This window comes from Diabrotica virgifera, chromosome 5 (assembly GCF_917563875.1).
Source record: "Diabrotica virgifera virgifera chromosome 5, PGI_DIABVI_V3a".
NCBI classification, from domain to species: domain Eukaryota; kingdom Metazoa; phylum Arthropoda; class Insecta; order Coleoptera; family Chrysomelidae; genus Diabrotica; species Diabrotica virgifera.
In genome coordinates, this window is record NC_065447.1 from 31,327,102 (window position 1) to 31,399,190 (window position 72,089).

A 72,089-nucleotide genomic window follows, 5' to 3' on the forward strand; every position below is an offset into this window, starting at 1 on the left:
GGATGTCCTCAAACGACGCTTCAGTCGAGGACCAATCAGCGCGCGGAGAGCATCTCTGACCAAAATCGCGTAATGCGATTGGTTCAACCGCTTGGGAAAATCCATCTCCTACGTCATAATCCCTAAGACAAAGGAAATATCGGACATAAAAGGAGGTGGATTTTCAATATTTCTTCAGTCAGAGATTGCTCTCGTAGTATCAAAGACTCTTGGGTTCTGTGTAGTATTACACCTAGAATCTGCCTTTTATTTCTTTACCATTTAAATGTGAGAAGACAAAACTGTTGATATATTTTGCTTTGTATATTTTTGTTGTGTTATTCTAGCGGTATCTCTGCTTGCAGACCAAGCGCTGAGAAGACACATATTTTATGCCATTTTATTGTTGCATTTATTTTTGATTTACTGTTTGAAAATATCTTCTAGTGGAATTCCTCTTGTAGGTCACGCATCTGAGATATTTTCCCATTTATATGTCTATTTTTTTGATCTAAGTCGATTCCTTCCGTAAGTCAAGGAAAACTTAGAATTTTTATGCCATTTTATTGTTGCATTTTTCTGATTTACTGTTTGAAAATATCGTCTAGTGGAATTCCTTTCGTGGGTCACGCACCTGAGATATTTTCCCATTATTTTATCATTATATTTGATATATGTATATTTTTCTCTAAGTCGATTCCTTCCGTAAGTCAAGGAAAACTTAGAATTTTTGCCATTTTATTGTCGCATTTTCTCTAAGTCGTTTACTTCTGTAAACACTTAGACATTTTTTGACTTTTTGTTTTCTCTCTTACTAAGGTTCCTTCCGTAAGTTAAGGAAATACTTAGCCATTTTTTCTGTACCATATATTTTCTTTTTGAGAAGACACTAACGTTGTGGAACTCCTCCTCGAAGGTTACGCACTTCTAGTGTCCCTCTTATGCCATTTTATAGTGCAAAAAAATATATTATATTGTTTGTGTTTTTCTGAGGTCAGAGTGATACTTCTACGCTAGTAGATTACACACTATAGACCCACATTTCTAGGAATCAGTGGTATTTTTACTTAGCAAGCTAAGAAAATCACGCACTGTCCTCTAACTTCTCGTGTAAGACGTAATTCTTGACGAATATATCTTTACACACGAGATATCTCCCCTTTTGCAATGGTAGACACACGTAATACATCTCGTTCGTCTTCACAGGAGCGAAAAGAGTCCCAGGAGCCCAGTACAGCCTCTTCAGGACCAATGGAACCTCCTCGGGAACAAACTTAGAAAATTTCGAGCGTCAGTTCTCTCTGAGACAGAGTCGAGTGACAGGGTTAGAATGTAAGTCCAGGTACGTGTTGCCAGTACGAGTCGTCACAGTCTAGTGCCCGTGGAAGTACCGTACCATCATATTTTATGTCTTAAATCACTACAGAAAAAGTGACATTATTCCCCCTGGGAAACTCCTCCCATGATTATTCTGACTTCAGATAGGGTAATGGTTCCTATATATTAAACTTTTTGTTTTCTAGATACGATGAAAAACTGCATGTATCATTGCCTTGTCGTATCACAGTTTGTGAATAAGCCCATCATGCCACACTTTGCTTTGTCAAATGCCTTACTGATATCTAGTAATGCAGCGGCAATATTACCCAACGAAATACGATTAAATAATTATGTGCCTTATTCAACCAAACCACGTTATCACTGAACAGTTACGTTCTTTTAACCGTACTGATATAATTATAATATATTTTTCATACAATATAGATATCGTTGCAAGTCATTATCTACGTCAGAGGTCTAAGTAGATTGATGCCTAATTCCAAAAATTCTTTTTTTTTTCTCTGATTCTGGCATTGGTTTAGAACTAGAACATTTAGCCACGTAATTGTATAACTTATTACTAACTCAGGCGTAATGTGTAGTGTGTGTGTGTTGAGTAAGTGTCTTGTTACTTTACAAAGTCGACGTCATTGTCTTTGCAAAGAGACTAAAAAATTCTTGAATTCATTTTAAATCAAATATATCACATAATTATTGCGAAGTGTTAGAATTAAGTAATCACCTTACATTAAAGTAAATATTAAAAGCAATAAGTATAATAAAACAAATACTTATAGTAAAGAATAAAAATAAGTCTGAAGTGTCAATATCGAAACGGTCAAATCAATCTTACCGATTTATGCCAAAATGTCACCTGTGTTCGATTACAGTTACAGTGTATTCCGAACAAGTGTGCTTTATAAAAACGCTTTTTATTCCACTTACACAAACTAAATAAAACAAGTTAGGATATGTTTCTTTAAATTTAAATTTACAGAAAACTTCTAATATTATTTCTACGCGCGTATAATAAAATATGTCTAGTGTCTGTAATTCCAGTGTACTCAGCTAAACGATTCTAAAAAGGAACACACCTATGACTTAAATATTTCTTGTTGGCATCATGTGACGTCACGTGCTATAACGCGGATGACGTGCAACGGTATCTACAGGGTGATTGATTAGTGGGGTAAAGCTCAATAGATCCGTTATAGTAATAGATAGCAATAAAAGTTAATAACAAAAATTGTAGCCAACTTTGAACTTCACATTTCAAAATTAGTAAGAATGTTACAGGTTGCTCGATAACAAAATGGCAGACCAAATTTTGTTTTTTTAAATAGAACACCTTATATTTTATTTTACATTCGAAATCCTGTTAACTTCTCCATCACAAAAATATAAAGGTTTGTTATGTTACATAGGGTATTTACAAAGTTATAACCAATTTTGTATGAAAATCGTAACAAGTTTAACTCCCTGTATAAATAAAAATAAGCACAACAGAAATGGTTTTTTAATGCCATATTTTTTAACGTATGTCAAAATTTTCAAGAATGGTCGATATTGCTAATTTTCTTTATATCAAATACAGAGTGAGTCAAAACGAAAGTACATTATTTTCTCAGTAATTTTAAAAGGAACACCCTGTATTTTATATCACTATTGAAAAGTACCATTACCGTACTTTAAGTTTTAGATAACATTTCCTATGTCTAAATTTATTAGTTTCCAAGATATTTTCATTTTCCACTGGACCAGTAACGTGGCTACCCAAATCACCAGAATTTAATAAACTGGACTGATTTTTTGGGGTTACGTTAATAATGAAGTTTATAAAATACCTCCAACAACAAGGGATGAGATTAAAAATATAATACAAAGTGTATTTCGATGTGTTAATTTACAAATGCTCCGCAGAGTAAGTAGCTCATTCAATAATCATTTTTAGGTGAACATAAATGTGTTAGGAGGTAATTTTGAACACCTTTTGTAATTAAATATTAAAAATATTTTATTAAAATAGCTTCTAATTTTTTTCAAACATGTTTTTTTTGCAAAATGCATTACTGATAAATTATGTGTCGTTCTTCATTTGTTACATTGTTACATTTACACACAAAAGTAATGTTTAATTGTCTTTACAAAATATTGTATTTTGTGTTTGTGTTTTTTTTTTGTAAAATTTGTTACTAATTTTCTTTGTTTATTTTTTGCATTTACATAAAAAGTTAGTTTTTTTTTTGTTTCAAAAATGTTGCATGTAGTGGTTGTGTTTTTGTTTGTAAAATGTATTACTAATAAATTATTTTTATTTCTTTATTTGCTACAGTGTTACATTGATTACCGGATCAATAATCGCTAATCTTCAATTGTCAATTCAGTCATGGCTTACTTAAAATTTAGATTTTATACACAAAAAATAATTTGCTCTGAAAAATGAAAATATCTCGAAAACTAATAAATTTGGGCATAGGGAATGTTATATAAAAATTAAAGTACGTTAATGTTCCTTTTTAATAATGATATAAAATACAGGGTGATCCATTTAATATTACTGAGAAAATAATGTACTTGCGTTTTGACTCACCATGTATTTGATATAAAGAAAATTAGCAATATCAATAATTCTTAAAAATTTTGACAATAAATAAATAATATGGCATCAATAAACCATTGCTGTTGTGCTTATTTTTATTTATACAGGGAGTTGAACTTGTTACGATTTTCATACAAAATTGGTTATAACTTTGTAAATAACCTGTATAACAGTACAAAACTTTATATTTTTGTGATGGAGAAGTTAACAGAATTTCGAATTTAAAATAAAATATAGGGTGTTCCATTAAAAAACAAAAGTTAGGTCTGCCACTGTGTTATCGAACACCCTGTAACATTCTAACTAATTTTGTAATGTGAAGCTCAAAGGTAGCTAAAATTTTTGTTCTTAACTTTTATTGCTATCTATTACGATAGCGGAACTATTGAGCTTTACCCTGCTAATCAATCACCCTGTGTAGTAGGGTGGTACGAAAAAAGTCAAGTTGATAATTCCGTGTCGCTATAGTGCGGAAAAGTTGCGATTGGTAATTACAAGAAAAACAAAACAAAAATTATTAAAATCGGACTTTATCTTCCGATCCCGCAACGGGCCTAAAGATTATGAAAAAAATGAAATTTTACCTATTTTTCGGAAATTTTTATTGATCCTCCATGTACTTTTTATTTATCGCTATAGTAAAATTTAATTACAGTTTGCATGGTTGAGTAATAAAAACAAGAGTTTTACGCATCTAACGAATATCTTCCGATCCCGCAAGGTCAATCAAAATCTATATAAATTTTGAAATTCTGGATGATTTTGATTAATTAAAAAACATTTATTTCATTTTTCTCCTAAACTGTGTTTTTCGCTTGTTTATATATTGTATGACAATACTTAAACAACCCAGAACTCACAACGAAGAGGTGGTTGCACTTCTAGCTCCACACACACCCTTCTCTCCAACCAACCAATGAGCGTGATTTTTACATAATTTACATAGTAAATTTCTTTTCCATGTTTGTACCCAGCTTTTAAACTTCAACTTTGTAGTGTGATTTGGTGGTAGAATCTGGCAGCATGGACCTTGATTTAAGTGTTGCCCTTATGAATCAATCTCTTGATTGGGGCCCACATTCATTAGACAAGGGGTGACCAACTTAATCGGACTCGAGATCTACTGTCTGTCTTTCTAATTCTCTGCGATCTACCGACTAGGAATTTTCGTAATATTTAGGACGGGAATAGGTAGGTAGGTACATAATTTTTTCTTGTCATCGATCGACTGACCTAGGGGTCGCGATCCACGGGTTTGCCTCCCTTGCATTAGACGATGCTTCCGTGACCAACTTTAGGCACCTCTCATCAGCTTGCGTGTGTCAGGGATAGATTTGTACATTCCAGTCTGGTATGTCGCCCGATGTAATGCAAGAACTTATATCTTCATTTGACACTTCGAAGAAGTGGTGGAGAAGACAGATTTGCAACAGTCTGCAATAGTTTTGCAACATTATATTTCAGTCTATTATTTCATTTTAGTCCCGTGTTTCAAAATTTCAAGTACTAGGGAGAAAGGAAACACATTAGAGAGCTAGGATTAAGGAGAGTGTTAAAAGCCGGATAGACTAAAGCCAAGGGCAAACGTATTAGATATTTCATCCCTCCTACTTTAAATTTTGAAGCAGAGGACTACACTGAAATATTAGATTGGAATGTTGCAAACTATCTTCTCCACCAGTTCTTCAAAGCGTTTCAAATGAAGATATAAATCCCTACATTATATCAGGCAACACGCCAGACTGGAATGTACAAAACCATCCCTGTCATACGCAAGCTGTCTAGCGGTACGTAGAGTTGGTCACGGAATTATCGTCTAATTATGTATGTGTGAACCAATCAAGAGATGGAATCATCAAGGCAACACTTAAATCAAGGCCCATGCTGCCAGATTTTACCCCCAAATCAAAATTCAAAGTTGACGTTTAAAAGCTGGACACAAACAAATGAAAAAGAAATGTACTATGTAAATAATGTAAAAAAACACACTCATTGGTTGTATGGAGAGAAGGGTGTGGGTGGAATAAAAACTGCAACCACCTTCTTGTTGTGAGTTCTGGGTCGTTTAAATATTATTATACAATATCTAAACAAGCGAAGAGCTTCACAATGTTACAGAAAAATGAGATAACTAAATGTTTTTTAGTTTATCAGAATCATCAACAATTTCAAATTTTTATAGATTTTGATTGACCTTGCGGGATCGGAAGATATTCGTTAAGTGAGTAAAACTATTGTTTTTATTACTCAACCATGCAAACTGTAAATAAATTTTACTATAGCGATAAATAAAATGTACATGGAGAATAAATAAAAATTTCCGAAAACATGGGAAAATTTCATTTTTTTTTTCATAATCTTTAGGCCCGTTGCGTGATCGAAAGGTAAAGTGCGATTTGAATAATTTTTATTTTGTTTTTCTTGTAATTACCAATCGCAACTTTTCCGCACTATAGCGATACTGGATTATCAACTTGACTTTTTTCGCACCACCCTAGTGTGTAGTGGCTGTAATTCCAGTGTACTCAGCTTAACGATTCTAAAAAGGAACACAGCAACGACTTAAATATTTCTTGTTGGTATCATGTGACGTTACGTGCTATGACGCGGATGACGTGCAACGGTATCTATATTGTACGGACTGTATAGAGTTTTATGGCCCATTGTATTAAATTTTTATTGCTTCTATTTAAAAATATCAATACACCTATAATAATGCTTATCTTAATTAAAAATTAATTTATCAGTTAGCTACGTAGTACGTAAATTCAGTTTCTCGTACTACATACTACACACACAAACTTTATGTCAGTATTACAAAATAAAATTTTTGAATTCATGACGACGACGTAGTTAAAGTTAAAATATGAAAATTCTTGTCTTATTGTTTTCACTTGCCGTTCTAAGTGCGCAACCACAAATAACACAAGGCCAATCGGAAACTGGAAAATTCACAGAGCATGGTAATTCTTCCATTAATAGTATTTTAGAAAAACATTTGTTATGTGATCAAAATTTTTGTTTTAACTCGCATCAATAAGGTATTAATACTGAAAGTTCGCCCATCATTGTCCTATAAGTAAATTTATCTTATTTTTTGTTTTCACACAATTTCGAAAAAATGTGAAAACTCTAAATTATTATCCACGTCCGTCTCTCCGGCCGTCCGTCCGTCCGTATGTTTTTCTGTTCGTGAGCACAACTCATCAGACTTTATACCAGGTAGAATGACAAATGAGGTGCCAAATCAAAGCTTATAAGCCAAGTATGTTACTGAAGGTGAAAATTTTGACCTGGGGCTTCCGGTTTTAGAAATGCAATCATAAGTAATGTTTTAAATTCACCGGGATAGTGTAAGCGATATATTATTCGACGTGCCTTAGCCAGATGAATAAAAATGTAAAATTTTGGTTTTAATAACATTTCCGGTTAAAAAGTTCTAACCAGAAGTGTCATTATATTCGCAGAAAAAGTACATGTAATACGTCAATCGAAGCGTATTGAAAAGTTCAGTTTAAATGTTTAGTTCAGGCACAGGTTCCGGTTTGGAAATAATTTCTGTTTAAACAATGATAACCCAAAGTTTAGTAAAAATGACTCAAAATTAGTAAAATCGTATATCAATCGACGCAAAGTTACACGAAGAGTTCAAATATTGACTTCCAGTTCTACTAGCGATTACTTTGGGTGAAAACCTATTACTTACCGAGTCAAATTTCTTGTTTCACTAACCCTTAAGTAAACCGCGTCAACCATGACAGGTTATTCGGAGGAGACTTTTACATAAAATCAAATGTTAACTTATAGTTGATTAATAATTACAAATGACGACTTAAGTAAATATCAGTTTCTTCAATTTTGAGGTTAAAAAACTGTATCACTTTATCACTACATATTACTTATAGGTCAAAGCACTTTTGAGATCACTTGCTAAATCACTTTGGGTATTTAGATGTTGTCATATGTTTGGTTTTTTCTGCTGATATTTATTATATTGTATTTTTTGGCTGTTTTATTGAAGATGTGTGTTAATCTTTGAAGATCGTCTTCTGCCTCGGCGATTAATGCGGCGTCGTCTACATAATATACTATTTGGATTTATTTGTTCCCCATTTTGTAACCATGACCTGTACGTCGTGTACGTACTTTGGGATATACTGTAATTATTTTTAATAACTTAAAAGCGTTGTAGAATTATAATTTAAATTATAGAAACAGTCTAATATCTCGAGAAATACATTTCCAAATGAAAAACCAAAAACACTGGCTTAATATTTTTCAAAAACCTATCGAATAACAACAAACACGACCCCCTTCTCTCCACCTCATAAATGTGGGGTGGGGGTAAAGTTAAAATTTTAAACAGGAACCCCCATTAATTCATTCGAGACATTTTTTAGATTTGTTGATAGATGGAGCTAATAAATCGGATTTTTTCCAATTACAGCGCCATCTATCAAGAATTGTAAAAAAATGTATCAAATAAACATTCCTTATTTTTTTCATGAGGAATCTAAAACTGCAATAAAAAACGGGGGTTCGTATTTAAGGTTTTAAAGTTAGTCCCACCCCACATCCATGGGATGGAGGGTGGGGTCGTGCTTGGTAGTTATTATTCGATAAATTTTTAAGAAATATTGAGCACGAATTTTTAGTTTTTCGATTGGATGTTCGTTTCGCAAAATATTCGACCGTCCCGCTACGTTTGGTATACTCTCTATGACATATAATTATATTCTGTGACATATATCACTATACATATTCCCTGTCCTACTTAATTATACTATTTAACTTATTTAAAGATGACCACTATTAAACCATATTGAAACTGAAGCAATAATTTTAAATACGCTGTTTTATTATTAGTACATTCTTTCACGGTTTTTGCTCTAAATTTTAAAGAACCGCTTGGATTGACATGATATTTCGCATACGAATAACTTACATGTCAAAGAAAAAAGTGATATTGTACCGATGTGTGCTTTTGCCCTGGGAGTGACTTTAACCCCCTATTGGGAGTGAAAAAATATATGTCCAAAATAAGTCCGGAAATGGATAAACTGACTAATTTAAAGTAAATTTTGTTCTATAGAGCTTTTTCGCCAACTCAACACTTTTCGAGTTATTTGCGAGTGAATATGTTCATTTTTCAACAAAATAGCTCAAAGTTTTTCGCAAATAACTCGAAAAGTAAGTATTTTGTCGAAAAAAACGTTATAACAAAAATATTGCCTTTAAAAAAGTAAAAAAAAACGTCTACGCATTAGGTCTCTGGACCTCGTCGAACCAGAGTTATAGCCAATAAAAATAAATTCATATTCACCAAATTTCAAATAGAATATTTCGAAGTGAAATATCCAAAAAATTAAGCACTTTTTGGGGAAAACCCATTATAACTTTTTTAAAGTGTTTAAAAAAACTTTATTTCTGTTTTTATAAAAAGTTTCTAGCATTAAATTTAAGCAAGTTACGCTCAAAATAAAGTTGGTCCCTTTTGTTTTGGCAAAAATAAATCGGGAAGACCACCCCCTAATTAACAACTTAAATGAAATTAATCGTTACCGCTCCACAAATTATTTTAAATATGTTTTGTTTATATCATATGTAAGTGTCATCGATACAAAGTGCTTATCTTTGAAAAAATTTGGTTTTAAAGTAAAATTTTTAAAAATTTTAATTTTGAAAAATATTCTTTTTTTCAAAATAACTTAAAAATTGTTAGAGATACCAAAAATCTCGAAAAACAAAAAAAGTCAGCATTGCTTTTCTGAATACCATTTATTTTTTTTTTTTTCTGTTAGACAAAAATTGATTAAGATTTGGTGTTTCTAAATTTGCATGCATTCGTGATCAGTGACTCGTTCAATCCCTTTTAACTACAGCCCTTTCAAAAATAAGGACTTTTAACCGATGAAACTTACAGATCATATAAACAATATATACACGAGTCAGGAAACTTGTGAAGTCGTAACGATTAAGTTCATTTGAGATACTGATTAGGGGGTGATTTTCCCGATTTTTTAACCAATAAAAAGGGCTAACTTTATTTTGAGCGTAACTCGTTTAATTTTGTTGCTAGAATTTTCTTTAAAAAACAAAAATGAAGCTTTTTTTAAACACTTTAAATAAGTTGTAATGACTTTTCTCCGAAATGTGCTTCATTATTGGTTATTTCACGTTAAGGTATTCCATTTTGAATTTGACGAATATGAATCTATTTTTAATTAACTATAACTCTGCTTCTACTAGGTATAGAGATGTGATATATACACCATTTTTTTAAATTTTTTACAGGCTATATTTTTGCTAGGAATGTTTTTTTGACAAAAAAACTTACTTTTTAAGTTATTTGCAAAAAACTGTCTAAAAGCTTGGTTATTTTGTTGAAAAAATGAAGATATTCACTGGCAAATAACTCGAAAAGTATTGACTTAATGAAAAAACTCTATAGGACAAAAGTTACTATTAGTCAGTTTATCCATTTCCGGACTTACTTTGGACGAATAATTTTTTTTCACCAATTAAGAGGGGGTGAAAACCACCGCGGGGCAAAAGCACATATCGGCACAATATCACTGTTTTTTCTTTGACTAATTAGCTATGTGTATGCCAAATATCATATCAATCCAAGCGGTTCTTTAAAATTTAGAGGTATTGCAAAATTTTCCGTTAAAGAACGTACTATATGCCTAATTATAATATTTTCTTTCTTGTTACAGATTGCTTTTTAATTACTTACATACCCCCCTGCAACGGCACCTCAGTTAACGATTTTATTTGGAGATGGGAGACACAGAGTAAAAAATGCGTACGCGTTCATTCAAAATTGGGTTGTTCCATGACCAAGAACAATTTTAGAAGTTCAGAAGATTGTGAATCAATAGCAGGAAGAGTCTGTAAAAACGTCGTCTTTACGGGCACTCCTATAATGTTAAACCTGTAATATATCCTAAGAAACACTATAGTTTGTTACTGTTTAAACTTCTCTTTTATGCAATTGGATATACATCAGTATTACGCTGAATAGCATAATAAATAATAGTCTAAGAGCTAGTGAACCCACCGACTAACGGTCGTCCTGTAAGGCTGGAAATTTGTCTAGTGATAACTCATAGCACACCAAGGCTAAAAACCATGACTTGGCAGGCATCAGCGGTGCACGTGTATCTACCAGGTGAATCGAAAAGTGCAAATTTAGGGGGTAAAATGAACTTTATCCCGTAAGGTTTAAATTTAAGTATGTGTTTGAGTAAGTCATTTAGAAGAAATGTGTACAATGACAGGCGATTCTGAAGAGCATAAGACCTTGCCAGCGAAGGGGAAAGATTAGGGGTTTTTCCTAAAATTATTTTTTTTTTGCATCGAACAAATTTTTTTTAAGTTTTTTGAATCATTCCAAACAGAAAATGTCTTTACTGATTTTTCTCTTAAGTTAATAGTTTTTGTTATATAAGCGATTAAAAATTTTGAAAATTGCGAAATCGGCCATTTTTAACCCTAAATCGGACATTTATCTAAATATTTCAAAGTTGCTAAGATAGCTAGATATTCTTTAAACATTGATTGATGAAATTCCAAAGAGTTTTTTGCAATACGATATCGGAAACCCCTTTGTTTTTTAATTGCTACTCAAGCGGGCACGACACTGTAGTATAAGTGAGGACCTTTGAGTAGGCATAAATTAATTATATCCAGAATGGGCAAATTTCAAGAGAAATCCTCAGACAGGTCGATTTTTATTTTTAAATTAGGACTTTTTGGCATATATATAATACTAGTGACGTCATCCATCTGAGCGTGATGACTTAACCGATAATTTTTTTAAATGAGAGTAGGGGTTGTGTGACAGCTTATTTGAAAGGTTAATTAATTCTCTATTCACTAATATAAACATTAACATAATTATAGCTTGCAAATTGTAGAAGCCTCGGAGGTGTAACCAGAGAAGGTTCCCATTGTTTTCATTCTGGTGGGATGTAGAATAGCATTATGTTGTTTTATATGCCATTAGAGTGAAAACTTAGTCATTTTGCTAGCAGTTGCCGCTAGGGCATCCATGCCATTTCGTTCGTTGCAATCCGGGACTGCACGCTGGGGTTTGTTTTGGTTGGATCAGGGAGAGCAGCATATGAGCCTCCTGATGAGAGACTAATAAGTTTCGAAACCGGTAGAGGTGCTTGCAGCACTCTCTGATTGGACTAGAATATGGTTCGGCTGTATTTTCGTTTTGCAACGAAATTGAAAATGGTTATTCATTTTTCATTAACATAATTATTTATACAGGGTGTACAAAAAAATTTTTTTTATTAAATTAACTTTGATTAAATTTGACAAATAGAAGAAAAATTTCTTTCAAACGAGCTATCACACAACCCCTACTCTTATTTAAAAAAATCATCGATTATGTCATCACGCCCAGATGAATGACGTCACTAGTATTATATATATGCCAAAAAGTCCTAATTCAAAAATAAAAATCGATCTGTCTGAGGCTTTCTCTTGAAATTTGCCCATTTTCGAGATAATGAATTTATGCAAACTCAAACGTCCTCAGTTATAATACAGTGTCGCGCCCGCTTGATCAGCAATTAAAAAAACAAAGGGGTTTTCGATATTGTATTGCAAAAAACTCTTTGGGATTTCATCAATCAATGTTTAAAGAATATCTACGTACCTTGGGAACATTGAAATTTTGAGATAAATGTCCGATTTAGGGTTAAAAATGGCAAATTTCGCAATTTTCAAAATTTTCAATCGCTTATATAACAAAAACTATTAACTTAGTAGAAAAATCACCAAAGACCTTTTTTATTTGAAATGATTCAAAAAATATAAAAAAAAATTGTTCGATGCAAAAAGAATAATTTTAGGAAACACCCCTAATCTTTCCCCTCGCCTGGCAAGGTCTTATGCTCTTCAGAATCGCCTGTCATTGTACACATTTCTTCTAAATGACTTATTCAAACACATAATTAAATTAAAAAAAAAAGAATAGTTGAAAGACAAAAAAATAGTTGAAAGACTGAAATTTAGACCTTACAGGAGAAAGTTTATTTTACCCCCTAAATTTGCACTTTTCGATTCACCTGGTAGATACACGTGCACCGCTGATGCCTGCAGGTCATGGTTTTTAGCCTTGGTGTGCTATGGATTATCCCTAGATAAATTTCTAGCCTTACAGAACGACCGTTAGTCGGAGGGTTCACTAGCTCTTAGACTATAATATCATATTAGAATATTAGTGAACAAAAAGCGCTAAACCCCTTAAAATGAGTGGCGTATACAATATTCCAGCTACAAAAGAGCTGATGTGAATATTACGTGGCATAAAAATGTATTTCCATTTTGATGGAAATCAGTAGCGGATCTAGGGGTGGGGCACGGGGAACGCCCCCCAGACGGATCAAAAATACACTAGACAGAATAGACTTTTATTGGGGTATATTCCAGACTCCTTGAATTTTTACCCTATGTGCCCCCCCTAGTCGATTTTCTGGATCCGCTCCTGATGGAAAATAAAAATTCTAGTTTTAGTTTGAAAGATTTTTACATAATATTTGCTAAATTTGAAATACAACACGCCACAAAATAGTAAGTTTATTGCAGTGAAGTATTTTGAAGCTTCGTTGTGACGCGTTTTATTTCAAATTTGGCAAATATTTTGGAAAAATCTTTCAAAATAAAACTAGAATATTATTTTACATCAAAATGAAAATACATTTTAGCGCCACGTAATATAGCGCCTTATCAGCTCTTCTTTTGTAGCTGGAATATTGTATGCGCCACTCATTTTTACGGAGTTCGACGGTTTTTTATTCTTGTATCTGGAGCTTTCCACAGCTTTTTATTTATTTCATAGTATCATGTAATAATATTATTAAAATTTTTCAACATCCGCTAATAACCTTCCATGGTTGATGCGGCTTTATGTAAATAAAAAAATAAGTTTTTTATAAACTAAATGTATAAAATTTAATGTAATATTTCTCGATTACACGTTAAGCTTTATGAATGGTCGCCTTTGCCCCACTATCTTCAAAATGATCTAGTGTTTACGACACTATACTTATGATAGGAAAATCCGAGTTCATATCATAACCATCCTAATACTTCTTCTTTTTTTTTCAATATAATTCTTTGTGTTCATCAAATGTAAACTCGATTTTTTTCTATTCGAAATAGACGGAAAAAAATTAGGATGACCTCCAAATGAACTCAAATTACTCGATCAAATTTAGCCTTGTAACCACTACAACTACATAAACCATTTCGGCGATAATGGTTAAATGAGTTATATCCTTTTGGATAGATAACTTCTAAACGGTTTAACCGATTTTGATTACTAAACATAAGAATTTGGAAAGCATTGAAAAGTAGCACCGGATGCATCCAAGGTAAAGTATGATTCTAATTTTGGAGCTAGATAACTTCTAAACGGTTTAACGGATTTTGATCAAGAAACATAAATGGGAAACCATTGACAAGTATAACTGAAGGTATTAGAGGAATTATCGGGCTTGAAATTCCGTTTTCTCCCAAAGGAAATAGATTTGGTCGTAGTTATGAAGTATATAGCTTAAGAATTCGAATTTTCCCAGATATAAGGTATACACCGTTAGACACACCTGGAGTCATCCTACAGTTGTTATTGGCGCCAATGACGCTCAGATATTGGCGCAATTTTTAGGTTGAAATTTTGATTAATTGTAGAAAAACCAAAAGTTTCAAAGTTTAATTTTTCAGTTTTTCGGCTAAACTGAGCCGTATGTAAACGTATGTCTAATCCTGACAGCTTAGGCACCATTTGAAAGCTTACCTCAACGCTATTGATTTGGTGTACTTGCAGTTTTTCTGTCTCTCCCTGAATCCAAGAATTTTACCCCCAAAATGATGCCGATTTGTACCTACCCAATCCTATAGCTGGCTTATGGGTGACCAAAAGTCGCAAACTACACCAGATCTGAATCGGCCCTGACTCCCTCTTGAAGCACAGAAAAATAATTCAGATCGGTGTAACTTTTCTACACACATACATACATATCTATACACATACATACTCACAAACATTTTCTCCTTTTTAAATAGATATTCAGTCATAATTCTCAGCTCGGTAACTTTTGAATGCTATAACCGACTTTCAAAATTGGACATGCGTTGGAAAGGTAATGATCAAAGGGAATGCTTAAGAAATAAAAAAGTACCATAAAATATCATTTCATTACAATACTAAAATACAGGGTGTTACATTTAAGAAAACTCAGAAAATACTCATTCCGAGTTTCGACCAACCCTGTATACTAAAATTAAAAATTTGGCTACACTAATGTTTCTTAACAATAGTAGAGTATATTAAAAATCATTTGAACGTAAGTAGAGTTTTAGATGTAAAACTTCTACAATTCTACAGGTTGTTAATTTTGCTACGAAATTAATAAAAAACGTAATTATCTTTTAATATACCCTGTATAATATTACAAAACCTCATATTTTAAGAAAGTAAACATCGAAGAGAATCCAAAAATGTATATAAAGGGTGTCCCATTAAAAAAAAGAAGTCATAAGCAACTTCCGGTATAACCGGAAGTTGCAAAGAGATGAAAATATTTTCATTTGATAGATAATCCTTCAAAACCGCTTTATTCCAATTTTCATAATTCTGTTGCCTTTAGTCCTCGAGATATTTCTAATAGGCCCTTTATTTGCCTCACCCTGTAGATATACAGATTATTGCATAAATTAATAGAATATTATAGTCATACTTTCATTTCAAATTAGTTCATTTTTCTGAGAAATTAATAGTTTACAGTATTTGCATTTCATTCTATTTCGATTACGCCAGTCAATGCGCGAGATTAAGAACAAGATATTATCTCCGAATTCTATCCTACTGCATGGATTTTAATGAAATTTTGGGAGTAGCCCAATCTCATAATTCAAAGTCTCTCCTATATACTATGGCGCTTTTATCATGGGGGCGGTTCCCACCACTTCTCAGGGGTGAAATATTTTTATTTTCGAATTACATGGAGAAAAAGAAAGACTTTTAAGAAAATTTAAAAATTCATTCTATAATTTGATCACATTTTTTACAAAAACCATTCATTTTAAACTCGTTCAACTTTTTGAAACTAGAAATAACACTATATTAACCCTGCTGTCCCGTTCGAGTCAACTACACAAATGTACTGTTCGGGTCAATATGACCCAACTATGGTTTACGCTCCTTAATCGAAATAAAATAAGCTAATGGTGATAAATAAAACTTTACTAACAATAAATTATGGTTAACTAAACAAAAATTATGTTATTAATGTAACTTAAACCTTCTTAACAAAAACAAAAGACATTTTTTCTTTCAAAAAAGCCTAGTAACAAATATCTACAAAAATTTAATTCAGTTTACAACTGGGACATTAATAAAAAGAATGGATTTTACAAATATGTTTGTGATGTAATCCAATATAACAATTTGTCTTGTCATCGTTTTTACGGCAAGTTTACAGCGTGTTCGTTTAGCAGGCGGAGTTAGATTTAATAGACGGTTCACTAGCATTTCCATCTTGTCTACTTGTTCATTCTCGTGTCCTTTTTGCCAGTTCGTAAGAGCCTTTAGTTATTGGTATATTTTTTCTGGAAATGATGACTAGATTCATTAGTTTTTTCCCAATTCCTCAAGAAAAATTCGCCGTTTTCCCAATTGATTGGTATTCCATTGGATATTTATTGATGCCCATAATACGAACGCGTTGTAGGCAGAAATGTCCAGTAGATTATAAAAAACAATCATTGGCCAGCGATTTATCTCTTCTCACATATATACGTGCCAACAAGCTAATCTAGAGTATCCATTGCTCCCTTATTGGAATTGTAATCTAAAATAATTTGGGGCTTTTTCATTTGATGAAAATGATGCATGATGCCTCGATTCATGATGCAAAGTACTCATAAGAACAACATTTTTATTATTTTTGGGAATATTGTCAAATCTTGCATGAAGCAAAAAAGACGAGCTATGAACTTCTCTATTCGCGATTTTTGCTGAAAGCTCCGGTTTATTTTACTTATAATCCCAGGCGTTGTATCTACTTTGTTTTAGAAGAAATTTTCCCAAATTTTACGATGAAAAAAAATTATTATACACGTAATATTGTGGCATTTCAAATCACTACTCAAGTCACACATCACACGCATTTCTGTATAGATCTTCAATTTTAGAGCATAAGAAGTTTTACTGTTCATAATTACATAAACTCTAAAGTTTTGTGCCATATTTCGCTGGCTTGCTGGAATATACCATTTGAAGGGAGAGCGGTTGCCTCTAAAGGCAACTAGTTGCTTATCGACGGTAACATTTTTATCAGGGTTAAAAGTTCTGTTTACATTGTCTACCCATGTTTCATAAATTTCACGTATTGCCGCAAGTTTATCAAAACGTCTTCTATCCTGTCTAGTAGTTTTGTTATCAAAACGTATTACTGGCAAACTTTCTGTAAATAGATCAAGCGACATTGTTGATCTAAATATAGTACGACCCGTTTCTTCATTCCATAAACTTTTAGTTGATTCACCATGGGACTTATAAACTCGAGCTAAAAATAAAAAACCAATGTATGCTTGGAAACCAACTTTATTTATGTCTTTCCAGTTGGTTCCAAATACATGCTGTCTGTCCATGTTGGTCATATTTATAATTTGGTTTGCAACATCGTCCAGCTACACTACAGTTGATTTTACAAGTTTTAGCTTGCAGTAACCTGTTTTTATTTACAGACGTATGCGGCTGACAAACACACAGGTACTGCTAATATAGAATACTGCCAACTAAACACACATACACAAGTAATTTTTAACGGTTTAAATACTCGGGTCACATTGACCCGAACGTACCATAGGTAACAATTTCATTTTTATCAAAAAAATCAGGAAGTTGATTGTTTATCTCATATGCAATTGAAAGACCTCATATTAGGTAATAAAGTCACGAAACACCAAATCGTTACGCCGCGTAATAATTTGTAAAATAAGAAATAAATTATTTTTTGGGTCAAATAGACCCGAACAGGACAGCAGGGTTAAAAGGTATTGTAAAAGAAAAAAAAATGCATTTAAATTATGGTCAATGGAGAGTTAAATGTATATACTTTTCATTTTTCCTTAAAGTACATTAGTCATATATTTTTTGCACCATATCTCGCTTAATTTGTGTGTAACCGACATTTACCGGTGCTCGTTTTAAAGGCCTTTTCAAACACTACAAAAGGTGTTGGTAGTATTATACACCTAAAACCTACCGTTCCTCTGTTATTTCAAGTTGAATACACCAATTTGAGCATGCACCAAAAAACAAACTATTTTCACCTACCGTATCTCTTTTTGTATTATAAATAGAACATTTACGAAGAAACGAATCTCTTTATTATTTATAATCTAAAAAATGTTTTATTAGTATAGTATAGTTGATCCAAAAGATGGCATAACCCAGACATCCTAAGTGAAAGTTATCCTTCAACACCAAATTGTTCTATATGGTCCACAGAATGTCCAGAAAAAAGTCACACCATTTTGAGCGTCGGGTTTGGGGGGGAGAGGGGGGAGAAATCGGTAAATTCGTAGTTTTTTGAAGTTTTTCGCCAATATTTCTAAAACTATGCTGTTTAGCATGAACAACCCTCTATACAAAATTGTTCTACATTGAATTTGGAAAAAAAAGGCCCTATGCATAATCTTTCTAAAATGAATGGTTCCAAAGTTACGGAGGTAGTATTGTATAACTGGTCCAAAAAAAGACCTAACCCAAACATACAAAGTAAAAGTTTTCCTCCAACACCAAAATGTTCTATATGGTCCACATATTGTTCAGTAAAAAGTTACACCATTTTGAGCGTCCGGTTTGGGAGGGAGATGGGAGAGAAGCCGGTAAATTAGTAGTTTTTTTTTTTCGTTTTTCGTCAATATTTCTAAAACTATGCTTTAGCGCAAACAATGTTATAAACAAAAATGATCTACGGGAAATTTAGAACAAAAAATGTTTTATACAGAATTGTTATAAAATCAACGGTTCCAGAGTTACGGAGGGTGAAATGACGAAGGTTTCGATACTTTTAATATTTTTTGGGCAATATTTATGATATAACTATACCAAAAACCCAGACATCCAAAGTGAAAGTTATCCTCCAACACCAAATTGTTCTATATGGTCCACATAATATTCAAAAAAAAGTCACACCATTTTGAGCGTCGGGTTTGGGGAGGAGAGGAGGGAGAAATCGGTAAATATAAAAAGTATCGAAAGCCTCCACTTTTCACCCTCCGTAACTCTGGAACCGTTGATTTTATAACAATTATGTATAGAACCTTTTTTGTTTCAAATTTTATGTAGAACATTTTTTTATAGAACATTCCTTACGCTAAAGTATAGTTTTAGAAATATTGACGAAAAACTTAAAAAAACTACTAATTTACCGACTTCTCCCCCATCTCCCCCCCAAACCGGACGCTCAAAATAATCTAACTTTTTACTGAACAATATGTGGACCATATAGAACAATTTGGTGTTGAAGGAAAACTTTTACTTTGGGTGTCTGGGTTAGGCCTTTTTTGGACCAATTATACTATACTACCTCCGTAACTCTGGAACCGTTCATTTTAGAAGGGTTATGCATAGGACCTTTTTTATTTCAAATTTAATGTAGAACAATTTTGTGTAGAGGGTTGTTCATGCTAAACCGCTTAGTTTTAGAAATATTAACGAAAAACATAAAAAACTACGAATTTGCAGATTTCTCCACCCTCTCCCCCCCAAACCCGACGCTCAAAATGGTGTGACTTTTTTCTGAACATTATGTGGACCATATAGAACAATTTGGTATTGGAGGATAACTTTCACTTTGGACGTCTGGGTTTGGGTCTAACTATACCATACTATATATAGTGTTTTTAGTTCGATGCATAGTTTTTAAGGTATTCACAAAAAATCCGTCCGAAAAGGTGTCATTTTTCAATGAAAATGGCCAATTTTGAACTACGCATAACTCAAAAAGTATTGAGTTCTCAAAAAAAAAAGTATAAACCAGTTTTTGCTTAGAAATAGGTTCTTTAGCCACTTCCGTGCTTATTTTGACCAACAAATTTTCCACCCCCTTGAAGAAGTGGGAACCCCCCCAAGATAAAAGTTCCATAGTATATAGGGTAGATTTTGTTTCTTGAGCTATTCCCTACTTACTGTGAAAATATCAAGTATATCAATGTAGTAGGATGGAATTCGGAGCCAAATACCCTCATTGACTGCCCTACAATAATGCTCTGCTATGATCGTTTGAGAGAGGACACACATAAGATTATAGCAAAATTTTATTTGCCGTAACTTTTCGAGTTTTTGAGCTATAGCAATGAATTTTATGTCATTGGAAAGGTAATTTTGCATTCTTTTAAAGTATGTAAAAATATATAGAGCGTATCTACAAAATTAAAATTTTTTATTCATTTCCGGTTCAACCGGAAGCCATATTTTTGGTAAAATTTATTGTGATAATAGATAATAAAGTACCGTATACGTCTGCAAAATTTCAAATTTTAGTTTCTATTAAGAAGAAAGTTACGGGCACTCGAATATTTTTTAATAAAAAATTCATAACTCCCCTCCTATGGGGAGTTAAGAAATCTAGCTAATGTTATTCCATTCACCGATAGTATATCAAAAACATGTCAAAAAATAAAAAAAAATCCTTTGAGCCTTTTTTGAGAAAATGTAGTTCAAATTTATGTCAAATTTTGACCCCTTAAATATAGGCAACCCGTAACATTTTCTGAAAAACAATAACATCCTTCTTATAGCCCCATCCTTTGGCTATATAACGACTTTTGAAAATTAAACTTATCTTAAACAAATTTTTAGATAGGTAGGGAAATGTGTCGGGTGGGCGGTCGGCCATGTTGGCCGCCATTTTGAATTTGGAAATGTCAAATTCCGTATTTTTATTTATCTATCGATGAGCTTACTTTGAGTCGAATTTCATTCATTTCGGTCAAAACTTGCAAAAATGCAAAAACTCTTAAACTTACTTATACCGAATTTCATCAAAATCGGTCCGGTAGTTTTTGCTGGGCGGTGGTGACATACGTATTACGTACATACGTACGTACGTACATACGTACGTACGTACATACTTCCGACATGTTTTTTTATTTGCTTTTTAGACTCAGAGGGACTCAAAACGTCGAAAAAAAGTGAAATCTAAAAATTTGTTTTTGCACGATCCTATAACTTTATCTATTATACTATACTACGTATATAGTACGATAAAGTAAAAAAGGCTGCCCACAATATCTCTGTACTGAATTCTACAATTCTTTGGTCAAGTGGTTAGCAGAAGTGACTATAATTTAGAGAGATTATTAATAGAAGATAAATAAATTAATGAAACGTTCTTGAAAGAAGACAAAGAGGACGGATCTTCTTCTTGCATTACTGCCTCCTATCGAAAGTTGGCTACGATCACAGCACTCTTAACTTTGTTGGCTGCAGCTCTGAAAAATAAATGTATTTAACTGAACCCGTACCACTCCCTTAAATTCAGTTTTTCATAGGAAAGGATGGATAAATATTGGTAATAGCTATTTGTATAACAAGGGAGGAAAGTGCTACTTTTTCTCCCGAGAGCGAAGGCAGTAATCATTCAAGGGAGGAAAAGGCACTCCCACGTTATACATAAGATTTTTCCACCTTCCTCAAATAACAAGCATTTTTTCATATGAAACTAATAGTTCAAGCAATGAAGCTTAAAATGGGACAAAACCTCGCAATTTTTACAGAATTTTCTTGAAAATTTGAAAATAAGTATTATATAGTCCAGGGATCAAAATCTATATGGTGCTGAAAGGTGAGGTGTTTTACCATGGGGGTGGACATTTTTTATTATAGTTTCACTGCAATAGTTGGTAACAATATTCATTCTTAGCATAAAACGTTCAATACATTTTTTTGATAAAATGAATAGTTTTCGATTCTTTCGCTATTCAAAATGTTAGTTTTATATCGAAAAGATCAATGTTTTTAATCAGTTTTCTGCTAATAACTCAAAAAGTTTTCGTTGTATCAAAACAACTTTGCTTAACAAAAATATGCCTTTCGAAAAATAAACAAAACAGTTTTTTCTAGTTTTCTTTATGACCCATAGTGATCGTGCTATACTTTATTATATGGTAGCTCTTCTTCGTCTAATGGTAAATATTGTAGTTGCAAAGTCAAAAAACGAAAAGCTATGCAGTTTTTTAGCATAACTTGTTTAAAATAATACAAAGTATTTAAATATATCTATCTCTAGAAAAAAAAGTCTTTATCTCAAAAATTAATTGAATTAATTGAAAATAATGTCAGTCCCTATTTTTTTCAGCGGAAAAATGATCCGACACAACCCCCTAATCACAACACTAAGTTAAATTAGTCATTGACCTTATTTGGTTTTCTTTATTTATGTAATATTAATAAGTTTTAGAAGTTTTACCGGCTTAGCATTATTAATTTAAAAAAAAAAATGGAGTTAAAAGCGAATAAAGAATTTTTATAATTTGGTAAAAAATGACATTTTCTTCAAAATGAAAAGATTAGCATTAGAGATACGAAAAAAAATGTTTAAATACAAAATTGTAGCCTATTTATTTCCCATTATTGTAGCCTATATAAAGTTGGTTTGCAAAAGTTTTTTCTACGGCAGAAATTGAGTGAGCTATTAACAATTAAAACTTGTAATAACATGCAAAAACCACCTTTATTAACCCATTCAAAGTCAACTCTGTTTGCGACTGAGCATTTAAAAAAATATTCATAGCCTTATAGATCTTGTAAAAAACTACAAAATTATTTTTTAACAAACTTTCTAAGATAAAAATAAAAAAGTTACGGTTAAAAAATCAATATATTTTTTCGAAAAAAAAAGGAGAAATCTAAGTGGAAGCATAATTATGTAAGTTAGCGCTGTTATTTAATAACTAATTTAGTCATTAGCCTTAGTACCGGCGCAAATTGATCCTAAGCAGACACAACCTGGCACCGGCGAGTTGCGTAGACCGTTCTGCGCATCCTACTATCAGTTCATGCGTTCGCAGGTCGCGCTTGGGAAGGTTTGTCATCGACGTACAGTTTTCTTGGGCTTGGGACGGGTGACTCAGCGCCAGATGTTAATTTTTACGTGTTTTTGTTTTGCGAGATGGAAATATCTGAAATGAATAAGCGGCGATATATTTTACACTATCTTGAATGAATAACATTTTATTGCTCTGTTGTATCAATTAGCACTACTCTACAAATTTTCGTTTATTTGTTTTAATATGTATTTTATTATATAATATAGTAGGCGCAATAGTAGGGAATATAATATATCTGATTAAAACAGTGGATTTTTTACATGTTAAGTATTTTTAATTTCTTGTGAAGTATCTAGTTAGTGTGGCTTTAGCCAATAAATCAAAGTTATGCGTTTACAAGAGCATATTATTTGAAAAATAAGGAGTACCAAAATGTGTCATAATTATAATCTCTTTTATACAGATAAAAAAATTGTTTAGTATGTATTTCTAAATCCACACAATCATTGGAAAATTATTCATGGTAAAAAATATTTATTAATGACACTGTTATCGACAAAGTCGCTCAATTTTAAACTTGTCATCATATATTTATTAGACTTTTGTTTGTCGTTAAAAATTAAATGATGGTTGGGAATTGTATTTTTTTGTGATTTAATATTTTATCAAAAACATAATCAGCAAAAATCTTATTTAAAACATGTGAACCGTTTTTGCAATCACAATCAATGCAGTGTTTAACTTATGCTTGTTATTATAAAGGTTTGTTGAAATAGAATACTCAGTGTAAGATATCTTTTTATGCACCCGCTTATGATCAAATTCGATGTTTTCGAAAGTCATACCGCTACGACTACTAGGGACATGTAATATATTTTTAAAACGTTACTAGTTACATGTACGGAACTACCGTTTTTTAGTTGCCTACTCAATTCAGTACAAGGATCAGATACATCAGTATTTTGTAATCAGTATTTGTACTCAGTACCACTGAGAACCGGTATCAATAGTAACCGTTACACGTTTGCACTTATTTCGCCCGTCTCTATTCGTTACGGCGACAGCCGATGGTCGGGTTAGCTTGTTTTTAATATGCGGCACGCTAGAAAAATAACTGCACAGGTCACCCGTCCCACCGGCGCAGGTTGTGACTGGCTTAGGTTCAATTTGCGCCGCGCCTAAGGCGTTTCGTTCTTCTTTATTTATGTGTTGTTAATAGATTGTACAGGTGATGTGTGGTAGTAGCAACTCACCATCATACCTCATGCCTCATGCTACTTGAAACACGGCAAGGTGCCCTTTGCTCCACTTGGAGATGTATGATTATGATGAATAGATTCTAGAAGTTTGACTGGCTTAGATTGATTAGTTTTTAAAAAACTGGAGTAAAGACCGAATAACAAAATTTTGTAGTTTATTAAAAAATGCTATTTTCTTGAGAATAGAAATATTAGCATCAGAGATACGAAAAAATATTTAAATATGAAATTCTAGGTTATTTAATTCTCAAGAACTTGGGTTGAAACAATTTTTTCTACGGCAAAAACTAAGTCAATTGTAAATGAGTATAATATCGAAAAACATTAATTACTTCGATATAATACTAACACTATCGATAGCGAATTAATCGAAAACTGTAAATTTTATCAAGAAAATGTATATAACGTTTTTTGCTTAGAATGAATGGTTTTATCAACTTTTGCGGTCAAAATATAATAAAAAATTTCCACCCCGGAGATGGGTGGCAACCACATCCATGGTAAAAGCGACTTTCGGCATCATATAGCTTTTAATTCTTGGACTATCCACTGTAATAAATAAGTGTGTGGTTACTGCCTTCTAGGTCCCAATTAATTAAAACTATCTTCTTGGTTCAAATACGTTATATTTACATTTAACTCCATCAACGATTAACCATAATAAATTGTTTACATATCACAGTAACGACCTACCTTTACATTACTACTACAAATAATAATGATGATATCATATCATCGGGCATTCACTTATATATATAGAATGAACTATTTCGACCTCACGCGCCAGCCTTGGTCAAGGGCGGGCAATTAATGATATGCTTTAATTTCAATCAAACATCTTTTGTACAGGGTGATATTATAATACCACACCTCCCCGTTTTGTTAAAATTACATATTTTTAAAATGAGATTGATTGTCCATCATCGCCTTTTAGGAGATAGACCTTATATTACTTATATAGTTAAAAAAAATCCTATTCTACACAAAAGTTCATATTTTTCCTATTCTAAACCGGTTTTTTCTAATACTAAAAAATTGTTTATTATTATCACTAATTCACTTTCTGGTCCGTCTTGCCTTTTAGGCTTTTCTCCATTCACAAAAAAACAGTGTCCACATAAAAACAGTGACTAAACCTATCCGGATTTTTAACATAGACTTTTAGTGCCTATAAGCATCTCATATAAGCAGGGGAATACTCTAATCTACCTAAATAATTATAAAAATGACATATCTAACTAAAAGTCCTAAGCTAAGCTAATATTACTCGAATCAGTTAATGAAAATGTAACCTTTACTTTATTAGTAATTCCTATTTCAGTCTTCTTTTATTTATTTATATACGCCTTCCTAACTTCAAAGTAATGTACCTATAATAAAAATGTAATCTCTCTAAAAACTTCTAATATGTCTTTATAAAACTTTCAATAACTCTCTTGTACTTATAATAAAGATTTAATCTATGTTGCTGAATGTTTAAAAATTTCACTTTCTGTGTCCCTTTGCTTACTATCTACTAACACTTATTGTAAGATATTGTCTATCCTTAATTGAAACACTTCCATTTTCCGCGAAAATTTAACCTGAATTCATTTATATACATTTAAAAATAACTTATTTATAATTTACGTTACTTTAGAGAAAAAAAATTACAGCTTTAATTCTTAGACATATTTCAATAATTAGCTACTTATTTGCTTAGTATCTTCTTAATTTTGCTTCTTTTCTTGTAATTTTTATGTGTCTTCTTTCATTTTTCCCACATATTTTACTAAAAATTCTCTTTTTTCTTTCTTTTCTTCTTGTCTGGTACTACAACTCATATAATTAATTTTCCTTCATATAATAGCACTTCTACAGTGTACATAATTCATCTTCATATACATATCTCATATAACAACCATATATCATTTATCTCATATATCATTTCATATAACATCATAATCATCACTTCATATACTAGCTCCGATACCTTCGTTTTACCTTAATAAAAGAGGTTTCACTCGGATGTCTTAGTTCTCCGCCAATATTAACCCGAATTTTCGCCCTGATCTGTACGCACCATTGGGGTGGTATAGTTAACTCAAAACACGAAATAGGTATTTTATGCGGTTCAAATTCTTCTAAAAATATCACAACCTCAATTCCTTGCTTTGAGGCCGTTGTTTATTCACGAATAATCATGAATAAAATAGGTACCCTTCAAAACACAGAGTAGGTCTCGTATAAGCTTTCAAGCTTCTATAAATCACTTAGTACCTTCCTAATTTGACAAGAGCAGTGGGTTTCTTATTGTCTGTAGTTGCCTCATCATATTTAGCTTATAATATTGTTAGTTATTCTTCTTATCTATATAGTTCTCCAGATTCCTTATCTCGACTTTTCAGGTCGGTTCGTTAAAAATATATCTTGCTTACAGCAATGTTTATCTTAAGCTCTTATATCAACGTATGTCATCACTAATCATTATTCATTAAAAAAAATCATTTATCACACCAAAAATTATTAATTCAGGTTCATATCGTACAAAATTTAACACAAAATCGATAAAAATGTATCTAAAAGATCAATAATAAACACAACTGGCTAATAAAAATTCAATAATAGTATACATATTCGATACAAATTCAATTCAAAATTCAAACATAGCGTATGCAAAAGTCAGATAAGAATATTCAAAATCAGTTCAAATATCAAAATTCGATATTCCATAAAATATTTAAAAAATAACCGTACTAAAAATCGAAATCGGATAGAGATTTTTCAAATAAATTCAATAACAATTCAAAATTCAAGAATAGCATATATAATAAACTTTGATAAAAATATTCAGTTCAAAAATCACTTCATGTTTCAAAATTCATAGATATTCTTAAAAAAAAAAATCGATACTTTATAAATTATTCAAAAATCAGCAAAGATAATTATTCAATGTTCAATAATAATATGTATATATAAAAAACGAGGGAAGCATTTTCAATAAAGATAGACTAAATTTCTTACTTACATTTTAACACTTGTGTCTTTGTTCACTGGGTTCGGTTCCTGGGTCCTGGTCTGGTCCATTTTCCGCCGTCGGTGTTTCCAATTTTTGTCGCCCATTGTCAGAAGATTCTCCCAATTAATTTACAGGAGCGCCATGTAATAAATAAGTGTGTGGTTACTGCCTTCTAGGTCCCAATTAATTAAAACTCTCTTCTTGGTTCAAATACGTTATATTTACATTTAACTCATCAACGATTAACCATAATAAATTGTTTACATATCACAGTAACGACCTACCTTTACATTACTACTACAAATAATAATGATGATATCATATCATCGGGCATTCACTTATATATAAAATGAACTATTTCGACCTCACGCGCCAGCCTTGGTCAAGGGCGGGCAATTAATGATATGCTTTACTTTCAATCAAACATCTTTTGTACAGGGTGATATTATAATACCACACCACTACTTTTTCTTAAATTTTCAATCAAATCGATTTATTGTGTAAAAATTGCGAGGTGAAAAGCTTCGGTTACTGTACTATAACTAACAAAATTTATTAGGGAATTAAAACTGACAAGTAGGTATAGGTCTGGATTATGCGTATGAAAAACAAGTTGATTAATAGCAAGCTGAAAATTTGTTAATAGCTTTAGGGTGTCTAGTCGGACAAACTTTGATATATGGGAACACTGGAACAGGAGAAGTTTTAACTGTGGAACAGGTTAAAAATTTGGAACGGTCAGATCACGAAAACGGCACATGTATTTTTTCCGACAAAACAAACTTAAACTCTCCGAACAGAGATTAAACTCTGATGCAAAAATCAGATTGTTATTTATCACCAAATGGGCGTCTTAATGTGTGGAACATGTAGAATATGTCAAATGACAGGAATTATGAAAGGTGATAAATAGCAGTCTGATTTTTGTATGAAAGTTTAATCTCTGTTCGGAGAGTACAAGTCTGTTCTGTCGGACAAAATAAATGTGCCGTTTTCGTGATCTGTTTTAACCTGTTCCACAATTAAAACTGCCCCTGTTCCAGTGTTCCCATATATCAAAGTTTATCCGACTAGACACCCTTAAGCTAATAACAAATTTTCAGTTTGCTATTAATCAACTTTTTTTTCATACGCGGGATCCAGACCTAGTACAGTAGAACTATCAACTGTCAAATATAAGTCAAATTATTAATGTAAACATTGTTAAATCAAAATAAAAATTTACTGTTTTTTCCATTCTGCAAAATACAGGGTGTTCTCTAAATAAACGTTAAAATATAGATATTTAACCTTCCGTTACTCGCGCCAACTTTTTGTGATCGAATACTCGCGCACGGTGCAGAAGACCGGGTCCAAAAATATGGGTCAGCAATATTTGAAAAAAAAAAATTTTTGCAAAATTGTGTACAATTACATCATTTAATGAGAATATATAGTCGGAGAGATAGAAGCGGATTTTGTGCGTGATAAGTAATATGGAAAAACTATACGGGGATATGTTGAATTAGTTGTGTACATGACTTTCACCAACGGCCGGAAACCAGAGTTGGGGCCGAGGGTAGTTATAAGGGGTCAAAGTCGCGGATTTTATTATTTTTTTTATGATGCTCATGATCGAGATAGTGCACCAAAATTTGGGAATAAGTAGGTCATGACGTAACTAAGTAAAATCTCCAAGGGTAGCACGCTGCGTGGCCGACAAAGGGGTGGGGCAGGGGTGAATACAAAAATATAAGGGGTTTTTTTGCGACGTTCGTGATTGAGATGGTACACCAAAATTTGGGAATAAGTAGACCATGACATAACTAAGTAAAATCCTCAGAGCCGGAAACCAGAGTTGGGCTTGAGGGTAGTTATAAGGGGTCAAAATCGCCGTTTTCATTATTTTTTTTGTGACGCCCATGATCGAGATGCCCAAAATTTGGGAATAAGTAGGTCATGAGGTAACTAAGTACAATCTCCAGGGGTGGAACGCTGCGTGGCCGGCAAAGGGGTGGGGGTAGGTGTGAATATAAAAAATATAAGGGTTTTTTGCGACGTGCTAGATTGAGATAGTGCTCCAAAATTTCGGAATAAGTAGACCATGACTTAGCTAATTAAAGTCCCCAGAGCCGGAAACCAGAGTTAAGGATGAGGGTAGTTTTAAAGGGTCAAAGTCGCAGTGTGTATTATTTTTTTTGTGACCCGGCACAACATTTGTCCCCCACGCAGCGATCCGCCCCTGGAGATTTTACTTAGTAATGTCATGATCTACTTATTCCCAAATTTTGGTGCACTATCTCGATCACTAACGGCAAAAAAAAACCCGATATATTTTTATACTTACCTCTGCCTACCAGCCCTTTGTACCCCAAGCAGCGTTTTTCCCCTGAAGATTTTACTTAGTTACGTCATAACCTACTTACTCCCAAATTTTGGTGCACTAGCTCCATAATGAGCGCCACAAAAAAAAATAATAAAAACCGCGACTTTTACTCCTTATAACTACCCTCATTCGCCACTCTGGTTTCCGCCTCTGGGAATATTACTTAGTTATGTCATGGTCTACTTATTCTCAAATTTTGGTGCACTATCTCAATCACGAACGTCGCAAAAAACCCCTTACATTTTTTTATATTCACCCCTGCCCCACCCCTTTGTCGGCCACGCAGCGTTCAACTCCTGGAGATTTTACTTAGTTACGTCATGACCTACTCATTCCCAAATTTTAGCGCGCTATCTCGATCATGAGCGTCACAAAAAAATAATAAAAACGGAACTTTGACCCCTTAAAACTACCTTCCTTCCCCATTATGGTTTCCGGCTCTGGGGATTTTAATTATTTATGTCATGGTCTACTTATACCCAAATTTTGGTGCACTATCTCAATCACGAACGTCGCAAAAATCCTTTTATATTTTTTATTTTCACCCCTACCCCTACCCCTTTGTCGGCCACGCAGCGTTGAGCCCCTAGAGATTTTACTTAGGTACGTCATGACCTACTTATTCCCAAATTTTGGTGCACTATCTCGATCATGAGCGTCATAAAAAAAATAATAAATTCCGGGATTTTGACCCCTTATAACTACCCTCGGCCCCAACTCTGGTTTCCGGTCGTTGGTGAAAGTCATGTACACAACTAATTCAACATATCCCCGTACAGTTTTTCCATATTACTTATCACGCACAAAATCCGCTCCCAGCTCTTAGACTAATATGATCATCTATCTATCTAATCAGCCCTAAACATCCATCCTTGGATATAGGCCTCCTCTTCCTTCTTCCATGCCTCTCTATCTTGGGCAATTTGCATCCATTTTGACCCAGTGTGTTTCTTCAGGTCATCTGACCATCGCATCTGTGGCCTTCCCCTTTTTCGTTTGTGGTTCCATGGTCTCCAATGTATTATCATCTTAGTCCATCTTTCATCCTTCTGCCGTAGGGTGTGTCCGGCGAACTTCCATTTAAGCTTTGCTACTTGGGTAGAGACGTCTTTCACTTTTGTTTTGTTACGGATCCATTCGTTTCTTTTCCTGTCTGATAATTTAATGTTCAGCATTTGTCTTTCCATGGCTCTTTCTGTCTTTGCTATTTTTTCCATATTCTCTTTTGTAAACGTCCATGTCTGAGAGCCATATATTAAAACAGGGAGTATACATTGATTGAAGACTTTTGTTTTTAGGTATTGCGGGTATTTTCTGTTCTTTAGAATATAAGACAGTTTTCCGAATGATGCCCAGGCCAACCTTATTCTTCTCTTTATTTCTTCGGTCTGATTTTCTTTATTTAATCTAGTGATTTGTCCTAGATATATATATTCTTTTACTTGTTCTATTCTTGTTTGTGCCACTGTAATTACTAGTTCTTCTTGTTGATCATATAATATGATCATATAATTGTGTAAATATGCGTTTGTGTCAACGTTATATTACTTTAACAAAAAGTAATTTTGTTAATCATCATCTTCATACGTTTCCTCGTCAGTCGATACATCCTCAAATAATTTTAATAATCTTTGCTTCTCCTTCTCGTAATCCATATCTAAATATAAATAAACAAATATATAAACATTAAAAATAAGAAAAAGACCTTAAATTACCTGACTAATTAAAACTTACTATTTTTAATTACCTGAATAATTAATAGGTCTTGCCTAATAATAAAAGTACAATACACTTTTTTACACTGCACGTGGACTTCACACACAGTTGACTAATGACTGAAGAGGTATGTGCAGCAGCAATTGAAAATATGCACTACAATCAGAGTTACAGGCAGTTATTTAGAGGCCGGGTCTCATACACCGTGTGCGAGTAACGGAGGGTTAAGTACGTAAAGCATAATAGAATATTGTATATGGTATCAATAAGTTATTTCAACAATGACATACCATGACGTCCCTTTTAATTTTACTCCCTAGGGAGGAAAAGTACGACGCTCCCTACAATCAGGTCAAGAAAACTATAGTTTCGGTAGAGGTAGTTGGAAAAATTAGTTACCAATGTAATTTTTTCCATTGTACCAAAAATTGTACCAATTATTTTTCCGTAAATTTTTACTCCCACATCCTATTGTTCATTGTTTTAGTTAAAAAGTAATATGTAATATTCTTATCTTAATTAAATATTTTAATTTAAAAAACTTATGAAATAGAATGGTATATATACGTGGTTTATAAAAAATAGTTACTTATTCTAAAAGTATAAACTTTATTTCCGTGTTATATTTAAAAAACTCAAATATGAAGTTTATTTTCTTGTTTTTGATTGCCGCTGTGAACATAAGATTTCCTAGTGCCAGATCTCAAGACAGCGTAGTCAGAGTTTGGCCATCCGACGACTTCAACAAATATGGTAATATTTTTATTATTTAAAAAAAAAATTGATTTTGATTTTTTTTTTAAATAAAACTATTAGTAGAATATTCAATTTAAGAACCAGCTGTACCGATCTGATTAATGGAAAAAATGATTTGATATGTAATTTAGTATGTTAAGAATATGACTGCTAAAGTCATATGTGCTATCCGTAGTACACTACGCTGAAGAAAATTTACGTGATTTACCGAAGAGTATTGAAGATCTCATGGATAGACAGAATTACCAACGTAGAAATGAGACGTACGCATAAGGAAGGAGAAGTACATACTTTTAACGATTAAGAGAAGAAAACTGAGATATATTGGACATGTGATGAGAAGAAATAAATTTCTAATACTCCAGGTCATTATTCAAGGAAAAATTCAGGGGAAAAGATCCATAGGAAGCAGACGTATCTAATGGCTGAAGAACTTTAGGGAATGATTTGGATGTATGTAGTAACAAGGAATTATTTAAAACCGTGGTTTCAAAAATAACAATCGCTCTTATAATTCCCTTCTTTGAAGCGGAGATGGCAACTAGAGGAGAAGAAGTTAAAAATAGAGGCCAGTATTTCGTCAGTTCTTAAATGCTTTTTTCCAGGGGTATATCAATTAAAAGTCCATTATTAAAATGTAAGGTTTTACAGACCCAATAGAAACAAATAAAAAAAACTGCTCGTCAAATGTCAGGGATATAGAAAATTCCGCTTATTTTTTTAATATTTTAGAATTTTCTTTAGTATTTACACAGTTGTGCAAAGGTTTACTCAAACTTCTTTTTTGTACTTAGACCGGATGGAAGAAGAGAAAAGTTTTTCTTATGTTAATTTAGTAGGGAGAACTAGGCACAAAAATGTGAGTATGCATCAGAATCGTATTGTAGTCTTATATATTGTGAACATTTGGTTTTTTGAATGTCCATGATATCTTTAGAAATAAAGAAAATATACGGTTTTGTAGCTTAACATGTGTTTTAACCGAAACAAAAGTTTGAGACGCCTTTTAGGGAGGAAAAGGCACGAAGGTGGGTATATATCGATATTATGTTGTAGTCTCATATTTTGCGAATATTTTATTTTTTAATTTCTCTGATATCTTTGATAACAAAAAAATCTAGACAGATTTATTCTTTAATATATGTTTTAACTGATGACGTGCGATACGTGAAGAGGTAATGTCTTATCATAGAGCGAAATATAGAGCATATAGAGCGAAATAAACAGAGTGTATAAAGAAAAAAATATCTGCAATGGACTTGCCGCTATTTAAAGCGCCTCCACGTAGAAACCAAATCCGTACTTACTCTCAAGAAAATTCCACCCCAAAACGTCACAGAGCCTCCATTAAACAATCTTGCCTCTCTTGTATTGCGCCGTGCATACCGCTTACCTGATTGACAAATAACTATCGGAGTTGTCGATAAGGAATGTTTACCTTATGTGCCTTTCTCTGTTTAAAGTTCTCGTAACTGTTATTTTTTTAATGATAATTTGGTTTTGTTTCAGTTAAAACACATGTTAAAGAGTAAAACCACTTTCTTCTTTGTTTTTAAAAATATCGGGGACATTCAAAAACCAAAATGTTCACAAAACCGAAGACTAAAATACGATTCCGATTTATACTTACATTTTTGGACTTCGTCCTCCCTACAGAGTGTCACAAACTTAACATAAGAAAAACATTTCTTTTCTTTCACCCTGTATAAATACAAAAAAGAAGTTTGAGTAAATCTCTGCACAACTGTGTCAATACTATCTAAAGAAAAATCTGAAATAATAAAAAAACTAGCGGAATCCGTTATATATTATATATTAATGCGTTCACGAAAAAATCAACTATTAAAATAAGCATAATTTTCTATATCCATAACTTTTGACGAGCTGTTTATTTAATAAGTACTTTAAATGTATAGTTCGTCCGCCCTAACTTTTCCCATGCGTCACGATTTATTTTCAAACAAATTAAGTCAAAACCTAAACTGGAACGTCGATGTGTATACAGGGTGTTTCATTAATAATTGTCCATATAGTAACTGGGAAACCTTAGTACAAAATACGAAGATTTAACCCAAAACACTTAAATAAAATGTTGTTCCTTACTGAGTTACAGGGTGTTTTATCTAAAAATTAAAAACTATTTTTGCTCAGCATTTTAAAACTGTTCGGCGTATCCTTTTCATACTTGGCAGGAAGTGTAGGTACCGTACAAACTACTAAATTATATTAAACAAATGTTTTTGGCTATTACCAGAGGCGTACGACGGGGAAAGTGAATGCTTGACCCTGTTTAAATTATACGCCACTGGCGGAATTGCTATTTTAGTTCAATTTTTGGATTCTCCAACACTTTCTATCAAAATAATATACTCTTTATTCGTAACGATAAAGTCATTAGTTTTCGAGATCTTTGAAGTTAAAAATGAAACGACACGGTCATTTTGATTAATGTATTGTGTCGCTTCATTTTTAATTTCAAATATCTCGAAAACTAATCATTTTATCGTTACGAATGAAGAGTTATAATATTTACATAAAAAGTTTTGAAAAATCAAAAAATTACACTAAAATAGCAATTTCGCCAGTGGCGTAGAATTTGGGAAGTTTCAACCTGCCACTATCCTCTGTCGTACGCCTCTGGTAGTAGCTAGAAACGTTTATTTATCTTAATTTAGTAGGGTGTACAGTACCTACACTTTCTTCCAAGTATGATAAGGATACGTCAAATAGTTTTAAAGTAATGGGTACAAATAATTTTTAAATTTTAATCATATAAATCATATAAATTATTAATCAAAATAACTGTACCGTTTCATATTTAACTTCAAATATCTCGAAAACTAATGACTTTATCGTTACCAAGGAAGAGTATATTATTCACGTAGAAAGTAATGGAGAATCTAAAAATGGCGCCAAAATGGCAATTGCACCAGTGGCATAGAATTTGATAAGGGTCAAACATTCACCATCCCCTGTCGTACGCCACTGGTAGTAGCTAGAAACGTTTGTTAATCATAATTTAGTAGGGTGTATAGTAGTCGCACTTTCTGCTAAGTATGAAAAGGATACGTACAATAATTTTAAAATGCTGAGCAAAAATAGTTTTTAAATTTTTAGATACACCCTGTAACTCAGTAAGGAACCACATTTTATTTAAGTGTTTTAGGTTAAATCTTCGTATTTTGTGCTAAGGTTTCTCCAGTTACTATATGGACAATTATTAATGAAACACCCTGTATACATTTTGTATACTGTATCCTATATACTACACATATCGGCGTTGGTTTAGTCCAAGTAGTAAAGCTTAAAATAGGACAAAACCTCGAAATTTTTACAGAATAGCTCGATTTGCTTGAAAATTTGAGAAAAAGTAGTGGATAGTCCAAGGATCAAAATCTATATGAGGCCGAAAGGCGCTTTAACCATAGGGGTGATTGCCACCCCATGTCGGGGTGGAAGTTTTTTATTTTATTTTGACCGCAAAAGTTGGCAAAAACATGCATTCTAAGCAAAAAACGTTCTATACATGTTTTTGATAAAATTAATAGTTTTGGATTTATTCGCTATCGAAACTCTTAGTTTTATATCCAAAAAAATCAATGTTTTTAATCAGATTTCTGCTAATCACTCAAAAAGCTTTGGTTTTATCAAAAGAACTTTTCTTAACAAAAATGTACCTTTTAAAAAAATAAACAAAATCGTTCTTTTTAATATTCTTTAGGACCAATAGTAATCGAGCTATACTTTATTATATGTTAGCTCTTCTTCGTCAAATGTTAAATATTGTAGTTTCAAAGTCAAAGAACGGGAAAACAATGCATTTTTCGAGGGCAACTTGTTTAAACAAACTTAAAGTATTAAAAAATATCTATCTCCTGAAATAAAAAAGTTGCCTCTAGCTCAAAAATTAAGTAATCCATAATAAAAAGAATGTCAGTCCCTATTTTTATCAGCTAAAAAGTGATTGGAAACTTCCCCCTACTCACCATCCTAATTAAAATTGGTCATTGACCTCATCTGGTCTTCTTTATTTATGTATTAATTATAGGTTATTATAGAGGTTTGACCGACTTATACTGATTAGATTAAAAAAAAATAGAGTTAAAAGCGAATAACGAATTTTTGTAGTTTGGTAAAAAATACTCTTTTCTTCATAATAGAAAGATTAGTATCAGAGATACGAAAAAATATTTAAATATAAAATTGTAGGTTATTTAATTCCCAAGAACATGGTTTAAAAAAATTTTGCGGCAAAAATTGAGTGAGCTATTGACAATTAAAACTTTTAATAACATGCAAAAACCAACTTTACCAACCCTTTCACAGTCACCTCTTTTTGCGACTAATAATTTTACAAGAATTTAATATAGATCTTATAAAAACCTACAAAATTTTTTTTAACAAACTTTCTAGGATAAAAAATAAAAAGTTACGGTTAAAAAATCAATATTTATGTTTTTGTAAGAAAAGGAGAATTCTAATTGGAAGCATAACAGTGTAAGTTAGCGGTGTTTTTAGTCATTGGCCTTATTTATTTTTCTTTGTTTTTGCATTGTTAAAAGATTCCAGAAGTTTGACTTAGAATGACTAGTTTTAAAAAAACTGGAGTAAAAACGAATTTTTGAACTTTTGTAAAAAACGCAATTTTTTCAGAATAGAAGGATTAGCATCAGATATACGAAAAAATGTTTAAATATGAAATTGTACGTTATTAAATTCCCAAGGAATTGGATTAAAAAAAAATTTTCTACGGCAAACATTGAGTGGATCGCAAAGGAGTATAACATCGAAAAACATTTTTTCGATATAAAATTAACATTTTCGATAGCGAATAAATCGAAAACTATTAATATTATCAAAAAAATGTATAAAACATTTTTTGCTTAATATTTTTGTCAACTTTTGCGGTCAAAATATAATAAAAAAAAAGAATGTGTGTACTTTGTATGCACGTAAGAAGTTATACTTCTATTATATGATTTCAACGAAATCAATATACTTTAAACAGTTCCTCTACTACTTTCCAAAAGTTTTTATTAAAACAATACCAAAAATTAAAAAAATAAAACACACACAAACACATTGAAAAATGCCACAAATGATTTCTGAACAATAATTGTTGCCAAAAATTTTAATTAAACACGTATTTTCTGAAAAAAATTATATAATAATATACTTACAATCATAAAATCTATAAAGAAAAAATAAAAAAAAATGATATAACTTGCATTGGGCTTGAACCTAGTTCCCGTGTATCCCGCCGTACGAGAGTCGAAGCGATTTAAAACTGCACCACCTTCGCGTATAGGTCATGTGGGAATATACACAAACTGAACAACTTTTTGACATTTTGTTTATATGAATTTTTATTAGTTTGATTTTTGTCGAATTAAAATACAACAATATATAGAATAAGAAAACGATACATTAGATGAAAGTTTGTAGAAAGTTTGTTCGTAATCAGATTATGTAAATTAAAGCATTGCCTACTAGGGATATAGCATAGCAAGTACTAGGTAAGTACATTATTGTTTTTACATTTTCCAAATAGGTATGAAGATAATTTTTTATTGGAATACAACTGAAACATTTAGAATTACATACCTGTGGCTTTTCAAAACTATTTAAAAAGTCACTATAATTATAAATTTGATTTTATTTCTGTTCTCATAACAATAAAAACTAATATACAACATTTTTGTTTACCGATAACCTCCATATTGAACAATTATTGACAGATCATTTCAACACCCAATCAGAGCCCGTATAAAGACTAATACCAAACTGTCGGTGTGCGCATGCGCGCAGATCAATATAAATTCACCCTCAATCTCAATCGCGCCTAAAGAAGTATAACTTCAAAAATTTCCACCACGAGATGGGGTGGCAACCACCCCCATGGTAAAAGCGCGTTTCGGTATCATATAGATTTCGATCCTAGGATTCTTCACTACTTATTCTCAAATTTTCAAGCAAATCGATCTATTCTGTAAAAATTGCGAGGTGAAAAGCTTCGATTCCTGGACTATTTAGGTTTTGAGTTAATTTGTTTGAAAATTTTTTGCTCAATTAGAAATTCAATGAAATCAATTAATTTGTGGTCATCTGATTGAATACAACCAATAAAACCAACATTATACTGAAAACAGATCCCATGGGCTGTTTTCACTCAAATCATGTAGCTATGGATACCTACATTTCGTTTCATTTCGATTTTGACATTTCAAGTATTCAAATTATCGGATCAAATATACCAAAGAATACTGTTTACAGTAAAAAATTTGTATGGAAAGCGTTTATGGACTTTTGCAATGATAGAAAATATGAATTAGATGGAAATCGGACGGTGGAAGAATTGTTAATTGCACATTTAAATAAATTGTTTCTGCTCTGTATTTTTTTTTCATAACCAGCAAAAAATTTTCTATCCGAATAACCATCGAACATTGATAAATGCTCAAAAATTGTTTAACAACTTTCTCAAGTTTGTTGCTTACAGGCAACAAGCTTTCGAAATCTGTTATAAAATTTTTTCGAACAATTATCAATGTCCTTGGGTTATTACTACTGAAAATAAACCATGGCGCATGGAAAAAGTTAGGGCGGACAAACAATATATTCCAATATCTAATGAAAATATTTCCTTATTTGTTAAAGATTGTTTCAAATCCCACGAGACTTGCCGTCCCTGGCCTCTAGGTGACTCTCTAGGCGACTTTGTAGTTTGGACATGGGACATAAACCAGCGTCGTTGTGTATCAGTTATTGGTCATAAACGTTGCACTCCTACCAAAAATTGCTTTGTGAGTAAAGTAAAATGTATAGTGACAGCATACAAAATATGTAGATTTTTGTAGACGAATAAGAAATTAAATAAATTCCTAAAAGTATAATGTGTTGCTCTTTCTAAATTTACTACATTTTGCGTTGTATTCCTTTCCTCAAGTACAAATTAACTAAATTATTATATATATTTTATTATTTAAATTTAATACCGATTTCGATATAGTAAATATCGGAGTAGTACCAGCGGAATGGAAGGAAAGTCTCCTGCTACCGATACTCAAAAAGGGAGACGCGAAAAATCCTGAAGATTATAGAGGTATTAATCTGATAAACAGTACATTAAAATTGTTGACTACAGTCATAAAAGATAAAATCGAGGAAAAAGAGAACATGGCAGATGAACAACAAGGATTTCGGAAGAACCGCAGCACAAGAGATGCAATTTTTATTATCAGACAAATAGTAGAAAAGTCTATTGAATATGAAAAACTAGCATAGATGTGCTTTGTAGATTTAAAAAGTGCTTTTGACAAGGTGAGGCGAAATGACATCTTAAATGTTGTTCTGAAGCTATTTTCTTGCGGCATTTTTACAATTTTAACTATTTATAATGGGAAATAAGCCACAATAGTATAAAAAATGATTTTTATTAACGTTTCGACGCCCAAATCGGGTGCCGTTGTCAAAATACATAATACTACTACCATAAACAAGAATGTTGTTGCTTAGTAAAAAAATTCTTCTAATAATTTATTTAATTTGACTCATTTATATCGGCAATTGAACGTATTGAACATAATCGTATTACGTATGAATTACGTATCAATCAGTAAAGAGCCGATTAGATGCAAGTTAGAAATAGACGGCAAAATTGTAGAGCAAGTAATGAAATTCAAGTACTTAGGAGTAGAGCTCACTAGTGGCAGGAATATAAAAACACAGACCACAACACAAGCAACAAAAGCGGCAAGAGTAAGTGGTTGCCTCTGAGAAACCATATGGAGAAATAAATATCTGACCACGGAGAGCAAATTAAAAGTATACAAGACAACAGTAAGACCTATCCTAACATACGCAGCGGAGACAAGGACCGATGAAAGAAAGATGAAACAACAAATCAACAATATCGAAATGAAAGTATTAAGAACAATAATAGCGGGCATTAAGAGACAGAAAAAGCAATAGAAGTATACGAAAACGATGCAAAATTGTGGTGGATAAAAACAAGAAAGAAAAAGAACATGTAAACCGAATTGAACCAGATAGATTAGCGAACATCTGTAAAAACAACAAGCCGTATAGCAGAAGACCCGTTGGAAGGCCGCCGAAAAGGTGAAAAGACAATGTACAGTCAAAAACAACTGAAACAGACTAAGAGGCAGACAAACAGGAGTAATCCTAGTCGCACGAATAGGAAGAAGAAGAAGAAGAATTTAATACCCATCATAGATTTTATCAGACCACGAGTTAATGCGAACAATATGTTACTATAACAAATCAATACATTTTTCGACTAATTTTGAACACTCAATATACAATCAGATGCTTTGGACGAATACATAAGAGAGTGTGTATGTATTACCAAATTCAAATTTGGCTATGTGATAAAGCTCTCAATCCAATTGATTGGGGGTGGGATACTGTTAATGGTAGGGGATCCCAATCGGGTATTTTTGCAGTCACTCGAGAGCGTCAGATTATCACATGGGGAGAAACCTTGTACCCTGTAAATGTACCTCTGCTATATATTGGCTCTTAATAGAGGGGAGTTAGTTAAGAGGAGTCAAAAAAAAAATATATCCTTGGAAAACTCGAAATCGTCATATAAAAGTATGGAAAGTTAAGTAATGCAAAACAGTGTATATTTCAAAAATCTGCCGATTTGAGCGGGGTGTAAGGAAGTGGGAAAATCACAAAATTTCACAAACAACAAGCGAATATTTCGTGAAATGAACGTAAAATTGAACAACTAAAAAATACGTATTGAGTATTTTTGAAAAATCTATCGAATGGGACCAAACACGACCCCCTACGGAGGTGGCATGAGGGTTACTTTAAAATCTTAAATACGAGCCCCCATTTTTTATTACAGATTTGGATTCTTTACGTAAAAATAAGTGATTTTATTCGAAACATTTGTTCGAATTATGGATAGATGGCACTATAATCGGAAAAACGATTGTTGGAAATGGAAAATTAATTTAAAAATTGGAAAGTCGCACCTTAATGGAAAATGTTACTTAAATCTTTTTGGTTTTAGGGCCTAATCTTCACAACCCAATGGGTCCCCATAACGCTCGAGTAACTGCAAATTTAGCATACTTTTCTCCCCTACTATATACGATATTTGCAGCCTACAAAAATGCATAAATCACCTACACCGGAAATATTAGACATTATTTCATTCATAGGAGATTCTGACCAGTAGAAACCTACAAGAATAAAAAATAACAGCGACCATTTCATTCATAGAGATTCTGGCCAATAGAAAGCTATAGAAATAAAAATTACAGCGATTATTTCATTCATAGGAGATTCTGACCGATAGAAAGCTACAGAAATCTAAATTAAACTGATAATTTTTGATAATTTCCCATCGTCAACTATATTACGTCAGATGCCTTTCGTTGCTACGAAAAAATACATTCAGTGACATTAATGACAATTAATGTTTTAAAAATTATAAAAGTGATGACTTTCAACCGTGAAATATTTATAAAAACTGTGTGTTTAATTGTACTAATTTGTACTTACATAAATAAACTACAATAAAATTTTGGTTTTGAACAGTTTTATTCATGAAATAATCGCAACAAATTGCACTCGATCTCTAAAATTAATATAGAATTTTTGCGCTCGTGACACTTTGACATAATTTCACTCGCCTTAACTCGTGAAATTAAAACTGTCAAAGTGTCACCCGGGAAAAATTCAATAATTTTAGAGCTTTTGTGCAATTACTACTAAAAATTACACTTTACCCATTTGTCTACTCGACAATTATACGCTCTGAGCTTCGCTGGTGTCGCTCCTAGCGGTTACTAATTCAACTTTCACTGGTAATTTTTAAATTTACTATTTAATTGTCTTCGCTTAATATTTACAACGCTAAAAATTAATTAAATTGTAATAGATTTTTTAAAGATTTTGCTAATCATTTTGACGTTCTATTGATGAAATATTAATTTCTTACTTCGGGATACTTTCACAATTATCATGTAGATGGCGCCAAGATTAATTTATAATTACATATTACAGAACATTAAAAAACGCAAATTCGGTATTTAAAACGTAAGTATATTTAAGGTAAAAATATATACCACAGCTTTGATCAACTAATATTTTTTATAATTAATGTTTTTAATTTTAATTTTAAATTAATCACATTGATATTTACGTCAAATATTTATGTCAAATTTCCGGTAAACGTTTACAGACTTGTCACTACTGGCGCTCACGAATTTATAAATATCCCCTCTACGTACGAGCTCACAGCGTATAGCTTGATTACAGCAATAGTTGCATAATAGAAATCGAAAATTGCTCTGTTATGTTTTTAAATAGCTGAATTTGACAACAACAGCTTTGTTTATTTAATATGTCAGTTTTATATTTCATATATTTGCAAACATTTCCTATACGCTCTGAGCTTCGCTGGTGTCGCTCCTGGCGGATTACTAATTCAACTTTCACCGGTAATTTTTAAATTTACATATTATTTAATTTTTATCGCTTAATATTTACAACGCTAAAAAGTAATTAAATTATAATAGTTTTTTTTAAGATTTTAATCATCATTTTGACGTTCTATTGATGAAATATTGATTTCTTACTTCGGATACTTTCACAATTATCGTGTAGATGGCGCTAAGATTAATAGAATAATTTATAATTACATATTACGGAACATTAAAGAAAGGCAAATTCAGTGTTTAAAACGTAAGTATATTTAAGGTAAAAATATATACCACAGATTTGACCAACTTACTCCGGATACTTTCACAATTATCGTGTAGATGGCGCTAAGATTAATAGATTAATTCATAATTTCATATTACGGAACATTAAAAAAAAACTTAAAAATTCAGTATTTAAAACGTAAGTATATTTAAGGTAAAAATATATACCACAGCTTTGACCAACTAATATTTTTTATAATTAATGTTTTTAATTTTAATTTTAAATTAATCAGTTTGACATAAATGTCAAAGTGATTAATTTAAAATTAAAATTAAAAACATTAATTATAAAAAATATTAGTTAAATTAATCATTTGTGGTATATATTTTTACCTTAAATATACTTACGTTTTAAATACTGAATTTTTAAGTTTTTTTTAATGTTCCGTAATATGTAATAATCTATTAATCTTAGCGCCATCTACACGATAATTGTGAAAGTATCCGAAGTAAGAAATTCATATTTCATCAATAAAACCTCAAAATGATTAGCAAAATCTTAAAAAAATCGATTACAATTTGATTATTTTTTGCGTTGTAAATATCAAGCGATAACAATTAAATAATAAATTTAAAAATTACCGGTGAAAGTTGAATTAGTAATCCGTTAGGAGCGACACCAGCGAAGCTCAGAGCGTATAAATATTTCGTTTGGGCAATGAATCTGAATAGTCCACAGAGGTTATTAATAAAACTGGGCCAAAAAATACAATCAACAACATAAAGTAAGTTTGGCGTCAATTTACGCAGTTATGTGTTGACAGAAACTACAGTTTTAACGAAGAGACCCAAATTGGTAAGCTTGCGGATATACCTAAAAATTGGGCATTTAACATGAAGCGGCAAAACGGGGAAGATTTTAAGAAGTTCACAATAAAAACAATTTGGAAACAACACTGTCGAAGGAAGGTAGTTGAGGAACAGCATCTCATAAAAATAACCGGGCATTCCAACACAAAATCTATAATATAGATATTAGAAGGAAGATATTAGGTAGGAAGATATTATCTTCCTACCTGCTGATGGACCAGGAATACCATGAGAGGATCATTCAGCAGATGAGAACCAATACAACGGAGCTCCAACCTAGTTGTTCCAAAAATTTAAATCCATATTCAAAGGAATCGGGAAATACTGTAAACAATTATTATAACTGTGTCTTTAAAAATTATTAGCTTTTTTAAAATTGGGTTTTGTTGTATTGTTTAATAAATTGTTTAGAGAATTATTATTTCTTCATTTGATAGTTTCATTTTCTTCGAGTAGTTTTCTCCCTAAATTATACTCGTGCATCAAAATAATCAGATATCTTAGCTTTCAAGTATGTTGCCTTTTAAAAACTACTCTCGTTCATTTTCACATTTTGGCGAAAGAGCCCTCCTTCTTCGGAGTCAAGTCATATGAAAATAAACTCTAGTACTTTTTAGGCAATAAGCTTTCAAGTAAAGTTATCGATAATTTTGATGCACCTGTGTAATTACCCCCGATAATTTTTGATAATACCCCATCGTCCAGCATTACGTCACATGTCCTTCGTTACTACACAAAAATAAAATTTTAGTGAAATTAATGACAATTAATATTTTACAGCTTGTCACACAGAACACCAAGAAACGGGTTTAGCAAATATTCAGGGGAAGATATGAATAAAATATTAGTTAAACTGATTTAAAAAGACAGCTTTCTTCATGAATTAATCTCAGCGGATTACACTCGATCTCTAAAATTATTATCGACTTGTTGCCTCGTGACATTTTTACATCAAATTAAAACTGTTAAAGTGTCACTCGGGAAACAACTCGAAAATTTTAGAGCTCTCTGGCAATTATTACTGATTATTTCAAGCATAGGAGCTTCTGACCAATAGAAAGCTACAGAAATAAAAATTAAAATGATTCTTTTTTACTGATTTTAACTTAATCGTATAGGAAGATTTTTGATCACTCGTTTAATTCTGTCCAATCAGATTATTATACTGGGAATAATCTACTGTAGATTATTCCCAGTATAATAATAATCTGATTGGACAGAGTTTTGAGAACTGTCACATTTGATATGCATATTATCCGTTCACTTTGACAAGTTAAAAAATGTGTGTCACATTAATTGAGATCAATGTTACTGACTATTTTATATAAAGAATTGAATTGTAGGTATATGTAAGTATTAAAAAATAATCTTACGAATATCACACAATAGTAAGAATAAATAAGACAATAATGCCTCATTTTTTCTCAAATTTGTTGTCATTGGGCAATAGCCACTCGAGCTCTGCGGGCTCTCGTGTCTATTGCCAGATAACAAATTTTCGAAAAACTGTCGCATCATTGTCAATTTATTCTCACTCTCTTGTGATATTATACTTGATTATTTCATTCATAGGAGATTCTGACCAATAGAAAGATACAGAAATAAAAATTAAAGTGATAATTCTTGATAATATCCCGTCGTCAAGAATATTACGTCAGATGCCCTTCGTTGCTACGAAAAAATACATTCAGTGACATTAATGACAATTACTGTTTTAAAAGTTATAGAAGTGATGACTATCAACCGTCAAATATTTATAACAACTGTGTGTTGAACTGTAGTAATTTGTACTTACATAAATAAATTACAATAAAATTTTGGTTTTCAACAGTTTTATTCATGAAATAATCGCAGCAAGTTGCACTCGATCTCTAAAATTATTATCGAGTTGTTTCCATCGTGCCACTTTGACATAATTAAACTCCCCTTCGGGTCGTGAAATTAAAACTGTCAAAGTGTCACGCGGAAAATATTCGATAATTTTAGAGCTCTTGTGCAATTACTACTGATTATTGTATTCATAGAGATTCTGACCAATAGAAACTTTCAAGGACAAAAATTACAAACATAATTTTTGATTATTTCAGTCATAGGAGATTCTGACCAATAGAAAGCTACATAAATCTGAATTAAATCAATAATTTTTGATAATTGCCCGTCGTTAAGTATATTACGTCAGATGCCCTTCGTTGCTACGAAAAAATACATTCAGTGACATTAATGACAATTAATGTTTTAAAAATTATAAAAGTGATGACTTTCAATCGTCAAATATTTATTAAAACTTTGTGGTTAATTGTACTAATTTGTACTTACATAAATAAATTACAATAAAATTTTGGTTTTGAACAGTTTTATTCATGAAATAATCGCACCAAATTGCACTCGAAATCTAAAATTAATATAGAATTTTTGCCCTCGTGACACTTTGACATAATTTCACTAGCCTTTGGCTCGTGAAATTAAAACTGTCAAAGTGTCACTCGGGAAAAATTCAATAATTTTAGAGATCTTGTGCAATTACTACTGATTATTTCATTCATAGGAGATTCTGACCAATAGAAAGCTACAGAAATCTGAATTAAATCGATAATTTTTGATAATCTCCCGTCGTTAAGTATATTACGTCAGATGCCCTTCGTTGCTACGAAAAAATACATTCAGTGACATTAATGACAATTAATGTTTAAAAATTATAAAAGTGATGACTTTCAATCGTCAACTATTTATAAAAACTGTGTGTTTAATGGTACTTACATAAATAAATTACAATAAAATTTTGGTTTTGAACAGTTTTATTCATAAAATAATCGCAACAAATTGCACTCGACCTCTGAAATTAATATAGAATTTTTGCTTTCGTGACACTTTGACAAATTTTCATTGACAAATTATGTAAAACTGTCAAAGTGTCACTCGGGAAAAATTCAATAATTTCAGAGCTTTTGTGCAATTACTAGTGATAATTTCACATTGTCAATTATTTTACGTCAGATGCCCTTCGTTGCTACGAATAAATATATTCAGTGACATTAATGACAATTAATGTTTTACAATTTGTCACAGAGAACAAAAAGAAACAGGTTTAGCAAATATTCAGGTGAAGATATGAATAAAATGAGTTTTATTCATGAAATAATCTTACCGAATAACTCTAGAGCTCGAATTATCAATTTGTTTCGTTCTCGTGACACTTTGAAACACAACTAGAACATGAGAATATTAACAGTTAAGACTAAATCCCTGGTAGTGTCAAGGGAATCCATAAGATGCAAAATAGTAATTAACCACGAACTACTTTAACAAGTCTCGGGATTCCAATATTGGGGAGTCGAAATATGTAGTTAGGGAGATGTTAAAAAGAGCGTCCGAAAGCAAACAAATAAAGCCTGTTACGTGTCAGGATGTCTGAGGGATGTCATCTGGAGAAATGAAGATATTGAGGCTGGAAGGGAAAGTGCGCATATACAAATCATGTGTAAGACCGATCATGACGTACGTGATAGAAACAAGATGTGACACAGCCGAAACCAAGAAGATACTGAGAGTATCACAAAAAATGAGAACGTTGTGGTCAATAACATAAAAAATACTGAGAGACAGAAGCATAAAGGATACAGAACGACAGAATAAGAGATCTCTGTAACATACAAGACATAGTATGGTGGGGAAGAGAGAGAAGACGAGAGTGGAATCAGCATGTGACGAGAATGGCCAGCGAGTAAATAGCCCGTGTAGCCAGAGATTCAAAGCCAACAAGCAAGTAACAAATAGAAGGCCCTTTAAAAACTGCTGAGATAGCTGGCAGTCAACATCACAGTAACGAATACAAGCTCAAAATCGGTTAACGATAGATCCACAGGCCTAATATAAGAAGAAAAAAATATTTTAGTATTATTATGGTAAAATATTTTACCATACAATTTATCTTCACATCTTTTAATTGTATTCAATCTAACGCTTTCTCTAGGTCTATGAAACAGAAAAAGGCTGCCTTGTTATATTCTAATGATTTCTCCGCTAGTTGCCTTATCACAAAAACTGCATTGTTACAAGATCTTTCACTTCTAAATCCTTGTTTCTGATCCTATATATTTGTGCACGCCATTATTTTCTTCATCGGTACTTTTGTTATGAGTTTCAGTATAGTGTTCAATAAATTTATTCCTCTATAATTACTGGGGTTTGTCCTATCACCTTTCTAAAATATCGCTATCATTTGAGTGGTTCTCACTAAGAACAAGCACCTAAGAATGGACACAATGGCCCGAATTTATGTCAGTTATTAGACCAGTTATGACTTACATGACCGAAACAAGACCAGATACAAGCAAAACACAAAGACCTCTGGAGACCAACGAAATGAAGATCTTAAGACGGATTGCTGAAAAAGGACTACAGGACCGGGTAAGAAGTGAGGAAATCGGGCGGATATGTGGGGTAGACAATATAAATACCTGGGTAAAGAACAGAAAAGGATAGTGAAATAAACACATAAGCAGGGTGTATGAATTAACAATAGTAAGAATAGCCTGGGACAAGTCGTTAGGCAGAAGAAGGAACGCATAAGGAAAAGATGGAATGACAATTTAGAGACCGAATGAAAGGCACCGCTGAAGAGAAAACAGGCAGTACTGCCTAAATAAAAGAAAAAGAAGAAGAAGAAGAAATTTCTTTTATGGTAAAATTGTTACATAACAATGTAAAATAGACTAAAATTATTAATCTTGCGTGAAATTATTTTTTCTAAATTTACACGCCCACATCCTATTTTTTCATTGTTTCTGTGTAAACAGTTTTATTCATAATTTTGATCTAAATTTTTTTTTTTAATTTTTGACATTTTTAAACTAGAATATATTAATTAATATATAATTTTAAACTATATATACCTGGTTTATACATAGATATTATTTATTCTAAAGTAGACCAGTAAGGATTTGTTTTAAGGTGGATGTGAGAGGTGGCATTCAGATTTTTGCGGATAAAATTAGGTGATAACTTCGTTAATAATAATTGATTTATGCTCCTTCTCAAATATGCCCGGAACATTAATAAAACAATAAATATTTAAAAATTTCCAAAATTTCGCTTTTTTTTCTATTTTTTTTGCTTGTAACTTAAAACTATTCATTTTAGAACAAAGTCCTATAGGAATAAAACAAAGATAAATAAATTTTCTATCAGATGCGATTGGTTAAAAATGTCTTGATTTATCACCCTTGCTTCAAAATAGCAATAAATATAAAATAAGGGGGCAAAACAAGCCTGTCTTTATTCAATGATTTTCCATCATTTAGGTTACACTTGGAACCTTCCTAATTCGCTTAGAAAATTTTTGTAATGTGCTTAAACCGTACACCAAATTTCAAAAATTGACTTACTAGATTTTGCATAATAATTTTGCAATCTAAACTTTTTTTTAAAAATTTAAGTTTTTTAAAATATTGCACAACAAAAACTAGAATATACAAAGATTTGTCAATTTTTTTAAATATAAAGAAGTACTCCACCTATCTAATGCACTTTACAGAATTGAAATCAGATTATTTAAGCAGCCTCAGCAACGATTTCAAGTTATAAACAATTTTTTGGCTTATAAACAAATTAGTGCTGTGACAAGGAGGGGGTGCTAGGGACTCCTTTACTTAGATGGACTTACCCAAGTTTTTTTTATATATTTTGACCCGTAGAACACGAATTTTTTGGGTAACAGTTGATCCGGATGTCGATAAGATTGTTATAAACAAAGAACTTGAGGAATTACATAAAATCGATTTTTCGCAAAATAAAACATTTTTTTGTATTTCTTGGGTAATTCTAAGCAAAAAATGTTTTTACAAGTTTTTTTGTAGGATGCATAGTTTTCGAGATAAACGCGGTGGAACTTTCAAAAAATCGAGAAAATGCAATTTTTGAACGAGAATAACGTTTGATTAAAAAATAAAATAGCAATTCTGCTGACAGCATTTGAAAGTTTAAGTCAAATTATACCGGTTTTAATTATTTGCATTGCTAAAAATTAATCTTTTTTAATATTAAACAAAGCTATATAGTCCAGAAAGCCACTGCGCATCCGCTAGGAAAAATATTCTAATTCAGATTTTTTGCACAATCTTACTCAAAAAGGACTCCTTTTAACAAATTTGCATGTTGCCAGGACCAAAAGGTGGTCAAAAATTTTTTAAACGTTTTTTTTTTGTTTTTTTCCTAAAATTATTTTTTTTTTTGCATGGAAAAAAGTTTTTTTAGGTTTTTTGGATCATTCCAAACAGAAAAGGTCTTTAGTGACTTTTCTCTAAAAATGATAGTTTTTGACATAGGTATAAGCGATTAAAAATTTAAAAATTGCGAAATCGGCCATTTTAACCCTCACAAACTATGTGAAAAACTGAAAATTTGAATGTTGCCAAGGTAGGTAGATATTCTTTAAACATCGATTGATGAAATCCCGAAGAGTTTTTTGCAATACAATATTCAAAACTCCTATTTTTTTTTAATTGCTAATCAAGCGTGCTCGACACTATATATTTTCCACCGACAGTATGGTGCAAATGAAAGGAATAAATTCGTTATTTCGTAAACCGACGACTTTGAGGAAAAATCCCGAAACAGGTCGATTTTTATTTTTAAGTTATGATATTGTGGCATATATGGTATACTAGTGACGTCATCCGTCTGGGCGTGATGACGTAATTGATGATTTTTTTAAATGAGAATAGGGATCGTGTGGTAGCTCATTTGAAAGGTTCTTCAATTCTCTATTCAGTAATGTAAACGTTTACATAATTATTTATACAGGGTGTCCTTCTACTTCTTTTTTTGTCAAATAATTTGATTTAATAAAAATTTTTTGGACACCCTGTATAAATAATTATGTAAATGTTTGTATTACTGAATAGAGAATTGAAGAACTTTTCAAATGAGCTAGCACACGACCCCTATTCTCATTTAAAAAAATCATCGATTACGTCATCACGCCCAGACGGATGACGTCACTAGTATACCATATATGCTACAATATCATAACTTAAAAATAAAAATCGACCTGTTTCGGGATTTTTCCTCAAAGTCGTCGGTTTACGAAATAACGAATTTATTCCTTTCATTTGCACCATACTGTCGGTGGAAAATAGTGTCGAACACGCTTGATTAGCAATTAAAAAAAATAGGAGTTTTGAATATTGTATTGCAAAAAACTCTTCGGGATTTCATCAACCGATGTTTAGAGAATATCCACCTATCTTGGCAACATTCAAATTTTCAGCTTTTCACATAGTTTGTGAGGGTTAAAAATGGCCGATTTCGCAATTTTTAAATTTTTAATCGCTTATATGTCAAAAACTGTCATTTTTAGAGAAAAGTCACTAAAGAACTTTTCTGTTTGGAATGATCCAAAAAACCTAAAAAAACTTTTTTCCATGCAAAAAAAATAATTTTAGGAAAAAACAAAAAAAAAACGTTTAAAAAATTTTTGACCACCTTTTGGTCCTGGCAACATGCAAATTTGTTAAAAGGAGTCCTTTTTGAGTAAGATTGTGCAAAAAATCTGAATTAGAATATTTTTCCTAGCGGATGCGCAGTGGCTTTCTGGACTAATATATTTATAAGCCAAAAAATTTTTATAAATTTAAAACATTGCTGGAGCCCCTTAAATAATCCGATTTTAATTCTGTAAAGTGTATTAGATAGGTAGAGCACCTCTTTATATGTAAAAAAATTAACCAACTTCTAAATGGTCTACTTTTTGTTCAGAAAGATTTTAAAAAATTGGATCTTTTTAAAAACATTTAGATTGCAAATTTATTATGCAAAATTTGTTAGGTCGATTTTAATGAAATTTGGTAAACGATTTAAGTATGTTACAAAAAAATTCCTAAGCGAATTACTAAGGTTCTAAGTGCCACCAAAGTGGTTAAAAAATATTGAATAACAACAGACTTATTTTGCCCCCTTATTTTGTATTTATTGCTATATTGCAGAAAAGGTAATACCTTAAGCCATTTTTTCCCAGTCGTATATCATACAAAATTCAATTATCTTTATTTTATTTCTCTACGACTTTGTTCCAGAATGAATCGTTTTAAAGTTATAAGCAAAGAAAGCAGAAAAAAATCGATGTTTTTCGAAATGTTTAAATATTTTAATTTTTTTATTAATGTTCCGGGCATATTTGAGAAGGAGCATAAGTCAATTATTATTACTGAAGGTGTCACCTAACTTTATCTGCAAAAATCCGAATGCCACCTCTCGCATCCAAAAATCGACGTTTTTTCGCACATCATTACTGGCCTAAAGGTATAAAGCTTATTTTAGTGTTATACTTAGAAAAAATCAGGTATGAAAAAATTTTGTTTATTGTTTTTGTTTGCTGCTGTGAATGCCAGATTCCGCTCTGGAGACAGCCTGGCGAGTTTACCATCTGGAGACAGCCTGGCCAGATTACCATCTGGAGACAACCTGGCCAGATTACCATCTGGAGACAGTCTGGCCAGATTACCATCTCAAGACAACCTGGCTAGTTCCGAAAGGAGTTTCTTCCCAATATATGGTAATTTTTTTATAATTTAAAAAATTTTTAGGTTCGACTGTTTTTAAAATTAAAATTTTGCTTTTACACTACAAATTTTGTTATTTAAATATTTATTGGTAAGAAGCGAAATATATAGTACTGTCGCCAGGGGGTATAACGGCCTCAGTTATTTAGATGGAATTAGCTTTAAGTTTTTTTATGTATTTTCACCCGTAGAAAACCAATTTTTTGGGTAACAATTTTTCCGGATGTCAATAAAAATCTGCAAAATCTTGCAGAATTACAAAAAAACAATTTTGTGCAAAACGAAATGTTTTTGTATATTTTGGGTGATTATAAGCAAAAAAGGTCCTTACAAGTTTTTTTAAACGCGGTTAAACTTTGGAAAAATCGAAAAATTGCATTGTTTTAACCCGAATATTTTTTTATTAAAAAATAAAATAGCAATTCTACTTATAGTGGGGCCGATATGTGAAACAATTGCACATTTAATGATACAAGCATATAATTTGGACCACATATAATACACATATAAAGGTTTTAATTTAGGTATTAGGCCATTTCAGATTTTGTCTTTTGCAAAAATGGCGGGCGTTCAAAATGGCGGCTATACATATGTGTTTAATAGTACCATAACTTTTGAACGAAAAGCCCGATTTCAACCAAATTTGGTATATAGGTTCTCTTTCTTATTTATAAGATGGATGTGGTGAACCAGAATAATCACTTTACCAGAAGTTGTGTTTTTACTGGTTGTTTATGTAAAAATATGTTTTTTTTTAATTTTTTCCCTCTGTATATATTTATTTTTCAAAAAGGTAATACCGCAATTGACAAGAGCATAAAAATATTTTGAACTTTTTAGTTATGTTAATTACCATTTACTAAATGCATAACGTATCTTCACATGTACCTATGTGTGGCAGATTCGTGCCAATATTATAAGAATTACTGTGCATTTAATGGTAGAAGCATATAATTTGGACCACATATACTACAAACATCAAGGTTCAAATTTAGATGTAAGGCCATCTCAGATTTTACATTTTACAAAAATGGCGGGCATTCAAAATGGCGACTATACATACGTGATTAATAGCACGATAACTTTTGAACTAAATGTCTGATGTCAACCTAATTTGGTATATAGGTTATTTTTTGGTGTGTAAGACCAAGGTCTTGAATAATCGGAAGAATCGATTTACCAGAACTTGTTTTTTACTGATTTTTATGTAAAAACATGTTGTTATTTTACCAATTCTTTTACCCTGTATATATTAATTTTTCAAAAAGTTAATACCGGCTTTGAAAGAGCGTAAAAATAATTTTTAGAAAATATTTTGAACTCTTTAGTTATGTTAATTACCAATTAATAAATGCATAACGTGTCTTCACATGTTCCTATTCACCCATGTACGGCAGATTCGTGCAAATAATATAAGGAATTATTGTGCATTTAATGGTAAAATCATATAATTTGGACCACACACACTACACATACAAATATTCAAATTTAGATATAAGGCCATCTCAGATCTTGTTTTTTACAAAAATGGCGGACATTCAAAATGAATCTGCCGCACATAGGTACATGTGAAGATACGTTATGCATTTATTAAATGGTAATTAACATAACTAAAATGTTCAAAATCTTTCCTAAAAAATATTTTTTCACTCTTTTCAATGGCGGTATTACCTTTTGAAAAATTAATATACACAGGGTGAAAGAATTGAAAAAAAATAACATATTTTTACATAAAAAACAGTAAAAACACAACTTCTGGTAAACCGATTCTTCCGGTTCAAGACCTCGATCTTATTCATAAAAAAAAAGAACCTGGATGCCAAATTTGGCTGAAGTCGGACTTTTCGTTCAAAAGTTATCGTGCTATTAGTCATATATGTATAGCCGCGAATTTGAATGCTCGCCATTTTTGTAAAAGGCAGAATCTGAGATGGCCTCATATCTAAATTTGAATTTTTGTATGTGTAGTATATGTGGTCCAAATTATACGCTTCTACTATTAAATTCACAATAATTCTTATAATATTAGCTCTAATCTGCCACACATGGGTACATGTGAAGATACGTTATGCATTTATTAAATGGTAATTAACACAACTAAAAAGTTCAATATATATATTTCCTAAAACATATTCTCACGCTCTTTTCAATGGTGGTATTACCATTTTGAAAAATTAATATATACAGGGTGAAAAAATTTAAAATAAATTATTTACATAATATAAAATAGTTTTACATTTAAAACCAGGAAAACACAACTTCTGGTAAACCGATTCTTCCAGTTCACGACAACCATCTTGTAAATCACAAAAACAACCTATGTACCAAATTTGGTTGAACTCAGACGTTTCATTCAAAAGATATCGTGCTATTAGTCACATATGTTTAGTCGCTCATTTTGAATGACCGCCATTTTTGTAAAAGGCAAAATCTGAGATGGCCTCATATCTAGGTTTGAACCTTTATATGTGCAGTATATGTGGACCAAATTATATGCTTGTATCATTAAATGTGCAATTCTTATAATATTTGCACGAATCTGCCGCACTATTACTGCATTTGAAAGTTAAATTAAAATTATAGCAATTTTGATTATATACATTGCTAAATATTAATTTTTTATTGTTAATAAAGCTATAAACACATAGTGCTTGAGTAATATTTCCAATGCATCTCTCATTTAAAATGGAACGAGTCGGTACAAGTACAATCGCCTGCAAATGGGCAATTTCTACGTAGCTTATATTTATTAAAACTCATGCATGGGCACGCGTCAATACGCTCAAACACTATTTGTTTACAGCTTTGTTTAACAGTAAAAGAATTAATTTCTAGCAATGAAAATAATCAAAACCAGTATAATTTGACTTAAACTTTGAAATTCTGTGAGCAGAATTGCTATTTTAATTTTAGTCAAAAGTTATTCGGGTTCAAATATTGCAATTTTTCGATTTTTTGAAAGTTCAACCGCGTTTATCTCGAAAACTATGCATTCTACCAAAAAACTTTAAAGACATTTTTTGTTTAAACCCAACAAGTACAAAAGAATGTTTTGTTCTGCGAGAAATTGCTTGTTTGTAATTTTGCAAGTTTTTTATTTATAACAAACTTATCGACATCCGTACCAATTGTTACCCAACAAATTCGTGTTCTACAGGTAAAAATACATAAAAAGAACTTGGATAAGTCCATCTAAATAAATGAGGCCATTGTACCCCCCTGGCGACAGCAATAATATGCAAAGTGCATAATATGCATTTTTTGACACGTTTCATTGTACGTTTCATTGTACGTGTAAGACACAAGGTTTCATTGTACGTTTAAACTAGAAATTTAATGTTTGTGTAGATACTAAAACTATTCGATAGACCCTAATAATTGTTTGTGTATCCCTTCACAAAAATCGTAGCATGTTTTTAAAAAGACAACCACATGCATTTGTGACAGTATAATTCTCGTGTTAGCGATTTCATAATAAATCGCGAGGAAAAACCAGAAAAAACCTCTATGTGGCATAATATTTCCAAATTAGAATAATAAGTCACATAAATGCCACAAAGAAATAGCTTCAGAACAATATTAAATGTCTAATGTAATGTAATCTAATCAAAATTTCTTATTCTTTGTCTTAGGTTGTTATTTACCCGCCAACATAAATTGCAAGAATATGTCTCAAGAAATTGCAGATGCCTATCTAGCTTGGGAATGGAAAGTAGAGGAGCATAGTTGTCAAAGTACAATTTGCCATGGTCGGTGCACTCCCACCATAAATCACTTTGAGAGCGCACTAGAGTGTTGGCTTAACGCAGGACCACTATGTTCAACTATAGAAGCAGGCCAACCACCTATAGTCCGTTCTTTAACGGCAAAATATTGCAAAACCTCTAAATTTTAAAGAACCGCTTGGATTGACATGAAATTTGGGATACACATAGCTAACAAGTCAAAGAAAAAAAGTGATATTGTGCCGATATGTGCTTTTGCCCTGGGGGTGGTTTTCACCCCCTCTTGGGGGTGAAAAAATATTCGTCCAAAGAAAGTCAGGAAATGGATAAACTGGATAATTTTAAGTAACTTTTGTTCTATAGAGTTTTTTCAGTAAGTCAATACTTTTCGAGTTATTTGGCAGTGAATATGTTCATTTTTTCAACAAAATAATCACGCTTTTAAACGGTTTTTTGCAAATAACTCAAATGGTAAGTATTTTGTCGAAAAAACATTCTTAGAAAAAATATAGCCCCTAAAAAATTTAAAAAATGGTATATACATCATATAAACGAAATATAAATGAAACTTAGAGATCATATAAACACAACATAAGTAAAATAATTTGTGGAGCGGTAATGATTAATTTCATTTAAGTTGCTAATTAGGGGAGCGTCTTCCCGATTTTTTTTTGCAAAAACAAAAGGGACCAACTTTATTTTGAGTGTAACTTGCTTAAATTTAATGCTAGAAACTTTTTGTAAAAACAGAAATAAAGATTTTTTAAAACACTTTAAAAAAGTGATAATGGGTTTTCCCCAAAAAGTGCTTAATTTTTTGGATATTCCACGTCGAAATATTATATTTGAAATTTGGTGAATATGAATCTATTTTTCATTGACTATAACTCTGGTTCTACGAGATCCAGAGACCTAACGCGTACACCATTTTTTTTATTTTTTATAAGCTATATTTTTGCTAAGAACGTTTTTTTCGACAAAATACTCACTTTTTGAGTTATTTGCGAAAAACCGTCTAAAAATGTGGTTATTTTGTTGAAAAATGAACATATTCACTCGCAAATAACTCGAAAAGTGTTGACTTGGCCAAAAAACTCTATAGAACAAAAGTTACTTAAAATTAGTCAGTTTACCCATTTCCGGACTTATTTTGGACATATATTTTTTCACCCCCAGAGGGGGTGAAAGTCACCCCCCGGGCAAAAGCTCCATCGGCACAATATCACTTTTTTTCTTTGACATGTAAGCTATATGCATTCCAAATTTCATGTCAATCCAAGCAGTTGTTTAAAATTTAGAGCAAAAACCGTGAAAGAATGGACTACTAGATAAAATACCTTCGAAAAGTATAATGTATTGCTTTTTCTACATTTTGTGTTATGTTATTGGACTCTTTGACTTCGATTACGGAAAACTTTCTTCAAATAAACATTAAGCAAATTATTATGATTTTTTATTTCAATTTAATACCCGTCATAGAATTATCAGACCAAGAATCAATGAAGAACATTCACGCAACAGTTGATAAGTCCAATTTCACAAGTTTTGTGAAACTAGTCCTTTTGATATTGCCCTTTGAATCAAATGAATTGTTTATTGGGATAAATAAATTTAAAATAGGAGTACGTTAAGAAAGCATTTTACATGGTCAAATTAAAGGAAATTATAATCACCTCTAAATACCTCTAGAAATAATTAAAAAGATCGAAAATATCTACCAGAGCAACACAATAAAAATAAAAATAATTACACTTTTATAAAAAAGAACTTTTTTATAATAAAACCTTTTTATTATTTATAGGAAAGAATATAAAATATTTTAACGATAAACGATTTAACGATTAGATGCTTAAAATTCCAAAAATTACACTCTAATAAAAAAGTACTTTTTATATTATCACGGTTGTGTTATTGTACATATAGGACACAACATGTTTGGAAACAATAATTAACTTATAAAATATGAATTTTTAGCAGATGTATTAACTGTTATTTATAATTATGATTCCAAAAATTACACTAGTATTAAATAGAATTTTTTTAAATACCACGGTTGTTTAAAATGGTATAATATATAACTTTAAGTATATAAACTTTTAATTATTTATTAAAACAATTAAAAAAAGATACGCAACAGCCGGGTTTCAACTGGGGACCTCTCGATCTGCAGTCTAATGCCATTGAGGCACCATCAATTTGTAGATATCGATTTATTAACGTACAGTGGAACCCCGATAAGTCGGCCCCCGATAATCCAGAAGTCCGGCTAATCCGTACCGATTTTTATCAGACAAACATTTCAACAATAAAAATGTATGTAATATAATATTTGAGAGATAATTTGTATTTGTGTAATTTCAACAATGCGATAGTAAAAAGGAGTCAAGGCACAAAATGATTATCGAAAACAGCAGGCACCTGTAGTATCCCTTTATGTATTTCAAAATGTCTTAGCATTGTTTAAAAAAGACTAAAAGGCTATTTAAAAAATTATTTTTTAAACAATGGTTTTAGTCTGTATTGTGTAATATAGTCTTGTATTGCTCGATTCCGTTCTGTAATAGTGCTTCAGATATATTTGTGTTTGCGTGTATTTTTGTCTACTTAATGGCAACAAAACGTAAAAATGTTGTAGTGACAATGGAAAAGAAAGTAGAAGCATTAGGTAGGATTGATAAAGGCGAATCTTTAAAAACAATTGCAGATTGCAGCATCATATGGTGTCGGTACATCTACAGTATTGGATTGGAAGAGAAATAGAACTAAAATCCAAGAATTTTGTTTCAAAATGATAATAAAAGACAAGTTTCATGTTATTTCAATTATAACAGAGTTTATTTGTAAGTATACCGAATTTTATTAATTTTTACCATATTTTCCGGCTAACCCGGATTTTCGATAACCCGGATCGGCCGCGGTCCCGATTAATCCGAGTTATCGAGGTTCCACTGTATTTTAAAAGATCATTGCATTAGTCATATTTTTAAAGTAGTTTGAAATTAAAAAAAAACTAGATTTATCCATACAGTGTGATTGGTCAGTGAGGTAAAGCTTTGTAGATCTGTTATAAGTAATAGATAGTAATAAAATTTAATAACAAAAATCGTAGCCAACTTTTATTACAGATTGATAATCAGTAATCGTAAATTGTAAGTTTTACACAATTATTCAGTCATGGCTTACTTAAAATTGGGAAAGATTTAGACCCGTCATTATTAATAATTTTGCTCTGAAAAATGAAAATATCTCGAAAACTAATAAATTTACACATAGGGAATGTTATACAAAAATTATAGTATGGTAATGGTACTTTTCGATAATGATATAAAATACAGGGTGTTCTATTTAAAATTACTGAGAAAATAATGTACTTGCGTTTTGACTCACCCTGTATTCAATATGAAGAAAATTAGCAAAACAATTATTTGCGAAAATTTTGACAATAAATAAAAAAATATGACGTCAATAAACCATTGACCTTGTGCTTGATTTTATTTATACAGGTAGTTAAACTTGTTACGATTTTCATATAAAATTGGTTATAACTTTGTAAATACCCCGTATAACATACCAAAGCTTTATTCGAGAAGTTACGAAGATTTCGAATACAAAATAAAATACAGGGTGTTCTATTTAAAAAAACATAATTTTGGTCTGCCACTATGTTATCGAACACCCTGTAACACTTTTACTAATTTTGTAATGTGAAGCTCAAAGTTCGCTACAATTTTTGTTATTAAGTTTTATCGCTATACATTACTATAACGGAGCTACGGAGCTTCATCCCACTAATTATTAATCACCCTGTATAATAGTAGTAAAATATTGCATTGTTAGCTAAGCTATCCTGAAAATTTCAGGTGTCTAGGTAGCCTAGAACTATTTTTAAAATGGATTACAAAATTTGCGGAGTCCGTGACACCAACCAACCCAAGTATATAAAAAGGTTTTAATAAAAATGAACTAACTGAGCCAACTGAAGCTGGCAGTGGGATAAGACAGTGGAACTTCCTGTCTTTTATTCTTCAACGTGATCATGGATGAAATAATAAGAAAATTAAGAATTAAAAAAGGATATCAAATGGGAGAAAAACAACTTAAAAAATCCTGCTATGCAAACGATGCAATACTAGTCTATCAAAGTGAAAATGGTTTACGAGGTATGCTGCACCAATTTAATATAACTACCAAAAAATATAACATGTTAACTTTCCCAAAAAAGATAAAATGCATGGTTATAACAGCAACTCCATAAAATAGAAATTGGAGTTAGAGGGTAAGATAATAGAACAAGAAGTATGGAGTTTAAATATCTAGGCATAACTGCTATGGAAAGCTCGAAGCATAAGTGAAAAATTTTAAGTGAATAGAGCAAACAGGGCCGCAGATTGCTGAACGACACAATCTGAAGAAATAAAAATATCGGAAAATAAATGAAAGGTAGAACTTACAAAATAGTCATCAGACTAATAATACCATACGTGATAGGAACAGGGCCTGACATATGGGATAAAAGTATTGCTCGAAAAGTCGAGATAAAAACTCTTCGAAAAATCAATGGTAAGAAACTACGAGACAAAGCAAGAAGAACATAAAATATATACGAAGAAGATGCAAGGCAAAGAACATTATTAACTGGGTAAGGTAAAAATGGAATGACCAAAAAAGCCGAGTGACAGCTAGCAAACAGAGAAGCAAGGGATGGGAGAGACGATTCCCCAATAGGAAGACGATCAGTGGGGAGACCACGAAAAAGATGGAACGACAACTTACTGGAATTGGAGGCACATTAAAAAACCGACAGAGTCATGTCTATACAAAAAGAAGAAGAAAAAGATGAAGGAGGAAACAGAGAAGAAGAACAAATTTAATAATTTTTATATTTAATTTCTCTATAGTCTCTGCCAATTTTATTTTTCGCCTGTTGCCATCTATACTACAATCACAACAAAGATGCTCAATGTTATAGAAATAAACAAACCAAGATAAGTTGAGTGTTACGAGGTTACCTCCTGAATCATAATAATTATTTACAATGTATATACAGTGTATTAAAAATAAATCGAACAAAAACTAAATATCTGACCAACGAATCTCTAGACATAAATGAGAATATAACTCTGGACAATAATATAATAATATAGAAAAGATTGAGTCTTATACATATTATATACTTAGGATAAAAATAAAATTGTCCAAGCTTAACCTAAAGGCTGATTTAAGTAAAGATCTTCCTTAACATGGGCAGCATTTGGTCGATTACAAACAGTAAGTATTTAAATCAAACTTAACAAATACTTTAAAGGATAAAACGTTCGATCAGTACGCGTTGTCAGTTCTGACATACGAAGCCTTTAACAACAACGTAGTATACAAACTTCAAGTGACTCAGAGAGCTATGGAACGGAGAATGCACAACATTAAGCTCAGTGATCGCAAGTCCAAAGAATAAGAAGGCAATCAAAAGTAACAGATGCGATCCAGAAGATTGCCATGTTAAAAAGGAACTAGGTAGAATACATAGGAAGAATGGAAGACAACCGTACTGCCGTGCTAAGCAGAAAGGCGGTAACTGATTTTTTTTCTAAAATGAGATTTTTGTATTTTTAGGTAGAATAGGGTATTTAGTATATATTTAAAAAGTCTTTGGAGTTGTAGAAGCATTATATTTTAAATAAAATTGCAATTTTGTTAGCGATATCTACACTTTTCAGTTAAAATACTAAGCCATTTGGCGGCAAATGTTAAATACTATGGCGTTTTGACGGCTACAGTTGCCGTCCATATACCTTAGCATATTGCACTTACCGCTAATCTACTTTCAAGAATGCTACGCCTACATTTAGAAACCGTTAAATCGCCTTAGTATTACAAAGTAAATTCGGCCTAACTTTACAATAACTCCTTTCTTCCATAAGTTGTAATATATTGTCGTTCATCCAACTTTTTCTCATCTCTTTCTTTTCTATTAGATGTTCTTCTCTGATGCTGTTAAAGGTTTCACATATATTTTGGAGTGATTCTTCGGCATTATATGTTTGCTCCATATTATTTAGCTTCTCTGAAAGAATCTGTGCGACTGTCTCTTTGTTTTCTTATCTTTTAGTATTCTCATATCGCACTTTTTGTTGCTGTTCTTTTTTGCAACCTTCCTGAATTTAAACCTAAATTTACCAACAATAGGAACATGATCTGATGATACGTCAGCACCGGGGTAACCCTTAACCGATAGGCATCCATTACGGAATCTCTTGTTCACCATTATGTAGTCAATTTGATTCCGTATTACGTTTCCTGGTTGATCTTGCGGGGAGACCCAGGTGTACAAGCGTCTTGGTGGTAGTTTGAAGAATGTGTTTAGTATTGCAAATTCTTCTTTTTCTACAAACAGTTTTAATCTGTCTCCCCTTTCATTTCTCTGTCCTAGACCAAAATCACCTATGAATTCACCGCTTCTCCCTTCACCAATTTTCTCTCATTGAAGTCACCCATAATAATAGTTATATCTTCTTTTTTAAGTCGTTTAAGTGACTTTATCAACAACTCATAGAACTGCTCTAGATCTTCTTCTGGTTTATCGCTCGTGGGGGCATACACTTGTAATATATTTAATTTGACGGGGCTAGTATTCAGTTGGATTATTATTAATCTTTCAGAAATAGGTATAACATTTGTAACATATTGACGTAATTGGGGAGACACGATTATTCCAACCCCATATATATGTTGACCACCGTCATTTCCAGAGTGATATACCATGTGGTTGTCAACAATACAAGATGTCGGACTAGATACATTGGGTTAAATGATCTCAAAATTATTAGTAGTAATTACACGAGAGCTCTAAATTATCGATTTCTCTCCCGAGTGACACTTTGAGAGTTTTAACTTCACGACCCGAAGGGGAGTGAAATTATGTCAAAGTGTCACGAGGGTAAAACAAATCGATAATTTTTAGGAGCTCGAGAGTAATTCTGTAAGATTATTTCGTGAATAAAACTGTCTTTTTAAATAATTTAACTAACATTTTATTGATATCTTCGCCTGAATAACTACCAAACCCTTTTCTTGGTGTTATTTGTGACATGTTGTAAAATATTAATTGTTAATGTCACTGAATGTTCATTTTTGCGTAGCAACGAAGGGCATCTGACGTAATATTTGACAAGGGGAAATTATCGAAAAAAATTATCGCTTACTTCTGTAGCTTTCTATTGGTCAAAATGTCTATGAATGAAATAATCTGAGGATTTTTCAGACTTCGTTTGTCGGGAAAGTTTCTGGACACCCTGTATACAATATAAAAGATACTTACAGGATAGCGAGAAAGTATGGAAACACGGTGATTTCTCGGAAACTGCTCGAATGATTTTTATAAATTTTGGTGGGTAGTGGTATCCTAATGCAGCCGATATTATAGTGGTAATTACATTGTTGTCAAATCTTCAGTTTTTCTGGAAATCTAATGAACTTTCTTATTTTAAATGGAATACCCTATATATTTTTTGCGTTTTGAAGTCCTTAAGAAATACTGATTATTTTTAATGTTATGTTCCCTATACCTAAATGCCATAATTTCGGAGTTATTGCTACATTTATTAAAAAAAAAATTTAACAATTAATAAATATCAATTTTTTCGGCCCAAGTAGACATTATTTTAGGTTCTTTGGATCATTGGGAACAAAAATGGCCTTTTGTAATTTTCCTCAAAAGTTAATCGTTTCCGAGTTATAAACAATTTTAAACAGAAAAAAATCGAAAAATGACGATTTTCAAGGTTCAAAAACACCACACAAGCTCAAACCTTTTTCTATCAGATCCCTATAATAATTTTTGGCATATTTTATTCTAAAACATTTTTTTTAATTGTTAATAAAGCTCATATGAGAGGACGGGCTATCGCGCATGAATAACAACTAAAAAATAATGTTTTAGAATGAAATAAGACCAAATCACTTATCGGCATCTGATAAAATAAGGTTTGAACTTGAATTTAGGCAATTCATAGTTTCAAAAATATTTTTTACTTATGTTTTTGAACCCAGAAATCGTAATTTTTCGATTTTTTCAATTTAAAAAGTCTATAACTCGGAAAGGATTAACTTTTGAGGAAAATTACAAAAGACCTTTTTGTGCCCAATAACTCAAAGAACCTAAAATAATATCTACCCGGTTCAAAAAAATTAATTTGTATAATTTAAAATTTTTTTATAATAAATGTACCAATAACTCCGAAATTATGGCATTTAGGTATAGGGAATATAACATAAAAAATAATCAGTATTTCTTAAGGAATTCAAAACGTAAAAAACATACAGGGTGTTCCATTTAAAATAAGAAAGTTCATTAGATTTCCAAAAAAACGAAAGACTTGACAACAATGTAATTACCACTATAATATCGGCCATATTAGAATACCCTTACCCACCAAAATTTATAACAATCGTTCAAGCGGTTTCCGAGAAATTACCTTGTTTCCTTACTTTCTCGCTACCCTGTATATCAATTATACAGGGTGTTTCATTAATAATTGTCCATACAGTAACTGGAGAAACCTTAGCACAAAATACGAAGATCTAACCTAAAACACTTAAATAAAATGTGGTTCCTTACTGAGTTACAGGGTGTTTTATCTAAAAATTTAAAAATTATTTTTGCTCAGCATTTTAAAACTATCCGACGTATCCTTTTTATACTTGGCAGAAAGTGTGACTACTAGACACTTTACTAAATTGTGATAAACAAACGTTTCCAGCTACTACCATAGGCGTACGACAGGGGATGGTGAATGGTTGACCCTTCTCAAATTCTACGCCACTGGAAGAATTACTATTTAAGTGCCATTTTTAGATTCTACAATACTTTCTACGTAAATAATATACTCTTCATCGGTAACGATAAAGTCATTAGTTTTCGAGATATTTGAAGTTAAATATGAAACGGCACAGTTATTTTGATTAATTTATGATATGATTCATATTATGATTAGAATTTAAAAATTATTTGTAACCAGTACTTTAAAATTATTTGGCTTATCCTTATCATACTTGGCAGAACGTGTAGGTACTGTACACCCTACTAAATTAAGATAAATAAACGTTTCTAGCTACTACCAGAGGCGTACAACAGGGGATAGTGGCTGGTTGACCCTTCCGAAATTCTACGCCACTGACGAAATTGCTATTTTAGTGTAATTTTTTGATTTTGCAATACTTTTTATGTAAATAATATACTCTTCATTCGTAACGATAAAATGATTAGTTTTCGAGATATTTGAAATTAAAAATGAAGCGACACAATACTCTGGTCAAAATAACCGTGTCGTTTCATTTTTAACTTCAAATATCTCGAAAACTAATGGCCTTATCGTTACAAATGAAGAGTATATTATTTTCATAGAAAGTATTGGACAATTTAAAAATTGAACTAAAATAGCAATTTCGCCAGTGGCGTAGAATTTGGAAAGGGTCAACCATTCACTTTCCCCCGTCGTACGCCTCTGGTAATAGCCATAAACGTTTGTTTAACATAATTTAGTAGTTTGTACAGTATCTATACTTCCTGCCAAGTATGAAAATTATACGTAGAACAGTTTTAAAATGCTGAGCAAAAATAGTTTTTAAATTTCTAGATAAAACACCCTGTAACTCAGTAAGAAACCACATTTTATTTAAGTGTTTTAGGTTAAATCTTCGTATTTTGTGCTAAGGTTTCTCGAGTTACTATATGAACAATTATTAATGAAACACCCTGTATAATGGCAATAAAAAAAGTAATTATTTATAAAATAGATTAATTATTTTATTAATCCAGCTGGAAATTATCTTTCTCTAAATTTACTCCCACATTTAATTCTTCATTGTTTCTGTTTAAAAATTATCCTTCATATTCTTATCTTAATTAAACTTTTTAATGAAAGACATTTACGTAGTAGGAAGGTACCTATAAATACCTGGTTTTTATACTTATTCTGAAAGTTTAAACTTGATTTCAGTGTTGTACTTCACAAATTCAAATATGAAATTTATTTTGTTATTGTTTTTGGTTGCCGCTGTAAGTGCCAGATTGCCATCTAGAGAAGACCTGGACTTATTAGCATCTCGACACCACAGTCAGGTCATATTACCACCTCTAGGCAGCCTGGCTAGATTGGCATCTCCAGAAAACCTGGACAGAATACCATCTGGAAACAGCGGGGCCAGGTTGTCAGATTGGCCGAAGATACCATTCACAGTGATGGGTAATTTTTTTATTATTTAAACAATAATTTTTGGTTTTGCTGATTTTATTTATTTATCTATTTACATAAAGTACCTCAAAAACATTATGGCCATTGGTTCAGGAGCACTTACATTAGACATATATTAAATAACGAAAACAAGGCGCAAAATTTCGGCTCCAATGCTTTTTATATGCATTATTTTTTTCGAATCCTGAGAAAACTTATAAGTATTTTTGAAAAATTTAAACGCAGAATAACAGAGTTCGTTAATACCGAGGTCAGAAAGTATTTTTTGTGGCTTTTTTCCAAACGTATGGCCTTAGAAAAAATATTGTTCCTAACTCATGCGGAAAGTGTCTTCCCCGCACTCGACTGCTTGCCAGAACTCCGCTGTGGCGTCGTTCGGGTCAACGGCAGTCTCGTGCGTGAAAGTATCACTTTCCGCACTAGTTAGGAAAATAACTATTTTACATATTTTACAATAAGTTACAGGTTTGAAAAAAAAAATATTATGATTTTAAATATCACATTTAAAAGAAATTTTTGTTTATTCTAAGGGACCTTCTTGTGCGTGAAAATATCACTTTCCGCACTAGTTAGGAAAATAACTATTTTATATATTTTACAATAAGTTACAGGTTTGAAAAAAAAATCATTATGATTTTAAATTTTAAATATCACATTTAAAAGAAACTTTTTGTTTATTCTAAGGGACCTTCGGCCCTTGGTAATAATGTAATCTTTCATTCTGCGTTTAAATTGTTCAAAAACATTTTATTAGTTTTCTCAGGATTCGAAAAAAAATGCATTTAAAAAGCAATAGGGCCGAAGTTTTGCGCCTATGCACTTAATTAATGTCTATTAGATTAAATGTTGTGACAGAGTTAAGTGGTTTTTCAAAACAATACAGTTTTCATGATCTCTGTAGAGTTGTTAAACGTTCCCTTTAGTGATGTAAAATTTCCGGGAAGATTCGAACGCTGGAAAGTTTCGGCAAACTTTCCGGGAATATTGGAAACTTTCGGAAACTTATGAAAATATTGCATTTTTATTAAAATTATTATAATAAATTATACAAATCAGTAGTTAGCTTTACTTATTGTTGTGGTATTACGACTACACAAAAAATCAGTTAAAAATTAGATGTCCAAAAACACTTTTAAAATTTATTTAATTTAATTAAAAAAATACTTTGAATATTTGTTATTAGTCATTATAATTAAAACTAGAAAAGTTATTTTATTTAAAAAATATTAAACTAAAAAACATAACGTACAATAAACACACCAAAATTGATTATTTAGGGCAGTCAATGAGGGTATTTGGCTCCGAATTCCATCCTATTACATCGATTTACTTCATATTTTCACAGTAAGTAGGGAATGGATCGAGAAACAAAGTCTACCCTATGCCGATGTGTGCGATGAAGGGGCTCCCACCCCTTCTCGTGGGTGGAAAATTTTTTGGTTAAAATAGCCACGGAAATGGCCAGAGAACCTAATTCTAAGCCAAAACTGTTCTATCATTTTTTTTTGAAAACTCAATAATTTTTGAGTTATGCGTGGTTGAATATGGGCTATTTTCTTTGAAAAATGACACCTTTGCGGAAGGTTTTTGTGCGAATACCCTAAAAACTATGCATCTAACGAAAAAATTATATAAAATATTTTTGTAGCTTATAAAAAAGCAAAGAGATTCATTCCTTCATAAATCTTCTAGTTATAATACAAAAAGAGATATGGTAGGCTAGACGAGTTTTTTTTTTTCGTGCATGCTCAAATCGGTGTATTTAACCTGAATTAACAGAGAAACTGTAGATTTTACGTGTATAATGGTACTAATACTTTTTGTAGTACGTAAAAAGACCTTTAAAATGAGCAACATTAAATGTCAATTACATTTAAACTGAGCGAGATATGCTGCAAAAAATTGATGACTAACGTAGGTATCTTAAGAAAAAATGAGAAGTTTACTTATCGCCTCATCCGTCAGAATTTAAATACATTGTTTTCTTCTACAATACTTTTTATTGTAGTGTTATTTCTATGTTCAAAAAGTTGGACGGGTTTAAAATGAATTGTTTTTGAAAAAAATAAAATCAAACTATAGAGCGCATCTTAAAATTTTCTAAAAAATCTTCCTTTTTCTCCATGTAATTCGAAAATGATATGAGATACGTAAAAAAGATACTGCACAAAAATGTAGGGTCTTTTTAGATAAAAATGTTGTTTCTATTTTTCATTACTGCATCTCTTATAATTTTAAAGTTACATGGAGAAAAAAAAAAGATTTTAAGAGAATTTAAAAATGCGGTCTATAATTTGATCTTATTTTTTTCAAAAACCATGCATTTTAAACCAGTCCAACTTTTTTAAAATAGAAACTGTAGGGCTTAGTTATAAGGGGGAAGATAAAAGCTTGGAAAATTTAGATACTGCTTAAATACAAAAGGGTCAAGAAAACTAGGGGATATTTCTAAAAACTACTTTGCTACGGCGGCTCGTGTTTTGGTTGGAGAGCTAAGGTTGTGAGTTCGTTAAGAAGAAGTTAGGGATTAGGGAATATTTACTACTATCAAAAATTTAAACAAGGGTACTTACAGATATCCTGGGGTGTTAAATATTAATCCTGGCTATATTTTGTTAGGGCGCCTTACCAGGAGTTTTACTTTCTATGATCATCCAACATCTTAAAATTTGACTCTAAAAAGCTTTTAAAGTTTGTGGTTAAAATTTTGCCAATAGGTTAGCGGTAAATAAACAGGACAAAATACACAGTTATGGCATTTATTGAAAAATTATTCCTTGACATAACAAAACTTTCAGATTACATAAAAGATTACCTGTAAAAAAAAAATACATCTACTTTTCTGAACATAGGTTATGGTGCACCAAAAGATAAACAATAATATTATTGCATTGAGGATTTGATATCTGACTTAATTATGACTTGTATAACTGACTGACTGACCTAATTATGACATATATTATAGCATTTGCATTAAAACAAAAATTTATATTCATTCAGGGAACAATGTTTACATTAAAGAATTACTGACTACTCCTCGTAGTACTTAATTATTGAAAATAACAACAACTATGTCACCTGTCAAATATCATTCCGTAAATCTTTTATTTTTAACTATTTCAAAAGGTTTCAAAAAGGATTTTAACATTAACTTACAATTATGTCTTTACAATAATATTTTAATGATGGAAGCAAAATTATTCTTTGTTCTGTTCAACAATTTACTTTTTCATCTTTGTATTTTAAGTTCCAAAAAGATTTATTTTTTTTATGTTGAAAGAAATTAACGTTATTAGTTTGAGAATTTTATAATTATTAAAAGTCACTATACCTTAAAATTCAAAACTTCACCATTGTGAAACTTGACATGACACTTGACAGCACGTACGTAGTTCATACGTCACTCGAAGGGGAAAATGTCAATGGAAAATTACTGATTGCACCATATACCATTATACCATGAAAATACCATAAAACAAAAGAAATTTGCTTATTTACCTCGGGAAATAGGTTTTCTAATCCAGGAGACGGGAGGCTTGGGTTTAATTCATCACTACGATATTAGTACTATGCCGGCTTTCATAAATACATACGCAGTATTTTTACAAAGCGTATATTACACTTTTACCATCAAAAAAGGAACTGCTACACCATCAAACTGATGGTACACCTACTTAACAAAAACACAGAAGAACTTTGATAGATCCCATTTACTTGGAAATTCTTTTTGCGTCACAAAAAAGCCGGTAACTCACTATCGATGTTTACTGATTCACTACCATTGTAAGAATGCCTGCTTTCTTCTCCGTCTCCTGCCAAAATTCCTTGATCCTGTCACTACGCAATTTCCGGCTTCCGTTCTTCAGAGCCAATTACGAGCTTCGATCTTTGTACCAAATTCAAACAAACCAATCAAATTGATTTTCAACATTTATTCTAGAAAGTTCATCAACGCATTAGAACTGTACTTTTGTCAAAACTTCTTACAAATTCTGTTTTTGCGTCTCAAATAAACAGGAATCTTGTAACACATTGAAATGTTGCGGAATACTTCGTAGATGTATACAGGTGCGGTTTTAGAAAATTCCTTGCAATCTGAATTTAAGTAAAAAACTGAATAAAAAAATTTGGACTTCTTAGAGAGGGATTGTAAAATCTATACAAATCTAAAGATCATATTTTCACTGGTTTTTTAAACGCTACACAGCCTCCTCCGAAAAGAGAAAGCTCGGATAGCTATCCAGTTTTCGATAAACCAAACAAAAATCAACCATGACTCCTTGAGTGAGGCTAAACAATCACATCAAAAATTTTTTTAGATGATGGCTAGTGGGGATTAAATTAAACAAACAAACGTTAGGGATTGGGCTAGCGTACCATCGATCGCCAGACTCTTTAAAGTCGAGTAGACTGAAATGTGTAATGACTCTAAAATGAACTGTAGGTGACAAGAGTTTCTGTGCCTTGGGAAAGAAACTAAACTTGTGCCCTGTGTGGACCTCGCTGACATCCACAGCAGTAACACAAGTGACATACCAGGGCAGACACAGCCTTGTCACCTCGTTGCCTAACCGCGAGCGGTTCTCAAAAACTAAACAAATCATTTGAGCTCTAGGCTCAGCAGATAGGCATCTGCCTAAACTCCACTAAACGCCTAGCGAGTTTCAGGGAATTTTGTTGGCAACGGTTCAGCAAAAATGAGGATTTAGAATCTCCATTCTAAATACCTCAATGAGACAACGTAATCTTAACATTTGTCTCAAGTCGAGATCGGTAACTTTATGTTAAACGTCTCACAGGGAATATACTCACTTCAACAACTAGACTAAAATAAAAGAAGACTAACAAAGGGGGATACAACAACAACAAGGGCCAAATCACAACAAATTCATACAAGGGGGTATACGACAACAACAGGGACCAAAAGACGACATACCAAAATCAAAGAGAATATCAACTTCTTATCAAGACTAAGGGAACTGAAGAACAATACAGGGGGAACATGGAATAGGGGATCAGGACTAAGGGGATGACATATTATCTCCATCAGATACAAAAGGTTTTAAGTCTTTAACATGCCATTTACCAAGATCAGAACCATTTAAATCAGAGAGACGATACACCACTGGTGACAACTTTTCACGGACTGTAGCTTCAATGTACCTCGGTGCTAGTTTAGACATAAACTTGTTAGCAGCATTAGACAGGACTTTATTCCTTTTCCATACTCTATCTCCTACTTGGAATTGGACTTCTCTTCTTCGTAAGTTGTAACTTCTAGCGTTACGTTCATATCCTTTTCGAAGATTAGCCCTGACCTTTTCGAAGACTTGACTTAATCCTTTTACTTCTGAAGCATACATATCACGGTTACCAGGAATAATTTCTAGATCTTGCTTCCGTTGATCGTTTTGATCAACACCATAGTAGTTTCCACTCAGGGGAACATGACGGCCATAATTAAGGAAAGCTGGGGTGTATCCAGTTACTTCGTGCTTTGCGGTATTAATAGCTTGTCTGATCTTTGCTAAATTCTTGTCCCAGTCTACGTGGTCTTTTATATACATACGGATTGCTGTTCCAATGGTTTTATTATTTCTCTCCACAAAATTACATTGTGGTGCATACACGGGGCTAAACCATACTTTCTGAACATTATACCTACTACAGAGATTAATTAGAAGAGGGTTGTTCAGATTTGAGGCATTATCACAAATCACATACTGGGGAACACCAAACATCAGGAAGACATTATCTTCCAAAAATTCAGTAATACTCTTAGCCGTAGCCTTCCTCAAAGGATGGACTAAGGTATATTTACTAAACCAATCAGCAACCACTAATAACCATGTATAACCTTTTTTAGAACGAACAAAGGGACCTATCAGATCAATGGCAACTATTTGCCAGGGGAATTGGGCTTCTC

General features: G+C 31.9%; 3 protein-coding genes and 1 long non-coding RNA gene across 4 annotated transcripts in view; 3 read left to right on the forward strand and 1 right to left on the reverse strand.

The window, feature by feature from the left end:
- The first annotated feature begins 6,643 nt into the window (after positions 1 to 6,643).
- Positions 6,644 to 10,857, forward strand: LOC126884973 (uncharacterized). Its single transcript, XM_050651358.1, has 2 exons — positions 6,644 to 6,861; positions 10,618 to 10,857. The coding sequence occupies exons 1-2, from the start codon at positions 6,765 to 6,767 to the stop codon at positions 10,839 to 10,841; spliced, it is 321 nt and encodes a 106-aa protein (XP_050507315.1). The 5' UTR covers positions 6,644 to 6,764; the 3' UTR covers positions 10,842 to 10,857.
- Positions 10,858 to 15,096: 4,239 nt separating this feature from the next.
- On the reverse strand, positions 15,097 to 31,722 carry LOC126884976 (uncharacterized). The gene is made up of 2 exons (XR_007698217.1): positions 31,610 to 31,722; positions 15,097 to 21,424 (listed from the first exon to the last, which is right to left on the reverse strand). It is a non-coding gene; the product is annotated as an uncharacterized LOC126884976 (long non-coding RNA).
- Positions 31,723 to 31,866: 144 nt separating this feature from the next.
- On the forward strand, positions 31,867 to 38,968 carry LOC126884974 (uncharacterized). Its single transcript, XM_050651359.1, has 2 exons — positions 31,867 to 32,072; positions 38,733 to 38,968. Exons 1-2 carry the CDS (start codon positions 31,961 to 31,963, stop codon positions 38,930 to 38,932), a joined length of 312 nt encoding a protein of 103 aa, XP_050507316.1. The 5' UTR covers positions 31,867 to 31,960; the 3' UTR covers positions 38,933 to 38,968.
- Positions 38,969 to 65,836: 26,868 nt separating this feature from the next.
- LOC126884967 (uncharacterized) overlaps positions 65,837 to 72,089 on the forward strand; it is a 25,624-nt gene continuing 19,371 nt past the window's right edge. The window contains exon 1 of the mRNA XM_050651348.1: positions 65,837 to 66,154. Coding sequence (XP_050507305.1) covers positions 65,932 to 66,154 — 223 coding nt within the window. The 5' untranslated portion in view covers positions 65,837 to 65,931. The remainder of the gene's footprint in view (positions 66,155 to 72,089) is intronic.

Bases quoted from the DNA above. Each gene is read 5' to 3' on its own strand.
- LOC126884973 (XM_050651358.1), top strand. From the start codon at position 6,765: ATGAAAATTCTTGTCTTATTGTTTTCACTTGCCGTTCTAAGTGCGCAA. The intron at 6,862-10,617 runs GTAATTCTTCCA...TTCTTGTTACAG, and splicing joins TGGAAAATTCACAGAGCATG to ATTGCTTTTTAATTACTTAC.
- LOC126884974 (XM_050651359.1), top strand. From the start codon at position 31,961: ATGAAGTTTATTTTCTTGTTTTTGATTGCCGCTGTGAACATAAGATTT. The intron at 32,073-38,732 runs GTAATATTTTTA...TATTTGTTAAAG, and splicing joins CGACGACTTCAACAAATATG to ATTGTTTCAAATCCCACGAG.